This window comes from Urocitellus parryii, chromosome 3, assembly GCF_045843805.1.
Source record: "Urocitellus parryii isolate mUroPar1 chromosome 3, mUroPar1.hap1, whole genome shotgun sequence".
Lineage (NCBI taxonomy): Eukaryota > Metazoa > Chordata > Mammalia > Rodentia > Sciuridae > Urocitellus > Urocitellus parryii.
In genome coordinates, this window is record NC_135533.1 from 194,603,843 (window position 1) to 194,664,790 (window position 60,948).

General features: G+C 44.0%; 2 protein-coding genes across 3 annotated transcripts in view; both read left to right on the top strand.

Annotated features, from left to right (window-relative positions):
- Window positions 1-1,692, top strand: part of LOC113191776 (3-ketoacyl-CoA thiolase, peroxisomal-like) — a 9,867-nt gene extending 8,175 nt beyond the window's left edge. Inside the window, exons 3-7 of the mRNA XM_077795664.1 lie at window positions 1-81; window positions 595-785; window positions 971-1,141; window positions 1,409-1,467; window positions 1,576-1,692. Of these exons, the coding sequence (XP_077651790.1) occupies window positions 1-81; window positions 595-785; window positions 971-1,141; window positions 1,409-1,467; window positions 1,576-1,692 (619 nt within the window). The remainder of the gene's footprint in view (window positions 82-594; window positions 786-970; window positions 1,142-1,408; window positions 1,468-1,575) is intronic.
- Window positions 1,693-18,260: 16,568 nt separating this feature from the next.
- Xylb (xylulokinase) lies at window positions 18,261-57,357 on the top strand. 2 transcript variants are annotated; one of them, XM_026401611.2, is made up of 19 exons: window positions 18,261-18,375; window positions 19,584-19,666; window positions 21,382-21,451; window positions 23,396-23,476; window positions 25,955-26,041; window positions 26,626-26,754; window positions 27,778-27,843; window positions 29,903-29,975; window positions 31,223-31,341; window positions 34,365-34,446; window positions 35,824-35,864; window positions 36,451-36,566; window positions 37,334-37,449; window positions 38,142-38,215; window positions 40,449-40,545; window positions 48,781-48,839; window positions 50,711-50,798; window positions 53,941-54,026; window positions 55,805-57,357. In XM_026401611.2, the coding sequence occupies exons 1-19, from the start codon at window positions 18,319-18,321 to the stop codon at window positions 55,880-55,882; spliced, it is 1,602 nt and encodes a 533-aa protein (XP_026257396.1). In that variant the 5' UTR covers window positions 18,261-18,318; the 3' UTR covers window positions 55,883-57,357. The 2 variants fall into 2 exon arrangements, with proteins under 2 accessions (XP_026257396.1, XP_077651791.1); XM_077795665.1 differs by lacking the exon at window positions 55,805-57,357 and adding an exon at window positions 54,758-54,851.
- The last annotated feature ends 3,591 nt before the right edge of the window (window positions 57,358-60,948 follow it).

Consider the following 60,948-nt stretch of genomic DNA (forward strand, 5'->3'; position numbering starts at 1 on the left):
GATTACCTCAGAGAACGTGGTTAAGCGGTTTGGTGTTTCAAGGGAGAAGCAAGATACCTTTGTGCTGGCCTCATGGCAGAAGTGAGTGAGACCTTGAAAGAGCTAGAAGGTGAGACTGTGAGGCCAACCTGAGTGGTCTGAGGTCTGAGGTGGACTTGTCCCAAGGGTAAAGCTGTGTATCAGGGTTTTGCAAACCTCAAACCTCCCAGCTGGGGAACAGAAAGGGGGCAGTACCATTCTGAACTGGTGGCCCTTCACTGTCCCCTACTTGACTGTTGATGTTGAGTATCTGAGTGCTCTAAGAAACAAAAACTACCTGCAAGCTCCCTTCTCCCCATTGAGCTTGGAATTAACCATGATGTGGACACCTGGAGTTGATAGCAAAGGAGGCTCTGGATGACCCTAGGCGAGCCTCCCCCTCCCAAGAACAGGGTTTCCTCAGGACCTCCAGCTGAGCCCTCCAATGTCCTCCAGGACCAGACATGTCCCCGAATTTAGCAGGCTGAGGTTGCATGTCTGCCACAATGGGCCAGAGTGGGGACAGGAGGAAGGGCGCTCCAGGGGAGCCTGAGCCTGGCTGTCTGCTGTGGGCAGCGCAGCAAGAGTCCAGAGAAAAGGTTGTTTCCACGCTGAGATTGTGCCTGTGACCACCACCATCCACGATGACAAGGGCATCAAGAAGAGCATCACTGTGTCCCAGGTTGAGGGAATCTGCCCCAACACCACCATGGAGGGCCTGGCCAAACTGAAGCCTGCTTTCAAGGATTGCGGCTCCACCACGGCTTGTGAGCATGAGCCAGAGCAGGTCCGGGACCAGGACTGAAACACAGCTATCACCAGTGACTGCCACCGCCTGGCTCTTCTGCTCTGGGATCCAAGAGCCAACCGGGTCCTCGGCAGGAGCCCATGGGAGGGCAGGTTCTCCTCTGCTCTGCCCTGATGCTCCTCACCTCCAATACTTCCTCCCTAGCAAACACTAGCAGTGGGGCAGCTGCTGTTCTGCTGGCCTGGAGGTCCAAGGCAGAAGAGTTGGGCCTCCCCATCCTTGGGGTCCTGAGGTCCTGTGCAGTGGTTGGGGTCTCACCTGATGTCATGGGCATTGGACCTGCATATGCCATCCCTGCAGCCTTGGAGAAAGCAGGTCAGGTGGCTCCTTCAGACCTTAGACCTGGGTTCCCTCAAGCCCTGCTTGAGGTACTACGAATGGTCCTCAGGGTGCTGCAGAGTGAAGGTGGGGCTAGAACTCCATACCCAAGGTCTTCCTAACCCATAGCTGTGACCCATTCACTTCTGAAATAACAGACACACTAAGCAATTGTGGGCCTGTATATGGGTAGAGGTCTGGGAATACCCGGATGCCTCCCCACCCAGGGGTCTCTGTCAGCTCAGGTCTGAACCTCGCCTTCAGGGCTGACAGTAAATGACATGGACATCTTTGAGATCAATGAGGCCATTGTAAGCCAGGGAGTCTTAGATTCACCATAGACTGGGCCCTGGGCACCCAGTGGGAGCCAGTGGACAAGCCATGCAGGGGAGGGGGCCAGCGTGGCCAGGCACTGCTCTGGCTCCTTCCAGGCTGTCTACTGTGTGGAGAAGCTAGGAATCCCCCCTGAGAAGATGAACCCTCTGGGAGGAGCGGTGGCCCTGGGCCTCACTGGGGCACAACAGGTCATCTCATGCTCAACGAGCTGAAGCACTGTGGAAAGAGGTGAGGCTGCTCCCCATGGGGTGTTGTGGAGTGTCATGGGGAATGCTGAGCTGGGGCTTCAAAGGGTGGGGGTTTGGGAGTTCAACATGCACTTTGAACTGGGCATATAGGGACATGATCCCTGATGTCCCTGAAGGTCAGCCTCAAAAGGGCCTTTGGCTTACAGAGGGCATCTGCCACTGAGTGTGTGCCTAGATGGGCAGTCAAGAGACAGATTTCCCACAGATCTGGTCTTCTGGTTTTGTATCCTCTGTTCAGGATGGCCTTGGTCAGGGGATTTGTTTGTTGGGCCTCTGCCCAGAGTGCCTGTGCCCAGCCACAGTAGTTCCCTTTTCCAGGGCATATGGAGTGGTGTCCATGTGCGTTGGCACTGGGATGGGAGCTGCTGCTGTCTTTGAATACCCTGGTAACTGAGTCCCTGGCTCAAGGCACTACCCAGACGGCCCTGTTCTGGCAGCCAGAGAGTAACTCTTGGGAAGCGAATCCACGTGAGAAATTAGGCACTGGTGGTGGTGATGGGGACAAATCAAGGCACTTCAACTAAGTTGGAAACTGTGTACATGGATGACACACTACAGGAGTGAGTGGGGTATTGGGCCATACCACCAGGCCCCCTCTAGCTGGGCCAGACAAAGTCAGTGTGAGTCATCAGGCCACAAGGCCCCCATGTAAATCCTAGGGAAGTGTGGCCTCATGAATGAGGGTACAATGGACATAATCAACATGTGTTATCTCATCTTGGTGGCTGTGGATTTTTCCAAGGGTGGTTGTTTTCCTTGTTGGACTTCTGTGCGCTCCATCTGAGTAGTGAGTCTGAACTGCCATAGCCTCCACATCGGTGTGGCCTATCCTTTGTGTTAGCTCTGGGGACTTACAATGCAGGGCCTAATCCATGATTTCCCTGAGGGGGCTTCTTCATCCCAGGAGCTTCTTAGTATCCCCCAGTCCATGTCCTGACCAGCACACCTGCTCCTCAGCTTGTGCCATTTTGTTCACTCAGCTGGGACTGGGGTTGGGGGTGGGATGAACCTCAATGCTGGTGAGGTTCCAGGAAACTTTCATCGTAAGAACCTGGCCCTGGAGCCTTAGGGTGCAGAATCCCCCACCCAGCATAACTTCGACTACCAGGGTGGACTCAAACAGCTCATTGCTCCTGTGGGAGGGGTGAGGCTGAGGTTTTTAGAGCTCTGGGCAGGGGCCCCCAGCCCTGTGCCAGGGAGAGGGGAAGGAGCTGTGCCTAGGAGTGAAGAACACCTGCAAGGTGATGGATCTTGGAGTCACATTGGTAGGTCATGCCTCCAGAAACCCACTTGCTTGGGGAGACCCCAAAGGCCTCAGCCTTCTGGGTGGCACTCTGCCATCCTGCATCAATAGGAATGGAAGACACACGTGGGCTCAGGCAGCTTCATCTGTTATGCTGGTAGCCTTCCCTTGCTCCAGGTCAGCCCATCCTCTCAGGAGTCACCTTTGGTCTTACCAACACCACCAGGCAAGGCAACTGGGTGGCAGTAGCCCTAGTGTGCCAGCCTTCACAGATTGGGCACATGGTTTTAGAAGTTGATTTGATCTCAACTCCACAAGAAGCAGTGAGCAAGTTGGCCATCAGTATATACAGCCCAGTAGCTCCTCAGCTGCTGAGGTTCATCAGGTAGATTTCCCGGACTCTGCTGGCTCACAAAACAGGTTCTTATGTCCACCTCGCTGGTGAAGAGCTACAGCTTAGGCACAGCCACAGTGACGACGGGGCCACCACCTGGGGGACAAAGCCTTTGACTTGGCAGGAAATGGAGCACTGCTGGAGGCTCTGAGCTTGAGTCACTGGGACAGAGGGAACCTTGCACGGGCAGCAGCATAGCTAGTAGCAGAGGGTCCACATCATCATCAAAAGCCAGGGACAATTATAATTATGCTTGGGAAGAGGCCAGGATGGCACCATCTGCTCCCACTGCTGTCCCTTCCAACTTCACTGCCATAGAACTCTGTGCTCTTCTCTATGTTGGTAGGTCAGTCAGCCATAAGGTTTCCTTCTCCTCTCTTTTTCTCACCCCTCCTCCTTCCTAAAGTGCTAAAGAATCTTCTCAGGTTGTTAAAAGGAGATGATACTTTCACATTTGGAGCTGAGTTCTGCTTCCCTTCTTTGCTCCCTGTAGGCCCAGCAAAGTCTGGCACAGTCCCTGGCCCAGCTCAGTCTGCTGGGACCCAGACAAGTCCAGGCTGCCTGATGAACAGCCCCGCAGCGCCACCACGTGGACATCCATTCTACACATGCTGCCCCAACCCTTGTCTGTGCCCAGCAGGGACAGCCCTGCTTGCCCTCAGGAATCAAAGGCTAGAGGAGAGGGTCAATAAGCAAACCACCATTTGCTACCCAGAATGACCAGGGCTGGGTTCTGGCCACCTGTAAGGCTGAGAAAAGATTTTGACTTTATCCTGAGACCAGTGAGGGGCCTGTGATGGGTTTGAAGCAGGGGTGTGTCCAAGTCTTCTTTGCCTTCCATAAGGTCTGGCTGCTATTAGGAGGTGGGCAGAAGGAATATGAGTTGAGGAAATCAGTCAAGTGGCCAAGACCAAACAGACCTACAGGATGAGGCATGAGCTCCTGGCTCCCAAAGACAAGTCTATGGACCTAGCTCAGCAGATTTCCCCAAGGCACCTATTGCCAATATAGATTCCTAGACCACAGGGGTCAACAGCAAGTCAGTAAGACCCTTTATTAAGACCTTAGAGGGTTGGGGATATGGCTCAGTTGATAGAGTGCTTGCCTCACATGCACAAGGCCCTGGGTTCGATCCCTAGCACCATAAAAAATAAAAATAAAACCTTGGAAATATTTGATTGTATCTCCTAGGCGTTTTCAACTATACCAATACAATTTCACGTAAGCTGCTGCAATGTTTTATATCCATGTTATCCAATTCAGTGACCAATAGCTGCATGTGGCTATAAGGACTTTAAATGTGGACAATATGACAAAGAAATTGCATTTTAAAACTTATTTAAATTAAAGTGGCCAGGGCTGGGGATGTGGCTCAAGCAGTAGCGCGCTCACCTGACATGCGTACGGCCCGGGTTCGATCCTCAGCACCACATACAAAACAAAGATGTTGTGTCCGCTGAAAACTAAAAAATAAATATTAAAAAATTCTCTCTCTCTCTCTCTCTCTCTCTCTCTCTCTCTCTCTCTCTCTTTAAAAAAAATAAAAAAATAAAGTGGCCATTTGTTACTAGTGTGTATTGTCATGCTGAATGGAAACTCTGGAAGTAGGCCCCAGAAATCTGTATTTTAACAAGGTGATTCTGATAAATGGTCAAGGTTGAGAGTCACTAACTTATTTAGAGTTCAGTAACAAAAAGATAAATATAGCACCTTTATATATTTGGAAGTTTTAAAACTTTTCTAAACAATTCTAGGTTTAAGGGAAAAAAACCACTACAGAAATTATAAATGATAACAAAAATAAGATTGTGTATCAAAACCTGTGGATCGCAGTTAAAACAATAGTAAGAGGAAATAGAGTCTTTTTGCTTTTATTAATAAAGAAGAAGGGCCAAAAATTAATGAGGTAGGGATTTCAACTTAAGAAGTTATAGTAGAATAACTAAATATGCTCATCAAATACGTCAGGAGTGGAATAATGTAGATAAGAGCAGGGGTTTGGGGGTGCAGACTATGTGCTTGCCATGGTTCAATCCCCAGCACCGCCCCCCAACCCAAAGAGAGAGAGATTAGTGAAATAAAAAACAAAGAAAGAAAGGCCTAAAATTGGTTATTTGAAAAGATTAATTATATGGGCAAATACAAAAGCATCTGCCAATTCCAATTCTTTTTTGTTTATTTGTTTGTTTTATGAGATAGGGTCTCACTATGTTGCGCAGGCTGGTCTTAAACTCTTGGGATCAAGTGCCCCTTTCACATCAGTCCTCTTACTAGCTGGGACTATGTGTGTGTAACACTGCACCTAGCAATTTCAGTTCTTTTAAAGAAAAATAAGTGAAGGTACAAGAAAACAAGATTAGGAATGAAAAAGGGAAAGTGAGGCCAGGGGTTCAAACCCAGGGCCACTAGGCTACATTTCCAGCCCCCAAGTGTTTGTCCTTGTAAGAACTCTGGTCACTGGATTGGAGCCCAACCCTAATCCAGTCTGATCTCATCTATGAGGACTCCATTTCCAAATAAGATCACAGTCATAGTACCAGGAGTAAGAACTTGAACATATCTTTTTGGGGTACGTAATTCTATCCACTACATGGCAATAGTTCCTTTACTTTCACTCTTTAATGAAAATATTTGAGAATATACATTTACCTCTTAGTATGTTCTAAATGTTCTAATAGGATGTTTTCCTTTTCTTGCTTTTTGTATTAGGGATTGAACCCATGGGTAATCTACTACTGAGCTACATTCTCAGTCCTTTTGTTTCTTTTTTTTTTTTTTTTCAAGTATTTTTTTAATATCTTTTTTTTTTTTTTTAGAGAGAGAGAGGGAGAGAGAGGGAGAGAGAGAGAGAGTGAGAGAGAGAGAGAGAGAGAGAGAGAGAGAGAGAGAGAATATTTATTTTTTAGTTTTTGGTGAACACAACATCTTTGTTGGTATGTGGTGCTGAGGATCGAACCCGGGCTGCATGCATGCCAGGCGAGCGCACTACTGCTTGAGCCACATTCCCAGCCCCTTTTTAATACCTTTATTATTTTATTATTGGTATTTTTTGTGTGTGTGTGGAACCTGGCCCAGGTTAGAGCACTCTACCATGGAGACACAACCTCAGCTGCCCCCCTCTGCCCCCCCCCAACCTTTTTCATTTCTTCTTTTGAGACAAGGTCTTGCTAAATTGCCCAGGTAGGCCTTGACCTTGAGATCCTCCTGTCTCAGCCTCCTGAGTAGGTGGGATTGCAGATGAATCCTATGGTGTCCAGCCATGTTCCTGCTTTCTAAATAGCGTACTATATTTTTATTTCCTTTTGCAACCCACTGATTATTTAGGAGAATTATTTAAAAGTTCTAAGCAGTTCAACATCCCCTCAGTGATTATCTTCTTTTTCCTTATTTTTAGTCCAAAAGTTAAAAATTCAACAATTCAGAGTGAATTAAAATGCAAACATCCTCTAGACACTGGTTTCTAAATCTCACTCTAACAGATAATTGTTATCTTTTTGAACCTTTCCTTCCTGTATACAGAATTACTGACTTTCATTAGCTGCCTTAAGTGCTCAAAAGGGTGGAAGAGTTGATCCTAAGGAAAAAATGAAAACACAACATATTCACGATATTTAATTTTCATAAACCAAATTTGCCTCTAATGTGAGTACAGACACACAAACTGCAGGTATATTCACACTGGTAAAATAAGCACTTCTCTCTTCAGAGCTCTTTTAGAGTGTTTGCTTAAACTTCAAAGTCCACCCAACTTTCCTCCAGATATAAATGCAAAATCAGCTTTTTAAAGATCTTAACCTCAGCTGCATGAGTTACTTATTTAACAAGAGGTAGGCACACCCCCACCCTCAAACTTGAACAAACAAATCTGTGATGTTTGCCCTGCTGGGGGCTATAGTCCAAAATATTTATTTTCACTCATAACAGCTTCCCATTTATTTTAAAGATAATTTTACTGCCTTTAAGATAGAACAGACAGAAGAAACATTTAATTCCTAACATATCCCAGGATAAAGTCCTCTGTATATACATATGTTGTAAAATTGCAGATACATATAATAAATTAATGAGTCTGAATTATAAGTGATGTATCTATTTCTTTTCCTAATTTTTGCTTATTTTAATTCAGTAACTTTATCTTGGAAGTAGAATGGATAGGAATCAAAACTACTAATATACGCCCAACTTTTCACTTTAAGAACTACTTATTCATTAAAAAAATATGTAACTCTGGATGGTTTCAATATTTATGGATACTAACACAGATTTAGGGATGTGTAGGGTAAAAACATCAACTAGTCTGCTATTTTTCTATTAGCAGTAAAATTAATATTAAGGCATCTCAGGAGACTGAGACAGGAGGATTGTTTGACCTAGGAGTTTAAGGCCAGTCTGGGCAAGGTAGGAGAAACCTGGTTGAAAATAAATAAGTAAATAAATGATAAAACAATGCATCTTCGGGCTGGGGTTGTGGCTCAGTGGTAGAGTGCTTTGCCTAGCATGCATGAGGCACTGGGTTTGATCCCTGGCACCACATAAAAATAAAAATTAAAAAACAAATAAAATAAAGGTATTGTGTCAATTTATTACATATATGTGTATATATAAATATATATACAAGATTAGTAATTTAAAAGGGAAAGTGAGGCCAGGGGATCAAACCCAGGGAAAAATGAAAACTCAACATATTCACAACATTTAATTTTCATAAACCAAATTTTTCTCTAATGTGAGTACAAACACACAAACTGCAGGTATATTCACAATGGGAAAATAAGCACTTTTCTCTTCAGAGCTTTTTATTACATATATAAAATGCATCTTTATGAATAAAGCACACTTCCCTAAGAATTTTGCAAAGAAAACATTTTATGTAAAATCCATTGGATGTGACTGCAAAATCTTCAAAGAAAGAAGAATGTCCTAATATTTTCATTGGAGACCAGAGGACAAGAATTGGATTTATATTTATCTCTGCTTTCTTATTTTACAATGAGTTTTGTATTATATATACAACACAAAGCTTTTTCTGTCTCCAAAAAGCTTATATCTAGTGTGTAATCCAAGATGAATTAGTTCTCACTGATTTCTGTTCTGATGTAATTTATTCAGCTGAAAAACAATAGATTCAAAGAAAATGCAATGATTCAAAATCAAAGACTTTGCAAAGAGAAGAAAATTTAGGCTAATGTCTTTGTAGAATATGTAGCATCAAATCTTTGTGGCCTTAGGGTGGAGAAAGCACTTCATAAACAAGGCCGAATAACCTGGAAAACAGGGCAAAAAATGTATGGATTTTAATTGTATTCAAATTAAAGATTTCTAGTCAATAGAGGGAAAATGGACAAAGCTAACAGATAAATGGCAAATTGGGAGAAGAGATATGCAACATATAAAAGCTACAGGGAATTTACATCTTGAGATTTAAAAAACTTTTGAAAATCCACAAGGAAAAAAATACTCAATTTAAAATGTGGGCAAAGGACCAGGTGCAGTGGCACATGCCTATAATTCTAGCTGCTTGGGAGGCTGAGGCGGAGGGATGGCAAGTTCAAAGCCAGCCTTGCAACTTAGCAAGGCCCTAAGTATCTTAGCAAGGCCCTAAGCAACTTAGTGAGACCCTCCCTGTCTCAAAATTTAAAAATTTAAAAAGGGCTGGAGATTGTGGCTCAGTGTTTTAGTACTCCTGATTTCAATCCCTGGTACCAAAAAAGAAAAAAAAAAAAGTGTGGGCAAAGGACAGAAGCAGGGAATTCACTGAATGGGAAACCCCAAGTGGCTAAAATATGTGTGTGTGTGTATATATATATCCAAATGAATCAATAATGAGAGAACTATAAATTAAAACAATATTAAGAAATTGTTCCTCACTTATCATTCTGGAAATAGAAGGTTGAAAATACTAAATATTAAGTGTAGGATGTGGGCCTTGTACATTCCAGGTGGGAGTGTCTGCTGGCATGGCATAGCCAACCTCAAAAGGCAATCCAGAACCTCTTGGTTAAATCAGCTATGCAAACATTATATAAACCCTACTCTCATATGTAAAACCTGGACACATTCTTTCACCCAGGTCCATAGCCATGGAGGAGGACATTCCCTGCCGTGCTCTTTGCAGTGAACTAGAGTTCACCCATGCAGACTGGGCCTGGGCTATAAAATATGGGGTCAGCTTGCTATCAAATATGATCAACTAGATCAGGGGTTCCCACATGTTCTCCCTGCATGGCACCCTTAAAGTCTCAACAATTTTTTTAGGTGCTCCTTGGTCAAAAGAAGTAAGAGTTTTGGTTAATCTTGGTGTTCTCTTCTAAGTAATTAGGTCCAAAGAGCTTAATACATTTTTATGTCCCAATAACAATACTATAAAAAGGCCATTCCTTTGGAGTTGTCCTTTGCTTCCCCTCCCTAATACTTTTAGGTACCCTCCCATTTGTCCAGCATTCTAATTCTAGAGAGGCCCCCTAAATGGTTAAGATGTTAACTGCTAAATCTTTCTTTAAGTTTACAGAGCCCAGAACCTCTGGTGACTTTGGCAACACCTTGCCTTAGTCATTAATTTTGGTTGTTTTTTTATTTGTTTGTTTTTGTTTTGTTACCTGGGATTAAATTCAGGGGTCCTCTACCACTGAACTACATCCCCAGCCCTTTTTATTTTGAGACAATTGCATTTCTTTTGGAAGAAGTTTTCTCAGTCAGATAAGAGAATTTCAAAGAGTGAGAGAGAGAGAGTCATGTTTTCAGGGGGTGGGTAAGTAATTGCTGAAAATACAGCTTCACAAAGATGTACTATGAAAAGGAAGGTAGCACAGTCTAGTCTTAGAACTCAACCACATTTCAAGTTAATTGCTCACATGGTACCTGGCATGTTAAGTATTTTGGGGGCTCAAAAAAAATATCACCCAAAGTGTGGCATCTGGCATGCTGAGCTGAAGGAAGTCTTAGAATCCAGGTCTCTCTGACCTTCCCTTTTTTCTCCCTCAGATTCAGAGTGACTCTCTCTCTTTTTGAAGTTCCATTTTCTGACTGAGAAAACTTCTTCCAAAAGAAATGCAATTGTCTTAAACTTCCCTCCCTAGGAATTTCAAATTTTATTTTTAATTTCCTACATATCAAATAACTAGGAAAAATTAACCAGGAGTGAGTGGATTCTTCTCTTAGAAGCAGGTCTCGAAATTACCAGGGAGGTTTTATCTGCATAGTAAGTCACTCTTTACTCCAAATGAAGGTCCACTCCTCACTTAACTGTAACTTGTCACAACACCTCTGTTTCTGTCTCCCCTATTGATATGCAGCAGATAGACATAAGTGGCAAGGACAGAAAGTTAAGGGAACAATTATATAGACTGAACCTATGTTTGGGCTCTACACATTTTCTTTTTTTTTTTTCTTTTTATTTTATTTTTCTTTTTCTACACATTTTCTTTTAAGAAGCTATTTACTCAAGGCCATTCTGACTCTGGCTTAAGTCAATAGGATATATTATGTTCCTTAACAAACAACCTGTTATCCTCAGGGTTATTCTGAGGGCTGAGGAATGCATGTCCAAAAACTCTTCCACTGATAAAAAGAACACAAGTTACCCTGACCCTTGTTCAACAGGGATGAAAAGGGGACCTTTGTGACCTTTACACAAACCAATGATTCCAGGACTCAGGGAAACAGGATAATTAAAGGCAAAGCTCACTGACTGTAAAATCTGAAAACAAATTCCAATTAGGACTGGTCAGTGCAGGCCACGGTGACTGAGAATTGCTTTAGATCTTTAGCATGTCATTTTAATCTCATTGTAGCCAGGTGCAATGGTGCATGCCTATAATCCCAGAGACTTGGGAGGCTGAGGCAGAAGTTCCAGGCTAGCCTAAGTAATTTAGTAAGGCCCTAAGCAACTTAAGGAGACCCTGACTCAAAATAAAAAATTAAAGAGCTGGGGATGTGGCTCAGTGATAAAGTGCCCCTGGGTTCAAGCCCCAGTACCAAAATAAATAAAATAAAATAAATAAAAACAAAAATAAGAAGGTAAAACACCCCTAGGTTCAATCTCCAGTGTGTGTGTATGTGTGTGGGGGTGGGTTCTTAAACTATTGTGGGTCGATGTTCCTGTCCTTGCAAAATTCATTAAAGCCCTAATTCCCACTGTGATGGTTTTAGGAGGTGGGGCCTTTGGGAGATGAAGTGGAACCCCCATGAATGGAATTAGTGCCCTCTCAAGAGGAAGGCATATGAGAGTTTCCCCTTTCTGCACACACACAGGGAGGAAAGGCCATGTGAGCACACAGGGAGAAGATATCTGTCTACAAGCCAGGAAAAGAGCCCTCACCAAGAGCTGAATCTGCCAGCACTCTGGCCTTAGATTTTCCTGGCTTGAAAAATAATTGTGTGCTGTTTAGGCCATGAGCCTGTGGTATTTTGTTATAGCAGCACAAGCTGACTAAGACACTGAGTAAGGTCTGTGGGCTCTGCTGAGTCTGCTTTTACTGAGGTTTCGATGACCTCCCTCTTCATTGTTAAACACGAGGTACTAGTTTCTAGGTAGTATGAAACCTGTCAAAATCTTTACCTCCCAGGAAGTTCTTCTAGTGGCTTCTACCACATGCCTTTTAAGGTATCTTCCTGTGTTTTGGACTTATTCTTCCTGGGAGTCTCCATCTGTCCTACTCTGAGCCCTTTCTGACTTCTAACTTACGCCCATTGGGAGCTGGTAACTCCCAAATCATTGTTTTCAGCCCAGACCTCTTTTCTGAACTGTATCCAATGGACTGGCCTGCTCAACATCTCCTCTCAGATACACCACAGGCCCCAAGCCTACCATGTCCTGACTAAACACCATCTACCTTCCTTTCCCAGACCTTCTCCAGTGTCTCCTATTAAGAGAATGGAACCACTGTCCTGGTAGTGACCTGTGGTAGATTACATTTTTTCCTCAGCCTTCCTTGCATCCACACCCTTGGTATGGCCTTACCCCACCACTTGACTTACTTTGGCCAGCTCCATGGAGTTAGAAGTGCAGTATGCCAGTTCTAAGTCGAGCTTTCACAGGCCTGACATGGTTGCCCATGTCCTATGCTGCTCTCTTGCTCTCAGGAGACAAGCATGCCCAGGATACCTTGCAGGTTCTAGGAGGAGGATGATAGACACATGAAGCAGAATGACCCCTACTGAGCCTGCCTTGATGTGCTGACTGCTGACCTTCCTGACCTGCTGACAAATGAGTGAAAACAAAAGATAATTGTTTTAGTTAGGCATAGTGGAGCATGTCTAATATATATATATATATATATATATATATATATATATATATGCATATGTATGTGTATTTAAAAATATATAGTTATTGTTTTTGGCTACTGAGTTCAGGGATGTTTGTTATGTGTCAATAGTTAACCAAGTGTTCCAAGGTCTTAGGCTGCTTTTTCTAAAAAGCACTAATTTTTCACTTAGGTCTGCAGATGCCCAGTGGGTAACTAAAAACAGAATAAAACTTGACATCTCTGCCTTTTTTTTTTTTTTTGGTACTGGGGATTAAACCTAGGGGTGCTCAACCAGTAAGCCACATCTCTAGCCCTTTTGATTTTTTTAAAAAAATTTTAAATATTTATGTTTTAGTTTTTGGTGGACACAACATCTTTATTTTATTTTTATGTGGTGCCAAGGATCGAACCCAGCGCCCCGCACATGCCAGGCGAGCGCGTTACCACTTGAGCCACATCCCCAGCCTTGGTCAAACTGTGGTCTGGTTAATCATTCTCTCAGCTCCAATCGTACAGTCTTGTGGGTCTCATGGAAATTGCTGAAGCTTAGGGGTAAATATCCACTTGCTTCTACAAGATGTTTATCAGACTTGGATTGGAGGAATTCAGTTACCATGAGTGGTGACTGAATCCCCTTTTGATTTTTTTTTTTTTTTTTATTTTGAGACAGGATCTTGCTAAGTTGCTTAGGACCTTGTTAAATTGCTGAGGCTGGCTTTGAACTTGCAATCTTCCTGTCTCTGACCCCCAAGCCTCTGGGATAAAAGGTGTGCAATGAAGTGTCCAACTTCTGCCTTCATTTTGTATCTGACTCCTTTATTACCTTAAAGTTTTGAGTCAGATTCCTGCTTGTTTCTGCACACAGTCATGCTAATACAAAGCTTACCAGCCCTAAATCTACCTAACCTATCTTGTCCCCCTTCAAGAATGAGGACACCAAGATAGAGTAATGAAGGTATTCTTGAGATTTGCAGGGACATTCAACTGCCAGCTTTTTACAGCATCCATTCCAGATGCCCTGGAGCAGTACCGAGAAGCCTCCAGTCATCACTGGGTACTTTCTAGGAACAGTGAAGCCTTGTAGGCAGACCACTCCATGATGAAACGGACCCCCCACCTACACCCCCCCAGCAGAAGCAATCCACTCATGGTAACTGAATTCCTCCAATCCAAGTCTGATAAACATCCTGTAGAAGCAAGTGGAGATTTCCCCCTAGGCTTCAGCAATTTCCATGAGACCCACAAGACTGTGTGATTGGAGCTGAGAGAATGATTAACCAGACCACAGTTTGACCAAGACTGCTTAAATATGCATACCTCTCACCCACTTCTTCCCTCCGAAGATGGGAATGAGCCACTTGATCTCAATTGTCTTCCCAATATGGCCATATTGATTAAAGTTGCTTTCCTGCTTTTCACCATTACTTTTTCTGTTTGGTTTTGGAGTGGCCAGACCTGATTTGTTGGGACCCCCCAGAGTCAGGCCTCTGACCTAGTACTCTGGCAACACAATAGATTACCTAAACCAGAAACCTGGGCATTACCTTTGATCCCTCCCTTTCCTACTTCACAGAGTCCTCAGAGCTTCCTAAGTATCTTCCAAATCCATTTAATTCTCTCCATCCTCAGCACTTGTGTTCCAGTTGGCCTCCTGTGATTATGTTCTAAGGATTTCTTCTTCTTTCTTGTTGCCCCCATTCTGCACATAGCATCCTGAGCAAACTTCCTAATATGCACATCTGATCTAGGAATCCTATTATGTGCATCTACTTCACCCTTAGGTTGGAGTGTCAGGCAGTGACTAGATAAGAGAAGACACCTGCTGGGGAAGGTAGGCAACCCTGGTCACTTTGATACCGTAATGCCAGATTCGTGGGACTCCAATAGACCTCCAGGAGCCGAATCCGATGCAATCACACAAGAGTCTTTATTGCAAACTCGAGCCTGGACTCACAACTGTTTCTGACGCAGCAGTCCCAAGGAATGAGCCCCAGGCCTTTGTTCAGTGAGATTTTATAGGTTTTTGGGGATACTCTATGTGTCACTACATCACACAGCAAATCATTTCACACCTCAGAAAAGTCAAACAACAACTCTTAACATTCACTGGCAGGAAGAAGTTGGGTAGAGGAGATTGGTTAATACAAGAGGGGGATTCATTTTAACTGATTGGTTTAATCCGTGAGGGGGGTACATGCTAAACTACATGGTTTCCCAACATGTTATCAACCACCAAAAAATACTGGGGGGGTCATCTGACATCCCAGGTATTTTCCCTGTCTCATGCTGATTGGTGGTTACTAGAGGGTTGCTATGAGTCCTCACCTAGCCTAACTGAGTCAGGGACACCTGGTGCTGCAGATCTCTCCTGTTATTTGCAGACAAACAACTCAGCAAGGTAGGTATGTGCCTTGGAGTGCTCTGTGGGTTTTTCCAAGGACAAGGGTCACGCCCCCTTCCTTGGACAGGCTTTGCTCTGAAGTAGAGGCTGGTTTCTCAAAAATGGAGTCACATCAGTTTCTCAATACCACCCAATATCTACCTTGTCACTAATTTAGTGCAGGGGGTCTTAACAGGTCCTAGGTAGGGAGGTAGGTTCCGGCTCAGAGTATAAGCCAAGCTTAGGCTTATACTAAGAATGATAAGCAAAATACCAGCCTCAGGCTATGGGGATTCCAGCCAGAATGCTGAGGGTTTTCCAAACTTCTCACCTACTAGGTTGCCTTTTCATGGATCAACAGGGAGTACAACTTGAGAGGCACTGACAACTTGGAACAAAGATATCTGTCTTCCTTCCTTGATAAAGGATCAGATCAGCATTCTCCCTATTTTGGCAAACAAGCTCTATGACCTCATTTCCCCTAAGACTACAGTAAAAGGGCTGTTATCAAAAGAGGGGATGAGTCACCAGAAACGGATAGGTGCCACAGTCCATAGAGAAAGGCACCCCTGAACAAGACAAGGTCTTTCTGTGAGGCAGCTGGGGAAAGCCAGTAGCCTTGGCATTTCAGAAACATTCATAGATTGCTGAGTCTTCCCACAAGGCTGCCTAGTGAATGGCTGCAGCATAATTACTTATTTAGTTGTCAAACGTGGATTCTAGAGGCAGGTTTCACAGCTTCAGGCCCAGATCCGCCATTGATCTTGGGATCTGGGCCAAGTCAATAAACTTGTCTATGCTTCAGTTTCTCATTCTGTAAAATGAGGATCATAATTTATTTGGAGTTCACACTGAATATCTGTTGGTAGATACCAGAATAGCAATTATCTTGAGGGTTATTGATTGGGAAAGGTCATGAAGGAAACTTCTGGAATGCTGTACATTTTCTATGCCTTGATCTTGGTGCTGTTTATTTGGGTGTATACATACTTTATTTTTATCAATTGATTGATTGATTGCAGTGCTGTGGATCAAACCCAAGGATCTTGCACATAGGCAAGTGCTCTACCACAGAGCTATGTCCCCAGCCCTATTTTTAATTTAACTTTTTTTAAGACAGGTTCTCCCTTTGTTTTCCAGGTGGCCTTGAAATCCTGGACTCAGTGATCCTCCTGCTTCAACCTCCTGAGTTGTTGAGACTATAGGCATGTGCCACTGCATCTAGCTATAATAGATTTTTAAGAGTCAAGATTAGTGTACTTTATAACCTTTACTCTATTTTATTTATTTATTTATTTATTTATTTATTTTTTTAAAGAGAGAGTGAGAGAGGAGAGACAGAGAGAGAGAGAGAGAGAGAGAGAGAGAATTTTTAATATTTATTTATTTTTTTAGTTCTCGGGGGACACAACATCTTTGTTGGTATGTGGTGCTGAGGATCGAACCCGGGCCGCACGCATACCAGGCGAGCGCGCTACCGCTGAGCCACATCTCCAGCCCATCTATTTTATACTTTAATTAGAAAGTTTAAAAAATGGAGTTAATGCCATACTCTGCTGATGGTACTGCAAATTGGTGCAGCCAATATGGAAAGCAGTGTGGAGATTTCTTGGAAAATTGGGAATGGAACCACCACTTGACCCAGCTATCCCTCTCCTCGGTCTATACCCAAAGGCCTTAAAAACAGCATACTACAGGGACAAAGCCACATCATTATTTATAGCAGCACAATTCACAATAGCTAAATTGTGGAACCAACCTAGATACCCTTTAGTAGATGAATGGATAAAAAAAATGTGGCATATATATAATATGGAATATTACTCAGCAATAAAAGAGAATAAAATCATGGCATTTGCAGGTAAATAGATGGAGTTAGAGAATATAATGCTGAGTGAAGTTAGCCAATCCCAAAAAACCAAATGCTGAATTTTTTTTTAATATAAGGAGGCTGATTCATAGTGGGATAGGGAAAGACAACATGGGAGGAATAGATGAAATCTAGATAGGGCAGAGGGGTGGGAGAGAAACGGAGGCGGCATGGGGTTACTAATGATGGTGGGATGTGATGATCATTATTATCCAAAGTACAGGTATGAAGAGACGAATTGGTGTGAATAAACTTTGTATACAACTAGAGATATGAAAAATTGTGTTCTATATGTGTAGTAAGAATTGTAACGCATTCTGTTGTCATGTATAAATATAAAATAAATAAAATAAATTTAAATTTTTAAAAACTAAAAAAAAAATGGAGTTAATGCTATCTAACTCCTAGCATCACTGTGAGAATGAAATGTGCTTAGCAGGTCACATCATTGCTCCTGACCAGTATCCAGTATTTGGCTATTTTCATAGCAAGTGGTGACCACTGGAGGGCCTGTGCCCCCCAACAAGCAGAGAACATTTTGGAGGTCAGGTACTTTGGTACCTTCCTGTTCCTTCAAGGAGGAGGATTCCATTTGGGTGCTAAGCAGTTCAAATTCAGCCAGTAAGAGAGACAGCGAACAGACCATTGCTCTGGAGGCCTGGGAAAGGTTTCAGACAGGTGGGTGTTTTGGAGGGCTTCTAGAAAGAAGTTGGTCCTTGGAACAAGAAGGTACTTTAGCTCTCTGAAGGCAGTGGGTCTGATTTTGGTTCTTGTCTCTCTTCACCATGCCCTGCACACATTGGACCATCAATACCAGCTGGCAACAGGAATGAATGAGCCCCATCCGTGGTGGCATCATGAGCTCTGATTTTAAATAGAGAATGAGATGTGACACAATGGGGAAACACTCTGATGAGTTGAGTCTGGACAGAGCCTGTCAGGACACAGAGCTTCCAACTCCAGGACACTTTTCCTTGAGACCCCTGAGTCACCACCATAGTTGAACAGCTGCTCCAGTACCCAAGAGACAGCTCTGGAGGATTCTCAGAACCTGGGCCACCAGAAGGCCAGGCAGGGACAAATTAGGTTAAAGGTGAAACCACTGGGTCTGGAGTCCTCGGAGCAAGCGGGGCGCGTTAGGGCAGGCTGGTGTTGACAGCAGATGAGGATGGCATCCCAATGAATCTGGGAGGGAAGTGGGCTGCTCAGGTGGCCGGTCTATTGCACAGGTGCGAAGCCAGAGTCCCAGGCCGGACGCGGTCCCAGCTCTTGTCCCCCCGCAGGCGGCGCCAGAGCGCAAGCCCGCCAGAGCGCAAGCCCGGACTGTGACTCCGGTCCACAGTCCCGCCGGGCGGGGCGAGGGGCGGGCCCGGGGAGCCTGGGCGTTGGAGCGCGGTCACAGTCACGCCGCGGGACGGACTCACGGACGATCGCTCAGCCGCACCTTTCAGGGACATGGGGGAGCACGTCACTCGTAGCTGCTGCCTAGGCTGGGACTTCAGCACGCAGCAGGTACGGTCGCAGGACCCCACTGCCTGCGGGGCGGGGCCATCGCCTCCGCTACGCCGCGCGGGCTTGCTGGCACCGGGCCCTGGGATCCCTGGGCCGAGCAGCGCGTGCGCCGCACTTTGGAGCTTCCCGGGGCTCAAGCGCCCCTTCCTGGTGCGTGGTTGCGGGGCGATGCCCTGCCCGAGAGGTGCGCTCTAGACTCCAGCCTTTCCGGAAACGGCGGGCGCCCCCCGGCGGGACCCAACTGGCACGTAGCAGGGACGTGTCCAGAGAAGGGCGGTTCGCCTGCTGACCTGGGCACTGAGTAATAGGAACTCGAAGACATTCAAATCAGTGAGGCAGAGAAGCCAACAGACTGGTAGACGTGCGTGCTACGTGTATAATCAGTGACCTGAAATGGATCACCCTTCCAAACGCCTACCCCCATTCTTTTTTCTTTTTTGAAATGGGCACAATGTACAAATGGACTTTGCCCCTCCCTTTGGCCGCTCTTGGATGCACCAGTGTGCTTGGATCTGTGGACCCAGGACTACTGGCCAGAGGAGGTCTGTGCTGCTTTCAGGTCCTGCAGACAGGCGAGCAGAATTAAAATGTGCCATCAAACTGAGCATGGGATGCCCATGGGACTCCTCTTTATAAGTACTGGGGGATAAATACAGTCAAACCCCCCCCCCCCCCCCCCGTCTTTAGATGGGCCAAGGGAGCAGGCCTCAGATAGCTCTAAGGGGAATGTCCTGTGGGACTCCAGTTGCCTTGCTAGGCTTCAGTTTCCCCATCTGTCCAGGAAAGGAACTAAATTCCCGAGCTTGGAAATATGCTTCATCGGGACATTAAATGTGTCTTGATCATGATCATGGTTGTTGAGACTTGCCCATGGGCCTTGCCTGGTATCTCAGACCTCTGCAGACATGAGTGACACCTGCCCCTTTGCCTCCATTCCTTGCCAGGCACTGGAACCAGCTCATCTGTACTGGTTACCTTTAGAGGGTCTTGGCTTTTGGCTGTTTGGGGAGCCACGATTCAGGTTCTTCATTTTATTAAATCTTTGGATATGTCCCCAGATGAAGCCTTTGTTGCCATGGCTACCATGATATACCCTAGCCTCCCAGGGGGTGTTTAGGCTGAACCTTGCCTAGTGATGTTAGTAACTCCTGGGCCAGTATAGAAGCTGAGGAAAATTCTATGCAATTTTTTTTTAAAATGTCTTCCAGGTGAAAGTTGTTGCTATTGATGCAGAGCTGAATGTCTTTTATGAGGACAGTGTGCATTTTGACAGAGACCTTCCAGAATTTGGGTATGTACCTGTGTGTGTGTGTGTGTGTGTGTGTGTGTGTGTGTGTGTGTGTTGGGGGCCGGTGGCTTTGGGTTTCTTCCAAAATTTACATTCATGAACTACAGTGTTATGGTTTTATAAAATTTTAGGAACGGTGATCTTGACAGATCTCTGAGTTTTTTTTTTTTTTTTCTCTATACCTGGAATACTTTCTTCTCCATTTCTTCCCAATGCTATTCATCCATTTGCTCATTCATTCCTACAAGTCTTAAGTGTCATTTGAAATCTGCTTTGTAACAGACACTGTGCTGGTTGTATCAGTCCATTTTCTGTTGCTGATGACATAATGCCACAGACTGAGTAAGTTATAAAGAAAAAAAAAGTTTATTTTGGCTTATGGTTCTGGCAGAAATCTAAGGGCCACATCTGGTGACATCCTTCTTGTTTTCAGAGTCCTGAGGTGGCACAGAATATCATGTAAGAGATAAAAAGTATGCCTGTGTATTTGTGTCTGAACTTTCTCCCTCTCTCTCTCTCTTTTTTTTTTCCTTTTGGTGCTGAGGATCAAATTTAGGATCTTGTACATGCTAAGTACTTGAGGGAGTTACTTCCTCAGCTGTTGACACTGTCCCTGTTCTCAGCCTAAGCTTCTAGAGGCCTTGCACACTTCTGCTTTTATTCCCAGCTAGCAGCAGAGCCCTCTAGCTACTGTTAGCTGACCACAGATGCACCAGTGAGTCCAGCTGAGCCCAGCCCAATGTCTGACCAACAGAATTGTAAGCTAAGTGAGCTTAGTGCTTTCAAGCCACTACATCCCTCTCTCCCTTTTTTGGCATCAAACTTGTAGTCCTCCTGTCTCCAGAAGACAGAGCTTGGATTATAGGCATGCATTACCACACCTGGCCTTGTGTGAATAGTTCTGTGGACTCATACTTTCCTTTCTCTTAGCTATTAGGGATAGAATGGTTAGACCACGAGATATCTAATAGATGGTGTGGATTATGAACCTATTTTAAAATATTAATTTATAGTTGTAAGTGTTGGATTTTATTAAACCAGCTCTTTGAAGAAAGGTCCTTTAGGGGTGAGATAAGGATGAAGATGAGGAGAAGGTTCCAGGAAACTTCCAGGGCTTCCAGTTCAAGGAATCCCTGGTAAGGGAGCACAGTGGCACTCACCTGTAATCCCAGCTATTTGGGAGGCTGAGACAGGAGGATCCAAAGTTCAAGGATAGCCTTAGCAGTTTAGCAAGACCTTGTCTCAAAAAATAAAAAAGGACTAGAGATGTAGCATAGCAGTAGAGCATCCTCAGGTTCAAACCCCAGTACTGTGCGTACACACACATACCTACCCCTCCACCACTCCAGGGCTGCTGTGATAGGTGAGAACTTCCTGCAGATATAGCATCTCTGTATAACAGCTGTCCCTGACTTCTCCAAACTCATGGGGTTTCAGAGGGCTTTTAGTTCATCCCCACATTCTCCCAGTTCCTTTCTGGCCTCTGCACCATGCCTTCCCTGGTCAGACCCTCATGCCTAGAAGATCCTTTCTGAGAATTGCCACCTCTGGGCCACCTTGGGTGATTCCATGCCTTCTCTCTCCATCTTTCCCTCTCAGAGTTCCACTTAAAGCTGGGATGGGGGTTGTTCATCAGCCAGTTTCTAGCATCTGCCACCCTTCACTTCGGTCAGTCTGCCCTGAGGCTCCCCCAACATTCTCTCCTGTTCTCCCTGCAGGACTCAGGGTGGTGTTCATGTGCACAAGGACAGACTGACAGTCACCTCTCCAGTCCTGATGTGGATCCAGGTAAGCACAGGCATCCTTTCCTTCTGTCCCTAGCCTGTCTCACTGACAGTCTTAGTGATTTACTAGGAAGCCCCAAGGTGGAAGCTCATGAGAGCATCTATTGAGACCAGGTCCTCATGGTTTAAGGGAGTCTGTTTGGTTCCTAGGGCAGGTTCAGCCTTAGCCTTTGTGAGAGGACTCACAAAGGACTTCCAGGTACCAGAGTCACACAGCTGCCAAGTTCTGCTAGCACCATGTTTATTTGTTTGTTTTTGGTTTTGCTACTGGTGATGGAACCCAGGGCCTCATTCATGCTAGACAGGCACTCTATCCTGAGTTAAACCCACAGACTTTTTTCAAAATTTAATTTGAGACAGGGTCTCATTATTCCCAAGCCAGCCTCGAACTTGTGATTTTTCTTGCTTCAGCCTTCTGAGAAGCTGGAATAATAGGCTTGGGCCACCACTCTGAGCTCACCAGTGCCATCTTTAAAATACCACAGAGAAAGCCTTCCAAGATACTTGGAAGTATCAGTCAGGTGCTGTGGTCTGTCTTCTACCTTGAATTCCAAACAGCCCTTGGAATGTTATGCTTTTCTCCCTGGACCCTTCAGCTTCAGGGTGTGGGCATTCACATTGGTGACTTAGAGCCTGACCAATCATGCTCAAATCAGCCTGCCTGCTTAGGACTAACAAGAAAGGAAGATGCCTGTGGCTGGATCTAGTGACCCATGGGGCTCCAGGACCAGGGTTGTAGACAGCACAGATAGACATGATAGGGCTTGGACTGCCTCACGTCCCATGGGAGACCAGAGTCTCTGAAACTAGAGGCCAAACAGGCAGCATTTGGTGTATCTGCCAAAAGCTTTTTGAGTCCTCCGATACTTGTTAACCAATTCCTGTATTAAATTCTTCCTGATAAAAGTAACTAGTATAAGTTCTTTTTTTATCCATCTGACCATGACTCATATACTGGAGGATTGGGTAAAGTATAGATTTTAACCTGATAGATTAGCTGGAATGTATTTCAGAGAGCTGAGCCAGACCAAGTTGGGGGTTCAGGGAGTTAGAGGCAAGCTTTTTTGTTAAGAGGTCGCACAAATGACATTAACAGCATCTGATATACAAAGGCTTTCTTTGGGGAGGCAAGCACAGGAGAAAGGATCCAGGCTTCGATGGGGGGGCAGGGTGATTTCTGGAACTGTTCCTAATTTGTTAGACCCTGCCTAAGGTTTGACAAGCAGGGAGGCAGCTGGCAGCATAGTCAGGGCTGGAGGGAGCCCTCCCAGCATGATGCAGGGACAGCAGGATCAAGCAAAATCTGGAGTGATTTCTCTGTCCTTAGGGAAGACACAGGCTGAGGTGAATCTGTACTTCCTACCGTGAAATCTCAAGGGTAGTGTCATGGTCTATTGGTCGCACCATTCACCCCACCCATTTTCTTGCTGGAAAGATAATTTCAACCAGATACTGGAGGGTGGAATGGGGACTTGTGACAAATGGCCACCATCTTTACCCACATCCTCAACTTTGGGCTCCTGGACACAAGGAGTCTGGGCCTGGAGCCCTCCTTTGATGGAGGAGCTCTCCCCCTGCTTTGCTCTTCATTTCTCTGTTAAGTCAGATCATTAATATGGTGTGTTGAAAAGAAACCTAAATTTAGGCTGATTTGTTTTTGCTTCTCCTGAGTGCTTGGAAGTCACAAATTGAAGAACAAACTTTAAAGGTTTGTGGTTTGTGTTTCCATTTATTTCAAACATTTTTAGCATAGTTGACCTTTTTATTTGATTGATGCCTACTTGTATAATTAACGTATTCTGGTGCTTACAGATCCTGTCTTTAGGACCTTCTTCCTCTGCCCAGAGCCCTTGCTGTAATGGCAAGCACTGCATTTCCATTTTGAGGCTGTGGCTTACCGGATTCAGTAGTTCAGTGTAGTCACGGTGGATTCTGTTCTTCTTCTCAGGCTCTGGACATCATCTTGGAGAAGATGAAGGCTTCGGGTTTTGACTTCTCTCAAGTCCTCGCCTTGTCTGGGGCAGGCCAGGTTTGTGTGCAGTAGCCATGTCGGTCCTCTGAGGGTGGCTGTTGGAGACAATGGCCTGGGTGAGAAGGTGATGGCTCCTTTTGGGACATACATTTTGTTGTTAGTGAAAGTGCCTCCAGCTATTTTACCTTAGAGACTGTATGGACTTACTTTATCAAACAAGGATCTGGGACAGTTTTTATGATGAAGCAGCATGTAAAATAGAACAATTTGGTGAGCGAACCAAATAGAGGTCCTCTAAAGAGGATGGAACATTCAACATGAATTTATTATGACTATTTGGGGGCACTGAAATTGCTTTTCTGTTTCCTGGAAGTAAAAGCCAGATAAGAAACGATACTAATGATGGCAGTAATTTTAGTAGTAGGAGTCATAGTCATAATAATATCAAAGAATGCTGACTGAACCTTTAGTATGGCCAGAGACTGCACTGAGGAGTTCATTCCATTATCTTAGACCCTGTAGCAATTCTACGAGGGTACTGGTTATGTTGATCAGCGTAAGAGCTCTGGGCATGCCCAACTTTGTCGTTTACAAGCTGTGACCTGGGGAATGTCACAGGCCTTCTAAGTGCCTCCAGATTCTCATCTGTCATAGAGTTATGTGAACATTATTTTATAGAGAATACTAGGACATAATAAACCTTATTTAATGTTATCTATGGTTTTTATTATTATTGACATTTACCTAAGGACATTGAAGCACACAGAAATGATGTCACCTGCCCAAGCTCATGTAGCTGCTAGAAAGGGAAGTCAGTACCACCTCCAGTCTCATCCTCTAGTCCCTGGGCTGTGCTGGAGTCCCTTCACTTCTCACTGGGTCACTAGGATTTTACCTTCTCACTAGATGGACTTCTAAAGAGGCCTTTTGCTCCACCCCTGACCTAATAGGAATTTATTGTTCTTATTCTCATTAAACTAAAAGGATTGCTCGGTAATCCATTTCCTCTCACCTGAACCACAGGCCTGGATACCTGTTGCCTTCCTAGACATCTGTTTTAGTCAACTTTTTTATCAGTGTGATTAAAAGACTTGATAAGAACAACATAGAGAAGGGAAAGTTTATTTGGGGCTCACGGTTCCAGGGGTCTCAGTCCCCTAGCTCTGGGCCCAAGGTGATGCAGAATATCATGGCGGAAGAGCATGGCAGAAAAATGCAGTTCAGGACATGGCAGGCAGGAAGAAGGGAGCTCTGCCCTCCAGGGACAAAATATAAACCCTCAGTGACCTGCCTCCTCCAGCCACAGCCTGCCTACCTATAGTTACTGCCCAGTTAACCCCTATCTGTGGATTAAGTCACGGATTAGGTCCCACTGCTCATAATCATTGCACCTCTGGAAATTCTTGCATTGTCTCTAAACCATAATGTCTCCAGTCCCCATGACTAGGTACCCTACAAGTGCCTCAAATAGAATGTCCTAGACTGAGTACTCTGTCTTCACCCCATACTTCCTTCTCTTCAGATTCCCTTTCTCAGGGACTCCTCATTGTCCTCTTGTACTCCTTGTCCAGGAGTACAAGCCATGTGTCATCCTTACTACTCCATCTTCCCACTCCACATCCAAGTTGTAAGAAACTCTTGAATCTACCATGTCTCTGCCAGCACCGTCTCTGTTGTCCCAGGCCAGGTATCCGTTACTTCCCTCTAGGCCTCTGCTGTAGCTTCTCTGCCTCCCTCCTACTTTTCCCTGACTCCCATGAGCCCTTTTATACGCTCAGCCCTGGCCACATCACTCCCCTCTAGACCCATGGCTCCTACCACCTTCAAGATGATCCCAATCTCCTGAGCCTGGTTTTCAAGATCCTTGGTGCTCAGGCCGCCTCCTCTCCCTCCATCACATTGCCTAGCTCCTGCTCTAGCAAAAGGCTCATTGCTTAGAATACCACCCTTCACCAGACCTGCCAGGCTGTCTCTCACCTGTGGATGCTTTCTCTGTGGAGCACCCATATACCTAACTCTGTCCTAACACTCAGCACCCACTTGACTTATCAATACTCCAACCTGGTTAGGTTCTGTATGTTCTCACAGCCCTGTTGCTGCAACTCTACAGGGTTTTGTGATTATAGATTTGTATCTTTTCCCCTGACTTAACTCCAATATCCTGAAAAATACAGTCAATAATCTCCTTTTCATCTGTCCTGTGTCTGGTGTGATCTAGGGTCTCAATTGATTGAATGAGTAGGACGAGTGAATTTTAGGTAATGTTGCAATCAGTATATTTAAATACAGTTTTACAACAGGCACCAAGATACAGAAGAGTAATTCTTTCTTGGAACTTTCCTATAAGTTTTGGTGTGACGGGGCAGAGTTCTTTCCCATTTTATTGAAATGAAAACCAAATCTCATAAAGGTGATGAGCTCTTTAACTAGGATTTTGCAGAGACAGGTGTGTGGTCTGGGTCTTTCTGTGTCTCCAGGAGGCTGTGATACCAGTGTGTGGTCACATGAGCATGTGCTTGGGTTTCCTTTCAACAGCAACATGGAAGCATATACTGGAAGACCGGGGCCAGCTTGGCACTGACGGCACTGTCACCAGACCTCCCATTGCACCAGCAGCTGAAGGTAACTGTGACCATGTCTGTGAGTCTGAGAAACTTCAACAGAGAGGGCAGAAGGGCCCCAACTCCTGTGGGCCTGGAAGTCTGGGGCTTTATGCATTGTTGAGAGTATAAGGAGTTGGCTTCAGCAGTAGTTCTGTGGGTGGTCTGTCCTGCCTCCCCAGGTGGAGTTTCCCCACTGTCTGGGCAGGGGGTCAGGTGCTAATGACCTGCATCACATAAGTCCCTTCCTCCCAAAATGACTTTGGGCCATCCTCTGCATGCCTCTCGAGAATCTCCCCTTGGTGCATGCTGTGAAGTCAGGGGCTCTGCCTTCCCCCTTTCTCCTGAGTTCCAGAAGTCCCTGAAAAACCTGCACCTGACTAGAGCTGCAGCTCTTTTCTGGTAGTCTCTAGTGTTGTCTGCTGTGCTCAGGTGCCCTCCTTGGAAGAGCCTTTGCCTTTAGGCCTTCAGGGAGAGACCCCCCTGGGCCAGGCCAAAGGGTTGCCATTGATGGGTCTCCCAAGGGCACATCCTGGGAAGAAGTGCTATACCTGCTCTTTGAGTCTACCGTGGAGCTCAAGTCTGCACCTTTGTGGTTCCTTCCAGACTTGCTTCTCCATCAGCGACTGCCCAGTGTGGATGGACTCCAGCACCACAGCCCAGTGCCGCCAGCTGGAGGCCGCTGTGGGTGGGGCCCAGTCTCTCAGCTGCCTCACAGGGTCCCGCGCCTATGAGGTGGGCAGCACCCACAATGGGTTGGGGAATAGGGCAGATCTTTTCTCTAAAAATGGGTGTCTAGGAGGGTGGAGTGGGCACCCAGTCTCTGTGGGAGTCATGTGAAGTGTTGCTGGTGCTACCCAAGGGAGCCAGAATGGGACATGGTGTCCCGGCCTCCTGATCCAGGTTGTCCTGCTTCCCTGGGCACATACCAGGCCAGGGCAGCCTCTTCCCATGAGTTCCCAGGTCAGGCTGGGATGTGAACCGAGCTAAGCTACTCACATCAAGCTACTACTGTACATGGGTATGATCATGGCAACCTCAGTCTCATTCTCTGAAACTTGGACACAATAGCACTTCCATCGTTGGTATTGTTTATTTTTATGGGTTTTTTTGGTGGTAGATGGACCCAATATCTTTATTTTGTTTATTTATTTTTATGTGGTGCTGGGGATTAAACCCAGTGCCTCACACACGCTAGGCAAATGCTCTATCACTGAACTGCAACCCGAGTGCACCACTGTAGGTATTTTTGTAGCTGAAAGGAGTCAGAGAATATAAGACCATGCAGTGCCTGGCTGACTTCAGCCCCAGCCCCAGGGATTATGTGATTGGCCACCATAGATCATGTGACCTCACTGGAATCGAGGTTTAGGGGATCAACCCCACTTAAGCCACCTGAAACAAGAGGAAGTTGGATGGAGAGAATATTTGCATAAAAGTGCCTCAGTTCATGAGGCTTGTCCAGTCCTGACAAGTGAGAGGCCCTTCCAGAAGGCCCAGAAGTTACTTCTGTGTCCTTGGGTACAGGGGGATTGTTTATTGCCAGAGTATTTGATTACCTAGAACATTTTAAGGATCCAAGGGCTAAAATACACAGTGTGATTATACAGCAGAAACTAAGCATTTCCAGATTAGGGGCCTTTTAAAAGTTTTTATTTTACCACCAAATATTCAGTGCATGCTATGTTAAACTCTCTTTATGGAGTTATTTATTCTGTGTAGGATTTTGATTTCTAAGAATTTGCACTCTTTTTTCAGCGTTTTACAGGAAACCAGATTGCAAAGATATACCAGCAGAATCCTGAGGCCTACTCACGCACAGAGGTTGGTTCAATGTTCATGTTTGATTGAAAGTCACAGATACTCAGAAGGCTGAGGCAGGAGGGTGGCAAACTTGAGGCCAGCCTAGGCAACTTAACAAGACTCTGTCTCAAAGTAAAAAATAAATAGGGCTGGGGATGTAGTTCAGTGGTGGAATGCTTGCATAGCATGTACAAGGCCCTGGGTTCATTCCCTAGTACTGTGGGGAAAAAAAAAAAAAAGATTACAGTGAGCTGAACACCTCCTATTGTCTAGTGACATTAGAGCTGTCTTAACTTTGCAGAGCATTCTCATGTGTTTGTGACAATGATGCTGTAAATAAAACTGCTATGCTTCTAGTCTCTTAAAAGTATTTTTATTTGTTTATTTTTATTTTTTGAGTTTCTGGTATTGGTTATTCTGAAGATACCAAAACTATGCTTATATAAGAACATAAAGGCAAAAAAAATATATTTGTACCTTTTCTATGTTAAGATATGTTTAGAAGTCAGATGTGGTAGCGTATACCCATAGTCCCAACAACTAAAGGAGGCTGAGGCAGGAAGATCTCAACTTAGGAGGATTGCCAGCCTCAACAACTTAGTGAGGCCCTGAGCAACTTAATAAGACCCTGTCAAAAGGGCTGGGATATGGCTCAGTGATAAAGTGCCTCTAGGTCCAATCCCCAGTACCCAAAAAAGAAGATACATTTAGATACACAAATATTTACCATTGTGTTACTATTGCCTACAGTATTCAGTATGGTGACATGCTGTATAGATTTGTAGCCTAGAAGCAAGCAGTAGGCTCCACCATCTATCCTGGGTATGTAGTATGCTTGGTTTGTGTAAATATCCTGCATGGTGTTCGCACAATGATAAAATTGCCTAATGACGTATTTCTTAAACCATATCCCTGTTATTAAGCAGTGCATGACTGTATTCAACTTGCTTTTTTTCCCCTCATTGTCAGGCTGTTGCCAAAAAAATAGCCTTGTGAGAAAGAGAAGTCAGGGGCTTTCATGACCAGCAGGAGTCCGGGGCAGGGGCAGGGAAGAAGTGGTGGGAATTTGGGTCTTTCTGAGACCACCTGAGAGGGAGATCTGGGTGCCTTGGGGCTCTCTGTCCATTCACTTTCCTGTATGGTTGATGCAGGATGGCATGGCTGCTGGGCACTTGATTGGCATGGGTCAGGGTCTTCTCTGTAGACAGGTGGGACTGGAGCTTTGTGTCTCCAGCTGTGGTCCTTCAACTTGGATCACAGGAACCCAGATTCTTCCTGGCAGCCCAGTTGCCAAAAGCCAGCACTGAATGCTACCCAAGAAGCAGCTCCACACCCTGGCTGTTGATTTTTTCCTTGTAATAAGAAGATGACCATCTCACAATAAACTCAAAAGTACCCTTTTAATCTTGGAAATTCACATGAAGTTTATTATTTAATGATTTGAAGGTCCAGATTACTCTGTTGCATTAGCCATGGGGGATTGCCTCTCCAAGCTCTGTGTGTGGAATAAAGGTGGCCTGATGGGGGGCAGGAGGTGGCAGCACTAGTCCTGGAGCCCATGATGCTCATGTGGATTCTCAGCCCCTCAGGCTGATATTTTAAGTTCTGTCTGTGGTTCCATCTGTCACATGATTTTAAGGTCTGGGTTCTTAGGGACCCAGCTTTTATTTAAATATATCCCAAACCCCCAGGAGTGTCTTGGTTCATTCTGAGTCCTGTGGTTGCATCCTGTTTCCTGTGGAGGAGGAAGTCAGGGCACATGTTTCCCAGCCACGGATTCTATATGGAAAATCAGCTTCTCTAGGCCCAGATTTTTCACGGGCTTTTGGTTTGTGTTTTCATTGATCTGGACAGTTCCATGGCCTGTCAGAAATTGCAGACAGTGAGTGCTCTCCCCACGAGTCAGTTCTTGGAATTCCAGCTGCTCTTATCTGGGATACTCAGTCTCCACTGTTTGCGTGGATTTTGCTCAAAGTTTCCACTTCCCTCCCCAATTTAAAACTCTCTTCCTGTTGTGTCAGAAGTATTCAGTAACTTAAGGTATGTGGAAGCGAGTAACCTTTGACCATTTCTTTTTCAGAGAATTTCTTTGGTCAGTAGCTTTGCTGCTTCCCTATTCCTTGGTTCTTACTCCCCCATTGACTACAGTGATGGTAAGCCTCTGGAGTGCTGACTGGGTGCTTGTTTCGAATGCATGTGGGCACATGGGTATGCAGGCAGTAAGAGCCCCATCCACCCTGGGTGGATGCTAATCTTGCAGTTCTCATCATTGGGCAAGAAGGGAGTGTATTAGTTTTCTTTGCTGTGTAACAAAGGACCCTGACACTTAGTAGCTGAAGACCCTAAGTGTTTATTTTTTCACATGGTACCTGAGGGTCAGGAATGTGGGAGTGGCTTAGCTGGATGGTTCTGGCTCAGGATCTCTCTCAAGGTGTCAGGCAAACTGGCAGCCAGGGAGGTAGTCATTTGAAAGCTTAACTACAGGATTGAGCCTTCCAGGATCCTGCACAGGACTGTTGACAGGGGGCCATAGTTCCTCACAATGTGTCTCCTCTGTAGGACTATTAGTGACATTAGAGAGGAAGAGAAAGAAAAAAAGCAAGAGAGGAGGTCAAGCAGAAGCTGCATAGTCTTTTACTTGGAAATTTTGGAAGCAACAAGCCATTGCTTTTGCCTCATTCTGCTGTTCACACTGACCTATCCCAGTAGAATGAGGTGCCCCCTCAAAGCCAGCAAAAAGCAAGGTACCGAGCAACTCCGTGAGACCCTGTCTCTAAATCAAATACAAAATAGGGCTGGGGATGTGGATCAGTGGTTGAGTGCCCCTGAGTTCAATCCCCAGTACCAAAAAAAAAAAAAAAAAAAAAATAGTCCATGAACTTGGGAAATCCATGTGGGCAGATCCATGTCAGCTCTGAGGCTGCCTTTGAGGGGGCAACTTGAAACCCAAGAAATAGGGCTGAGGTTGTGGCTCAGTGGTAGAGTACTCGCCTAGCATGTTCGAGGCCCTGGGTTCAATCCTCAGCACCACATAAAATCAATCAATCAACAAAATATAGATGATATTGTGTCCAACGAAAAAAATAAATATTAAAAAAAAAAGAAACCCAAGTAATATGTGGAGCAACAGATTTGCAGGCTGCCTGTGGTGTTTGATCTGTGAGGACATTTGGAGAAAGGGATGCTCCATGTGCTCCAGGGATCCTGCTGTCCTCTGGTTCTCTGGTTCAAGAACAGTGTGGTATGTTGCAGACGTTCTATGAATTAAGAGGCCCAGGCACCAGTTGGCTGTAAGATAATTATCTCCTTTTTGCCAATTTTCACCAAAGGTTCTTTTCTCACAGGTTTCTATTTTGTTGTTGTTGTTGTTGTTGGTGTGTCTGTTTCCTTCCTTTTTCAGGTTCTGGAATGAATTTGTTACAGATCCAAGACAAAGTCTGGTCCCAGGCTTGCCTTGGTGCCTGTGCCCCTCATTTAGAGGAGAAGCTCGGCGTACCAGTACCATCATGCTCAGTTGTGGTAGGTGCCCCCTTTCTAACCTTCAGTTAAACTGGATTTTCTGCCATTATGATTCCCGTGTGTGTTCTTTTTCTTTAGCTCTACAGTGTTATCCTTCATAGCAGACCAACAGCGACTCCTTCTCAGGTTCTTTTCTCACAAACTTGCAAGAATGAAATTCAGGACAAAGGAGAGACCAAGGGGACAGCTCTCGCTGAGTGAGAGAGATCCTAATAGAGGATTGCCACCAAAGGGTACCAGTCTAGGGTTTATATAACTGCTGGGTAGGGATGTTGCTCAGATGTTTATGCTAATCAGGTACCAAAAGAATGCCAAACCTATTGGTCCTTTTATGATAATTAGGTATCTGGAAGGTGACTTCATGGGTCAGACCTGTGACATTCTGACGATTTGTTCCCTCTTAACCCTTGAGTTTGAAATTATCTACAGTTTCCAGAGCTGTCCCACCTTCCCTTTTCCTACTTCTCTTGAGTCAAAGGATTTGGGGTGATTATAAGGCTTGGAATGTTTTGACAGAGCCATCTATTTATATGCAGTAGTGCACACTTTGCATTTACTTAGAGAAATCTTTTTGGGGCCTGTTGCTATAACTGTCTGCTTGTAGCTTACTATCTGACTAACCTACCTATTCATCGGGGCTCCTGAAAGAGCTGGCAGCTACAGGGAAGCACTGACACCTGTGCAGGCACACTCATTCATCATTTTACTCACAGGCGTGGACACATGGGGCTTTCAGTTTAGTCTAAGACAAGAATTTGATGTACTTCAAAGTAAAGTATCTGGATCAGCACCTTGCACATAGCAGGACTCAGGGGCATGTATAGATTGCTGGCTCATAGCAGGGGTGAGTTTCTGGGTGATTGCATACCTGAGGAAAAAATGCAGACTGCTGGAATTCTAGGACTAGGGACTACTACTGAGGCTTGAAGCAGGCAGGCTTGGGGGAAATAGAAATGCCAGGGAACCCGGATGTGCATAGACTGCTTGGACTGAGTTCTAGATCTACCATGAACTGCTTCTGTTTAATCTGTGCCTTAGTTCGATCATCTGGAACAATGGGAAGAATACTGTTTTTCTTGTGGAGCTACTGTGAAAATCAAATGAATTATGATATATTTAAAGTGCTCAAGATGGCGCTTAGTAACATGGATAAAAAAAGACTTGATCATCAGTGTGGTACCCAGTTGAACAGTTGAACATCCTGGTGGGCCCTGGTTGGCTGGCCCTGTTCTTGGCTGTCCTGAGGGGATAATGGAGTAGAAAAAGTCCTGGGTGGTGCCCTCGGGGTCCTGTGATGGGGCGCACATGCCACATGGCCAGAATAAGCAGGAAGAACTCCATGTGAGAGTGTTGGATGTGAAGTGGCCCTGAAGCCTGCAGAAAATCATGGAGCTTCGAGGGACAGGCCACCAGGAAGATGGAGTTTGGGGAAGTATTCTCCACTGGGACTTTCAACCACAGAAGCACTTTTTTTTTGGAGGATTCTCACTGACATGATGAAAATCACCTTGACCATTTTGGGGCAGAATGTCACAGCCAAACCCCTATCACACAAAGTGTGCCATGGAGGCCAGTGCACAGGACTGAAGGAAGAACCAGCTCGCCCCAGAGGAGCCAATGGCGCGAGACCCAGCTAGATAGGTCATGCACGTCAGAAGGACAAAGCAGCCTCCTCCCCGGGGTTGGCATCCATCCCATGCATGGCTTTTAGTTTAAGGTGAAATGGAGAGCAACGTTTTGTCCAGGGAAACAGACTTTGTTTGCTCTGTACCAGGAATGAGTGACCCCCAAGAAGGAGCCTGTAGAGAGATAAGCAGTGAGAACTGATTCTGAAAAGATGCATTTTCATTTGTCACATATCACACAATGGGGGAAGCCATTGTGGCTTCATACAGGTGTCCCCTGCTGCCCCCTGCCTGATCTGTATCTCCTTGCTTTCCATTCTGGGGCTTCTCTGATTGTTTTTGTGTTCTGGGAACTTGGAGGTGCAAGATGTTAACACCCCACAGGACCCCTGTCATCGTTGAGGTGAGGGAGCCTGTGGATGGGTAATTGCTCCTCCCTCTCTGTCCCCAGGAGGCCATTTCCTCTGTCCATTTCCAGCTCTCAGAGGTTCCTCTGTGGCCTGAGCCTCAGTTGCCCACAGTGATGATCCTTGGGCCAACTTGTCCTCCTTCCCTGTTTGTCTTTCCTACTCCCTGCCTCCTGAGATCACATCCCCAAACAAACCACCTGCATGCAACCCTGTCTCAGGCTCTGGTTTTGGAGGCAGTCTAAGTAGAGATGTCAGATTTCCCAGGTTGTTCTGATGGGCATCTAAATTTTTCCTAGCTGGAGCAAAATTTTCTTCCCAGACACCAGGAAATCTTCATTTATTTTAAACTTTTGAAACTACAATATAGTCAAAGATTGGAGAACATGTGCTATATTTTATAACTGCTTTCTCAAGCATATACATCTGTTGGGGGTTATCCTATGCTCTTGTCCCACAGTGTCTTGTGGTTCCTGGATGGGTCCCCTCCCCTACCACTGCCATTTTTTTGGTTTATTTTCTTTAGAACATTGTTCTCTGCCCTAGCATATCTGATTATTGTTAATCCAGTGGCTGGGATCATAAGTAAGTGTGTAAGGTAGTATCAACTTCCATGAGTTTTTTTTTTTCTTTTAAACTGGTGCTGCGTTGCTTTTTTTGTATGCTGTATCCAAACTTTGGAGCTTACAAAGCAGGTACAAGTTGGGGATTGTTTTGTTCTAACTGCCCTGAGTCTCAAAATCCAATAAATGTTCTTCTGCGGGTCCTGATGCTTGTGATTTCAAACCTGCATTGGGCTTCTCCAGCAATTTGTGAATAGGAAGGACATGCCTGGTTTGTGACAGGGAGTGATACACCCCCAGGCTTTGCAGAAGATTCCTTCAGCTCCAGCGACCCAGAGCCCGGAACATTCTCATGGCCTGAGGTGTGGACAGCTGTGCTGAGTAGGCGGGATTTATCTCAACAGAGCATACATGCTTTTTCTTCTCAGGGAGCCATTTCTTCCTACTATGTCCAGCGCTATGGATTTCCTCCAGGATGCAAAGTAGTGGCCTTCACTGGTGACAATCCAGGTGAGTGCTTTGGAGGATTTCCCTCTCCAACTGGACCTATAGGGTCGGTGCTAGACTTCTGGGAATTCCAGTTCAGTCTCTTGGTAAAAGCCCTTCTGCGCTGTCCCCTTTTGATTTTCAAAATCTGCCTCCTAGTCCCTGCCCCAGCTGGGTCCTGACTACCCTCAAGAACTGCTTTGCCAGTCCGTCTACTCCCTCCAGGTGAGGGGTGATGAAAGAAGGTCATTGTGCGCACCTCACCCCCTGCCTCTTTTCATTCCAAGCTAATGCCTCAGCTCCCCCTTCCCCTCCTGTAGGACCAGGTTTTGAGTCTCTGCCGGGTCATTTGATCTCTAAATGACTCATTTCTCACTTGGATACTTTGTCTTCTTCCATGGTCTCTCTGCTTTTCCTCAAAGGGGCTTCTGAGGTTCCTGGATAAAGACCAGGTGAGCCACACTGAGTAGCACCCTGACCACTGGCCCTCAGCCCCACCCTAGGTAAAGCAGCCCCTTCCTGAAGTACTACCAAATACCAAATTAGGGTTAAGATTGTGATGCCTCCCCTTCCAGTTTCTTCCTATGCTCATAAATAAGCAGCAGTGATTGATTGATTGATTTTTCTCATCAACCTGGGCAACCTTATTTTCCTGGTGGTCCAAGGTTCAGCTGTCCCAGAATTTATTTCATTGATCCCTTGTGGATGGAGGTTGGTGTTCTTCCAGTGCTTAGACAGTGCAGACAGCCTGAGATGCACGATCTGCCCTGTCCCTTTGTCACTACAGGGTCAGTTCTCAGAGGTGGTATTCCTGGGTCCAAGGCTTCTGGCAGCCACTGCCGACTGCATCTCGCTGGCAGAGCTTGAGTGTGCCTGTTCTTCCCCCCACTTCTTGTTCAGTTGTTTGTCCCTTCACTGAGCATTTAGTGAGCACCTGCTTATAGACCAGGTCTTCTTTTAGTACTGGGGTACACCAGCAAACATGCAGATAAGGATTGCTATTGTGGTCCTCCCATCTAAGGTGGGGACAATCTGCACAACCTCGGTCCCTTCCTGCCCACACTCTGCCTTGCTTTCATCTTTCTCTGCCATGTGTATTCTTGGTGTCTCGTCCTGGCCCCTTTGGTTCTCAGCACTCCTTAGAGTGCCTGGCAGTGGTGTGGAGTTTGAACCCCTTTAGGGAAGAGACTTCCTAGCCCAGATCAGAGTTCATGACCACAGAGACTCTACCCTTTGACCCCTGCAACCTTCTCTTGGGCCTCTGAGCCATCAGCTTGCCCTGCTCCTGTGTCAGAGTGGGAGATAGATAGGGGTCTGTGCTGTTGTTTGGGGGGCACTGTGGTTTGCTTCGTGGTTCCTGTGTGGCCTCCAGCTAACCAGAGGCTCCCCTCCCCTTCTCAGCGTCACTGGCAGGCATGAGGCTGGAGGAAGGTGACATTGCGGTAAGGTGACTTCTCATTCCCACAGGCTCTTTCTGCCCTGGGGACCAGGGTGCTGGGTCTTAGCATCTTTACTATCTATTAGAGGGTCTTCTGTTCCTTAAAGGGTATGGGGGGACCTACATCTCCTTCCTTAGAAGGTCATCACTCTTTACTGAGTAGACAAAACCCTGCCTGCTCAGTGGTGACCAGTCTGGTGGGCAAAGTGGCCAAGGGTCAGACATGAGGGCTGGGAGCTCCCCAGGTGAAGAGGAGGATGTAACTCATGCCTTCCTGCATCTAGCAGAGAAGTCATTTGGGAAAAGTCACCACCTACACCATTATTTTGATGCAGTTATGGTAAGTTCTAGAAAGTTAGTAAGGGAGGTCCACAAGAGCCTGGATCTGGGGAGCTGACTTTTGACTCGTCTGGTGTGAGAAGGTCAGACGAGGTGTCTGAGGAAGGAGCATTTCATCTCAATTGAGGCCTGCAATACGAGGAGTGAAGCGATGCAGTCAAGATGGGAGAAGTGCAAAGTACATCTCTAGCAGAAAAGAAGCATTTGCAAGCAAAGCCCCAAGCCCCTCACCTCTGCCCTTCTTGCCCCAGGTCAGTCTGGGCACCAGCGACACCCTGTTTCTCTGGCTCCAGGAGCCCACACCTGCCCTAGAAGGCCACATCTTCTGCAATCCAGTTGACCCTCAGCACTACATGGCACTCTTGTGGTAAGCCTGGGTGTGGGTGGTGACCATTCCCTGGGGTGGGGCCAAGGAGGGATGGGCAGATCTGGCACATCTTGGGCACCTCAAGTCATTCCACTAAGCAGGCTCAGATGGGCAACTGAGACCCCCGGGACCTATCTGCTCTTGCCAACATCTGAGTTGGGTGGGGAAGAACCTAAGACCTGGGGTCCTCCAAACCTAAGTTCAAATTCTGACCCTACCACTTATATATCCTGTGTGGTGCTGGGCAAACCCCATGGCACATCTCAGCCATACCTTCTTCATAAAATGGGGAGAATAAGATTGTTGACTTGATAGAGTTGTGGTGTACCTAGCTCATGGTAGAACTTCATCAAATAGTGAGAGGGACATACTGCATCCTGACTATTCTCACAGAAGGCCTGGGCTCTGTGCTCTGACCATAAGCCTTTTGGAAACCTTAGGAAGCTAAGCCCCAAGATCTATGGAGGATTTGTAGGTTAGTCAGCCTATCAGCCCCACCCTGTTGTATAGATTCCCCAGCTCCCTGACTCTGCCTGGGCTCCTTTGTGGCAGCCTCCTGTGTAAACAGCCTGAGATAAGTGATTCCAGCTCCTCTTAGGGATGTGCCCGGGTCCTGGAACTTGGATCAGAGCCTCAGACATTGGAGGTTCTGGTTCCCTGCTGTGCACTGCTTGTAGGCTGTGGTCCAGCCTCACCTGCAGGCTCTCTGCCTGAGACTTTTCCAAAACCCATGGGTCCAGTGCTCAGAGTTGTGTACACTTCTGCAGCTTTAAAAATGGCTCCCTCATGAGAGAGAAGATCCGCAATGAATGTGCTTCCTGTTCCTGGAGTGAGTTCTCTAAGGCACTGCAGTCCACAGAGATGGGGAACGGCGGAAACCTGGGTAGGCCGTTTAGTGATGCCTGGGCCTACGAACGGGCCGTAGCTGTTTGCTGGAGGGGCAGGGTCTGGAGCCCCAGGAGTTGGGGGAGAGGAGGCCCATGGAGAAGCCCAGGGGAGTCCTGTTTGTCTGTATTTCTACTCCATAGACCTCACAAGCTGATGTGTTATCCCATGTTCTAGTGAGAGTCCTGAGACAGCTGTTGGCCACTGCCCAGTGTATTGGGTAGAGGTCAGGCCATAGCTGCCTCTTCTGACCTCCTTGAAGCCCCTGGTGACAGCATCAGAATTGGCATCCATAATATCTCCCCTACCCTGGTGCTTCCCCATACACAGCTTTCTGCGTGGACACAAGGTTCTGTTAGGAAAGGTGCCCAGCTCCTGGGCAGGCCTCTGAGCAGGGAGAGGATGTGCCTCCCTTGGTGAAACCTGTGTTGGCATTTCAGGAGGGTTGGTTAAGCCATTTCTTTAAATGGGCTGCCAGGAGGGAGTAGGAAGTCACTTCTAGGAAAACCTATCTTGGGCCTTTCTGGGTCTCCTTTTGTTCTCATGGAAAGAAGGAACTGAAAATATTCCCAAGGCTCATCTGTGGACATGGATATGGGTCATTTCACCTTGCCCTTCTCTAAGACTGTTGAGAAGCTAATCTTTGTTTTTGATGCCTGATCAGCTGATCTCTTCCGGGTTTTGTTTCAGGTTTTTATTTTGATGTAATGGAGATCACCCCTGAAATTATTGGGCGTCATAGATTTAATGCAGAAAACCATGAGGTAGGTATGTTATTAGCTGCATTGATTCCAGTTCTGAGAGTTAAATTTAACAGTTGCCTGTCAACTTGTGCTACTTTTAGGGACTTCTTTTCCCCCCCATCCACTGGTGAAACAGACATTTTGCATGTGCAGCCTGCCTTCTAGAGGCCGGGGAGGTAGCAGGGTCTAAGACAGACACCACCCTTTCCCCCAAGGAGGAGCGTGGGAAACCTGAGCGCTCTCTGAGCTAACACTCGCTCCCTTGCTTCCACTGAGTGTCACGGAGCTTGTTTCTTTGTTGAGCCTTACCCTACACCTACCAATGGCTCATAGATTTTAAGGTCAAAAATTGCTTCCTTGTAGAAAAAAGCCTATGGGATGGGAGATACTACCATTTATTGAGCACTATTTGGTTCCAGGCACTGTGTTTGTGGTTTTCTGCATCTTTCATTTACTTCTTAAAGCAATCCCAGGAGGTAGGCATGATTATTCCTCTTTACAGATGGAGAAATTGAGGCTTAGGCTTAACCTGCCCAAAGTCACAAAGTGACAGTGAATGCAAGAGGGACAGACCCAGTTCTCTCTGCCTCAGAAGCCACTGTTCTCTTTCTCCTTCACCACATGGCCTCTCCCAGGAGGGATTTAGTCGGTGGGTTTGGATTGACTTTTCTGATAGTTACCCAATAGTCATCATCCCATTTTGGGGTTGGACCTGAGAGTTGCTGTCATCCCGTTGAATGTGGATGAACCTCTTTAAGACACTATTTAATCATTGTAACAGGTTGGTGTTGGAATAGATGGCTGACAAAGGCATAATATATTTGGTTTAAATGGAAAGCTTTCGAACTAATGAACTCTCTACCACTGTAACAAAATACATGAGAAAAACAATTTAAAGAAGGAAAAATGTATTATGGCTCACTGTTTCAGAGGTTTTGGCCCATGGTTACTTGGCTTGGTTGACTGTGGGCCTGTGGTGAGGCAGAACATTCTGGCAGGGAAGGCATGATATAGTAAAGCTGCTTATCTACCCAGAAGCAGGGTGTGGGGTGAGGACAAAATAAAACCTTCAAAGGCATTTCTCCACCACCACCTACTTCCACTAACTAGGCCTCATTTCCTAAAGTTTCTACCACCTTCCAACAGTGCCATCAGCTGGGGACCAAGCTGTTAGCACATGACCTTTGGAGGACATTTATGATCCAAACCATAGAGACTTTATAGGAAGTGAAAGGAGTTCCTCTTGATCCTCTGATGGGATCAGTTTGGTTTCTGTTCAGAGAGAGAAAAGATATATCTGCTCTCTTAGACACGTCAGTCCCAGCTTTGGCAAGGAGAAGGTAGCAGACATGTCTGATTGGTGTCAGGCACTAGGGACACAAAGGAGAGCAAGACACAGGTGGTCCTGGCTCTGTGGAGTCCACAGTCTAGAAAGGAGATGGACAGTAAGCAGGTAAAGGAAAACGAGTGGCCGTCTCTGAAAAAGGGCCCTTAGGCTAAGACCTGAAGGATGGGGAGGCTCTCACTGTGGGCTGGAGTAAGCTTCCAGGGAGGGAAGGCTAGAGCATAGTAGTTGGTGAGGGAGGGAGCGGCAGGTTCTATTCTTGGTCTCAGGTCCTAGAAAGACAGGGTGGAGCTTGGGGGTGACACCCGTCAGTGTTAGCTTGACCAATGCCCCTCAGCTCCACAGCCCTGGGCTTTCAGCATAAGCTCATGGCTCTCACCTATCAAGTATTAACTCCATCTATCAGGCTGTGATTTGATACGATCATTATAACAAGCCTAAGAAACAGGTGCCACTCTTACCTCAGTCTTGTTAAGAAAGAGAATGACGCTCAGCAAGATGGAAACAAATCAGGATCACAGCACTGACTGGTGGAGTCAGACTTTAACCCTTGGCTGCCTGACACTGAGCTCTGTGAGGCCTCTGACTCCCTAAAGTGTTACACACGTGAGATGCGAGTCTCTCTCTCTCTCTCTCTCTCTCTCTCTCTCTCTCTCTATCTCTCTATCTCTATCTCTGTGTTTCTTTTTGTTTGTGCATGTGACAGGTGAAGTTAGTGGTTGAAGAGACCAGCTACTCTAAGTCTGGTGTGTTGTTGAAAAAGTTATCTCTCTCTCTCTCTCTCTCTCTCTCTCTCTCTCTCTCACACACACACACACACACACACACACACACACACACACAGGCACACCTGCACACCAGTGGGCGTTGGGAGTGCCTCACTGTGTGCCTACCTTCTCCTGGAATCAGGTCCCAGCATTCCCCAGAGATGTGGAGATTCGAGCACTGATCGAAGGACAATTCATGGCCAAGAGGATTCATGCAGAAGGCCTGGGCTACCGAGTCAGTAAGTGAACTGCTGGCAGGGTAGGTGCTGGAGTAGGGGCCCAGGGCCCAGTCACACCTTTGGCCACAGCAGGCAGGACAGTGTCTAAGTCTGTTGCAGGGGCCTCCCACAGGAGGGTGGTGGAGCCTGACCCTGGGGGGGGGGTGATAAAGTGAGTCTGCCTGCCTCTGTGGGCAGGTGTGGAAGAGGAGGCGGTTAGCCTGCTTCTCAGCTGCTTCCCCAGGAGCCTGCTTTCTTAGCCAGGAACCACAGGACTCAAAAAGGATCCCGAGTGCCTAGCCACAGACCAGACATCCTGAGCTCTGGATCCCAGGGACATGGGCAGTGCGAGTGGCAGGCTCTACACTGGGCCATGACTGAGACTTTCCGCTTGGGCCAGGACAAGTGGGGTTTCAGTACCACCATCAAAACTCAGAGGACCGGTGTGAAGAGGGCAGACCCAGGGCTCAGAGGGAGGCCACCAGGAAGAGAAAGGGATTCATGAGAATTTGAACTGTGGGGTAGGTGATTCCAGAAGATCAGTGGGTTCCCGTTACTGAGGGTATTGAAATGGTCTGAGGTTCTGGGAGGAAACGAGACTGGATGACCATAGAATTCAGGTTTCCGAGATATATTTGTCCCTCTGAGAAACAACTGTTGTCACTGGACAAGGTCAAAAACCTCTGAAGCCACTTTGCTCGAGGGCTCCCTTAGGATCCTTTTATGGGCAGTTCATGTTCTGTGTAGGATATGCTTTATAATGTCTTTGAACCAACCCTGTAAAAGGATGCTATAAAAATAAGCACTGGATAAACCTCTTGGAAAACCTGTTAGACAGCAATCTTCTAAAGCTGGATATCCACTTTCCCAGCAATCTTACTTCTATGTAAATGCACAATAGAAATGTATACATATGTTCTTCAGAGGTTCATGAGAACCTTTATCAGGGTGTGCTTAATAGCCCCATGGTGGAAGCAGTCCAATGCCCATCCACAGTAGACAGGATGAATGCATTGTGGCCTACTCATGCACCAGGATGCTAAGCAGAAATGTAAATGAACCAGCTTCAGCTACCTGCAACTAAATGGGTAAATCTCATGGAAGTAGCACTGAGTAGAAGACGCCAAACACTGGAGTATAAATGGCAGCGTTCTGTGTACATCAGACTCAAGACAGACAAAACTATTTGCTGTTGTTGGAAGTCAGGGTAATTAGTAGTTATCTTTCAGAAAAGAGAATGAAGCCAGGCTTGGTGGTACCTCCCTGTGATCCCAGCACCTGGGGAGGCTGAGGCAGGAGGATCACAAGTGCAAGGCCAGCCTCAGCAACTTAGCAAGACCCTGTCTCAAAATAAAATATAAAGGGCTGGGGATGTAGTTCAGTGGTAGAGCACTCCTGAGTTCAAACCCCAGTAACACACACACACATACACACAGGACATTTCTTGTACAAAGCAGCATAGAGATATTTATCCCCTTAGCAAACTTAAAATCAGAATCAAACCTCTTTCCAGCTCAGCTTATTCTCAAATAAGACCTCTCTCTCTGTCACTCTTATTTTTTTGATCAAGCCCAGGACCTTGCACATGCTAGGCAAGCACTCTACCACAGAGCTACACTCAGCCCTACTCTTTTTTATTAGAGCATATTAAATATATAGAATAATAGGTTTCATTGTGGCATATTCATACACGTGTATGACATTTTGATTATTTCCACTCCCTATCACCAAACGCTTCTCATCTCCTCTATCCTTTTCCTTCTTTTAATAGTCTTTCTTCTAATTTTATATCATCTTTTCCCCCCCTAGATTCCACATATGAGAGAAAACACGAAATACTTGTCTAAGTCTGACTTCTTTCATTTAACATATTCCGTAGCTCCATTTACTTTCCTGAAAATGACAGGATTTTGTTCTTTGTAGGTTAATAATACTCTATTATGTACATATACCACATTTTTAAAATCCATTCATCTGTTGACGGACACCTAGGCTGATTCCATAACTTGCCTATGGTGAATTATAATAAACATGGGTATGTGGGTATCTTTATAGCATACTGACTTTTTTTTTTTTTTTTTTTTGTATATGTGTGGTACTGGAGATTGAACCAGGGGCATTCTACTACTAAGCTACATTTTTCTTTAAAGATTTCTTTTTTAGTTGTAGATGGACACAATATCTTTATTTTGTTTTTTTATTTTTTATGTGATGCTAAGGTTCAAACCCAGGGCCTCACACAGGCTAGGCAAGTGCTCTACCACTGAGCCACAACCCCAGCCCCCACAGCTGTTTTTTAAATTTAATTAAAAAAAAAATTTGACACAGGGTCTCACTAAGTTGCCAAGGCTGGCCTCAAACTTGCGATCCTCTTGCCTCACTCTCCTAAGTAGATTACAAGTGTGTGCTACTGTGCCCAGCTAGTATATTGACTTTAATTCCTTAAGCTATATACCCAGGAATGGTAAAGCTGAATATGTGGTAGTTCTGTTTTTTAAGGAACCAATTCCCATGATGGCTATGCTAATTTATGTTCCCACCAACAATGTTTAAAAGGTGCTTGCAGCATTTATTGTTACTTGTATTCTTTTTTTTTTTTCCTCCAGTATTGGAGATTGAACCCAGGGTGCTTTACTGCTGACGTACCTCTCCAGCCCTTTTTATTTTCTATTTTGACACAGGGTCTTGAGCTGTTTTGACCTTGCCTTCTTCCTGCTCAGCCTCCTGAGTACCTTGAATTACAGGGGTGCACCACCTCAACATGTTATTTGTATTCTCGATGATAGGCATTCTGACTGGGGAGACCCAGCCCAACTTTTATCTTTTTTTTTTTCAACTTTTATCTTTTTGTATTCCTTCCTTCTATGTCATTTGAGTCCTTTTCCTTTTCTATATTTTACTATATTTATTCCTATTTTGTATTGTCTTTTGATTAATGCATTTCAAAAGGCTAGATGTTAACTGGGCCTAGTGGCGGCATGCCTGTAATCCCAGCAGCTTAGGAGGCTGCGGCAGGAGGATTTTCAGGTCAAAGCCAGCCTCAGCAACTTAGTGAGGCCCTAAGCAACTTAGCAAGACCCTGTCTCTAAATAAAATATTTTTTTAAAGGACTAAGGTTGTGGCTCACTGGTTAAATGCCCCTAGGTTCACTTCCTGGTACAAAAAAAAAAAAAAAAAAAATTCCGTAATATGTTGTGTGTTCAGTTTTGCATTTTTTTCTTTTTTTTTCCATTTCTAGAAAGAGTAATTTTCATCTTTTTCTGTTCTAATGAATGTTCTTTAAAACTAGCCCTTTGCTCTCTTGATATATTCTCCATTTCTTTAGTTTGTAGGGGCAGGATGAGAGAGAAAGTATGTCTGCACCCTATATTTCTTAGCTCAGCTCACTGAAAGAGGCTGGGAGCAACATAATCCCAGTAGCAAAGAACATCCAGAGAACGAATTTAAACACCTTTCTCCACCCAAGGAGCCAGGGATCCTTGGATTAATGGAGGTTATAGGGGCTGATATAAGGATAAAACAAGTTGAACCTGCCACATTTTCTGTGCTATGTCTTGTCTAATTTTTTTCTGTCTCTGTTTACCACTCTAGTTTTAAGAAATTCCCTGATTTGTATCCTTCAGGTTATTAAATTTGACTTTGCCATGTTTACTATTTAGCCTTTCCATTTTGTTTTTTATTTTTGTAACCATGCATTATTTTTTAATTTCTCGGACTCTTTCTTGTCTCCTGGTTCTTTCTTATAGTGTTATATCCTTGTTTTTGGAACGTTATATTCCTTCAAATATTTCTGAAGATTCATATTAGGATTTATTTCAAATTGGCTTTTTTAGTTCCTTCAGTTATCGCCTTATTTCTAGGGTACTCTATTTGTTCACATCGATCCTTCTCTTTCTTGCTACTGTTGTGGTTGTTTTTTCTTTTTCAAGAACAGAGTGACTGGGGGTTCTTGGCACTAAATGAATCACATCTCTTAGTGGAAACAGCAAGCTTAGGTTTCCTTTTCAGGAGCAAGGTCTCTTCTCCTAGTGGACCTTCCTCCCTGCCCAAATACAAGAGATGCCTAGACAGGCTTCCTATTTGGGTGAATGTGTTAACTTTCTGTCACTGTGGCAAAATACCTGACAGAAACAATTTGAAAGGAAGAAAGGTTTGTACTGGCTCACAGTCTCAGAGATTTCATTCAGTTCACGTTCACTTGGCTCTGTTGTTTCTGGGCCTGTAATAAAGCAGAACGTCATAGCAAGGAGTACGTGTGGAGCAAAGCTATTCACCTCCTGGTGGCTGAGATCATAAAGAAAGGGGCTGGGAACAAAATCTACTCTTGAAGGGGATACCCCAGTGACCTACTTCCTCCAACTAGGCCCTACCTCCTAAGGTTCCCACCACCTCCCAGTAGCCCACTAAGCTATGAATCTGTCAGTAGATTAGTTCATTGATGAGGTTAGAATGATCCCATCACCCCACTAGAGGCCCCACTTCTGAACACTCCTGCATGGGGAACTGAGCCTTCAACACCAGAGCTTGGGGGACGTTTCATTTCCACACAATAGTGAAAAGATAGATTTAACTTGATGCCTTTGAGCCCTGTAAATGCTGTCAAGAGGGAGTCTTCCCTACAATGTCTTCAAATGCCAAAATGAGCAGGATGTTATTCTGGTTAAAAGATGAGCCCAGCTTCTTTTTCTAGTAAATAAGTGCAGCCACCGTCTATCTGTCCACGTCTATCTGTCCGTCTGCCATGGGAGTTTGGTGTTACTTCAGGTTCTACTTCTCTGTCCACTGCACCCCAAAGACTTCCCTTTTCACTTGAGGTCAGACCAGGGACAGGGAATGGAGAGAAGGGGTTTCATCACCACCAACACTTAGCATTAACCACCTTTAAATTTGCTGCCCATCTGATGGGTGGGTCTAAACAGAGATCTCAGTTTTAGTATAATCAGTGTTTCTTTCATTAATGAGTTTGAACAGCTTTGGGTAACTTTAGTTTCTTCCTCTGTGAACTGATTTATTTATATCCTTTCCCATTTTTTCTGTTGAATTGCCTTTTTAAAAATTGATCTGCAGAAATTCTTGGTATATGTTGAAGAGTAGGTCCTTGTCATTTTTCTGTGTTGCAAACCTCTGTTAATCTTACAGTGTTGGCACTGGAAAAGAATTTTCACCAAACTAAAGCCATCACATTTTCATCTTATATTTTATGAGTTTGCAATGTTAAGAGGGTTCCCCCATGCTAGTGTCCCAGAAATACTGTTTTGCATTCAATGAATGTTATAATTTTACCTTCCCTATTTTTGACTTTTATCCATCAGGAATCTGTGTATGGTATAAATTGGAATCTGATTTAATTTTTTTCTACATGTTGATCTAATTTTCTCTGTTTTTCCCCATTACTTATGGTGCCTCTTTATCATTTATTAAATTCCTACATATACATGGACCTCCCTCAGTCTTTCCTTTTCTACTCCATTGGTTTGTTTGACTGTTCTTGGGACAAACTGTATTATTGTGACTTTGTAGCATGTCTGCATTAGTCCTCTAGGGCTTCTATAACAAAGTACATCAGACTGGGTGGCTCAAACCACAGAAATTTATTTTCTTACAATTCTGGAGGCTGAAAATCTGAGATCAAGTTATTGAAGCCTCTCTCCTTGGCTTGTAGATGACCATCTTCTCTCTTTGTCTCCTTCTGTGTGCCTCTACATTTTAACTTCCTCTTCTTAAATGACATCAGTCATATTGGATTAGGGTCCACCGTAACGACTTCTTTTAACTGAATTACCTTCTTTTTTTTCCTATGGCAGGTATAGGGGATTGAACTCAGGGGCAGTTTGCCACTGAGCTATATCCCCAGACCTTTTTATTTTGTGTTTTATTTATTTATTTATTTATTTATTTTCTAGGGATTGAACCCAGGGGGCTCTTAACCACTGAGCCACATCCCTAACCCTTTTCATATTCTGGGTCTTGATAAGTTGCTGAGTCTAGCTTTGAACTTGTGATCTTCCTGCCTCAGTCTCCCTCTACACTGGGATTACAGGTGTGGTCACCGCAACCAGCTTTATTTTATATTTTGAGGCAAGGATATTGAGGTTGGCCTCAAGCTTATAATCCTTCTGTTTTGCCTTCCTGAGTCTCTGGGATTATAGGCGTGTACCACTGTGCCAGGTCTAAATTACTTTTTTTTTTATATTTATTTTTTAGTTGGACACAATATCTTTATTTATTTTTATGTGGTGCTGAGGATCGAACCCAGGGCCTCTCATGTGCTAGGCGAGTGCTGTACCACTGAGCCACAACCCCAGCCCTCTAAATTACTTTTTAAAAGAGATATTTATCTTGCTTTTTGTCTCCAAATACAATTATATTCTGAGATACTGGCTGGCTAGGACTTTACCATATGAATTTGGGAGGGAGATGCAATTTAGCCCATAATAATGTCTTGTGTTTATTTTTTATTTGTTCTGATTAGTTATACATGAAGGTAGAATGCATTTTGACACATTGTACACAAATGGAGCATAACTTCTCATTCCTCATGTCTTAATATCTAATGTATCAATTCTCCTCCTGGTTTTTCTTCTTGTTTATAGGACTTTATTTTTCTATTAATATCTTATAACAATTTGGCTCAGTTCCTAAAACAAAAATCCAATTGGAATTTTTATTTAGATTACACTGAATTTATACTTTCATTTGAAAAAATAGCATGTTCATAATATTAATCAAGCCCAACCAAGATTGTGGAATATCTTTTACTTTATCTAGATATTATTTTTTGTCCTTTAATAACATTTCATTTTTTCTTCATAGAAACCTTTGAATTCTTTGCAAAGGAACTAACTGGCTACATTACATTACTAGTTGCCTTTGTGAATGGTAATTTATTTTCTACTGCATTTGCTATCTATTGTTATTAAAAATGCCACTGATTATTATGTTACATGCAAGTATCTACTAACCTTATTAATATTAGTTCACTTTTTTGTTTTATTTTTCTAAGTAGATGACCTATAGATGACTATTTGTCTGCAAATAGTAAGTTTTCTTTGATCCTTTTACCTTTTTTGTTTATCTTATGGCATTGATGACTATGCCACTTACTATGTTAAGTACTACATACTATGGATCTTTGCTTTTTTCTGAATTCTATTATTTATCTATTGCTGTTTAACAAATTAACTCAAAATTTAGCCCCTTAAAACAATAATCAGCCTTTATTATCTTACACAATTCCCTTGGTTCAAGAATTTGAGTCAGCATAACCAAGTGGTTCTTTTTGTGCATTTTTTGTAAAGGTGTCTTCTTATGTTGCTCAGGATAACCTCTAAATCCTGGGCTCAAGGGATCCTCCTGTTTCAGCATCCCAAGTAGCTGGGACTCTAGGCACACAACAGAGTATCCCAGGTAGCTGGGACTACAGGTGCACACCACTGAGCCAGGCTCTGCCTAGTGGTTCTTACTGAGAGTCTGTCTTGAGTTTGCAGTTGAGCCATCTTCCAGGGCTCGAGTCTTCTGAGGACTCCATGAAGGCTAGAGGATCTGCTTCTAAGATGGTATATTCACATGGCTGTTGGCAGAAGACCTTGGTTCCTTACCATGGAGACTTCTCCATAGGGCTGCTTGAGTATCTTCATGACATGGCAGTTAGCTTCTCTTGAATTGAGTAATCCAAGAGAGAATGATCTACATCAGAGCAAGATGGAAGCTGCAGTATCTTTTATGACCTAGTCTTGGAGTTCATACCTACCCTGTCACGCACACAAGTCCTGTTGGTTACATGAGTTAGCCCTGTTGAACGTGTGAGGAGGTTACATGAGAACATGGATATTGGGAGGCATGGGTCATTTGGAGGTCATTTTGGAGTCTGGCTGGCATATCAGTCTTAAAGATAATACTTCTTAACCTTTATATTAAGAATGGTGTTCGTTGTAAATTTTGGTGAATTCTTCTGTCTTGTACAGTCCTTTAATCATCTAAGGAAATTTCTTTCTATTCTTGGTTTTTTGAGAGATTTAAAAAAAAATAATGAAAATGTAAGACAATAAAGGTGGATGGACAGCAGTCTCCCTAACAAATTACATGTGACAGGCCTACGTGGACAGAGTCAGCTTTGGTTCTCTTCCTGGTCATGGATATTACAAGAGGCATTGCTCCCTCACAATCACTCAGTGACTGAAGAACTCTGGAAAACAGCCCTCTCTGCCGTGGGGGAATTGTCACAGCCATTACACTTTTTTTTTTTTTTCCTTGCAGTGCCCAAGACAAAGATTCTGGCCACAGGAGGGGCATCTCACAATAGAGACATCTTACAGGTAGGTGCTGGTAGTGGACCGCATGCCATGGCCCCTTCCATGTCTGTCATGTCTAAGAGCCAACAGGAAGGGCTGCCTCTGTTTCCACACCTGCAGGAATGGGGAGCCCATACTCAACACTCTCAGAAGCTAGCTCTTTGGCCTTATAGCTCCCACTGTGAGCGGGTTCCATCTTACATCCAGGTGAATTCTTTGGTCTTTTATAGTCCACTCTCTGATAGCAGCAGTGACCTCTGGAAGCCCATGGGAAGTGCCTGTCCTTCCCCTGTTTGAGCTTTCTGACATCTAAGACAGTGTTCTTATTCCTTAATGCTTCTCCCTTCCAATTTAATTCTCTGACTCTCCAACCATTCCTATTGTAACTCAGTTTCCAGGCTTTGTCTCTATCCCTCTGGTCCTCCATTATGCTAGAAATATATGACCCAAAGTAGAATCAATCTACACATGTCTGACACTCAGGCTATCACATTGTACAGCCATTAGCTCCTCTTAAGGGGACACTGTACATTTTAGGGTTTAGCCTGTGGTTGCCTTAGCTATTTGAGTAATGACCTCAACTGCTGTGCTCTGGCATACCTATCTTAGGTAAGATTATCTAGGAGCAGAGCCTGAAGTGAGGATTCTTCTATAAGTTGTTTGTTGACAGTACTCCCAACAGGAAGGGAGAACGGAACTCAGGACAGGGTTGGGGAAAAAGAATAAGCAAGGATATGACCTGGAGTCTGCTTTAGCTTTGTCCTCTGAGGTGCTCTGGAGCATGAATTAACTACTGAGCTAGTTCTGCCTTGGGCAGTGGGGCCAACTAATTGTCTTGGAGAGGGCTGAGTTGAGAGGTAGCCTCTGTAATTTGTTCTCATGAGGAGGAAATACTGTGAGCCATTAGCTTCCAATACTCAGCATCTGGGTGGGGGATACACATGGTCCAGTGACGAGAATCCTGATGGGGTGCCAGTGGCGTCTACTACAATACCTCTGGGCAATGATAAGACCTTCCTCCAGTCTTTTCCATGTGAAATCGTCTTAATACAGTTCCTCCATTCTAAATTTATGCAATTTAATTTTTGTACCTAAATGAAGAGGTTCATCATGATCCCTATAAAATGTGACCTTGGCTGCATGCCTATAATCCCAGTATAATCCTTGGCCTACCGAGGTAGGAAGATCACAAGTTTGAGGCCAGCCTTGGCAACTTAGACCCTCAGAAACTTAGTGACCCTCAGAAACTGTCTCAAAATGAAAAATAAAAAGGACTGAATATATAGCTCAGTGGTTAAAGTATTCCTGGGCCCGATCCCCTGGACCAAAAATAAATAAATAAATAAAGTTCCCTTGATAGTTTGTGTTTGTTAACATTAGTCTGTGTCCCAGCTGACAGTGGTATTTAGTAATCATGCCTCCTAAATCTCCTGCCTTGTCTTGTTAAAATGGTTTAAAAGTACAGGGATAGCCTGGAGAGCTGTTGCCCTCCACTAGGGACTTCCCCCAGGTCACCCTTCCTCTGTTATCCCTGGGGCAGTGTGGCTATGTGTATTTCTTCTTGGGGTTGAACCCAGGGGTGCTTAGCTACTGAGTCATATCCCCAGCCCTTTTTATATTTTTGTTTTGAGATAGGGTCTTGCTAAGTTGCTTAGGGTCTCACTAAGTTTCTGAAGTTGGCTTGAACTTGTAATCCTCCTGCCCCAGCCTCGGGAGCTGGGATCACAGGCATGCACCACCACACTTGGCCCAAGTGTACTACTTTGAAGGGCAGCAGAGGTGGAGTGGAAGGGATCAGAAGACATGAGTAAGGAGAGTCTGGAAATTTATCCCAAAATGTCCTTGTGTCCTCTGAGGAATGACTCACCACCATAAAAACTCTGTGTCCTTCCCAGGTGCTTGCAGATGTATTTGGTGCCCCGGTGTATGTCACAGACACTGCCAACTCAGCCTGTGTGGGCTCTGCATACCGAGCTTTTCATGGTAGGTTGATGAATGAGGGATAGGTGTCTCTGGAAGCATTCTGGCACTGTCTGGGCTGAGGAGGGTGGGAAGGGAAAGTAAGATGTTCCCATTTTGGGGAACTTGGGGACTTTAGCTTCATCTTTATCTCTCCCAGCAAACAAGGACCATCCTGTACCCTTCATTCCTTTATTCTCTACTTAAAATCGAGACAGGGATGTAGAATCCAAACTGAATGAGTCCTGGTAATAGTCTGGCTCTGCAGAGGGACACTGGAATAGGGCACAGGACATGCTTGAGTGGACATGGGCCTGGGTCTGGACAGATGGTGGGCAGGAGAGGTGAATAAAGCCGAGCCCTGTGTTCAGCAAGAGCAGGAAGTTGAGACAATAATGGAGGCTTCAGAACCAAGCATTCCAGCACCCTGGACAGCTCCGTGTATGCTCTGATTGAGGCCTCGCAAAAACTCCAGATAGCATCCTCATCCAGGCCAGTTCTGGAGGGAGCAGCTCTTGCCCACAAGGGCGATCTCCCTCAATTTGGACCAGTTTTCCCTGTTTCCTGCCTGCTGAGGGAGCTTCTGGCTGCCGTGTACCTCCAGGGCTTTGTCCCTTCCCTCTCTAGTGCTTCCAGTCTTTGCATGCTTGCTCTCAACTCTTCAACATACTTATTCAAACTTATACTTTTCTTTTAATGTTGAGAATAAATCACAGATATTTCCTCAACAATTAACCTTCTTTATTCCTCTCCCTTTTGCCTCATCTTCCTCATCCCACCTCTTACATCAAGATCACTGGGGGTTTTATTTCCAGATTTTTATTTCCAAAATACAACTATTTTTAATTACATTTTACATCATATTAGCTCTTATTTGCACTTAACTATGAGTCTTTCTTCCTTTCTTTCAACTCTCTGCATTTTCTTTTCTTTTTTTCTTTATTAATTTTGTTTGTTTGCTTTATTTTTAAATTTATTTTATTTATTTATTTTTATTTTATTTTATTATTATTATTTTGTGTGTGTGTGTGTGTGTGTGTGTGTGTGTGTGTGTTTTGGCACTGCGGATCAAACGCAGGGATTTGCACATGCTAGGAAAATGTTCAAAGTGACCATAGGTGGTATAACTGTTGCCCTACTGAAGTGTTTTTATAGGTATTCTATATATAGTATGATAGGATGTAATAGGTTAAAATCATGCTTAGAGCTGTGTGTAGCCACTGGTAGAGGCACTTGCCTAGAATGTGTGAGGACATAGGTTCAATATCCATCTCTATTTCTATGCTAGTTTTATTGACAAATGAAACCAAAATTGATTGATTGATTGATTGATTGTGGTTCTGGGGATCAAACCCAAGTCCTCATGCATGCCAGACAAGTCCTCTGCTACTGAACTACCTACCCAATCCTCTAAATGAATATTTTAAGATAGAATCCAGCCATTGATGATTTTGAGGCCTGACATGTCCAGCAAAGTTTTGGTTTCATTGTCCCAAAGAATGCTGGGTAAAAGAATCTGAGTTCAGAATACTTTTCCCAAGAACCTTGATAATGCTGTTGCCTAATCTGGCCTTCAGCATTGCCAGGGAGAAGTCTAGAGTCCATATGATACTCCTCCTACTGCAGAAATGGGAAGGAGTTACCCTTTAGTGACTTCACTGCTGTGTTATCCTATGTTTTGATTTTCTTTTCCCTTTCTATGCTTCTTTAGTTGCTGAAGGGTATTGGGTCTGTTTACCTGCTCTGCCCTCCAAAACCAAAGCCTGATCTGAATCCTAGCTCAACCTCAAGGCCTGTTAGCTGCTTTATTTGGAGCTTTCTCCTCCCTGGCTGGTCTGGGAATGAACCTCTCCTGCAGCAGGGTTGTGAATGTGAGTGGAACCAGGAACAGAGTCTTTGATTTGTTTCTCAGCTGGCCACCCACCACCCATCCCACTCCCTCATCCATACCCCTCTGGCATGAGATTTTCTAGCACCTAGTTGGGAAAACTGGTTCTTACATCTTCAGGGGACCCTCCTTCACTCAGGGTGCTGATGGATTACTCTGGCCATCTGACACCCCTGCTTAAAATGCCTAGGATTTCCATACTGCTTCTTGCCCACCCATAGCAGCCTTCCCTCCTTTCCAGCTCTGCTATGAATTTGCTTGATGAGCAATGATTGAGTGCCTCCTATGTGCCAGACCATGTGCTGGGCTCCTTGGGTACCGTGGTGACTCAGAGAGATGCAGTCTCTGGCTTCTTGGAATTTGTAGCTTGGCAAAGGAGGAACTTTAAACAAAGGATCACCCAGGGCAATGTGGCTTATTGTTAGTGTGCCTTACTGACAAGTGCAAGGCCCTGGGTTCAATTCCCATACAAAACAAAGAATCACCTAACAAATTACAAAAAGTGCTCTGGGGAAAAGTAGATGGTGCTCAGGGCTGGAGGCTGGGGGAGGCTTCCTAGGAGCTTCCTAGGAGCAAATTATCTAAGAAGGAAATGGGTACATGTAGAGGGAAAGAACATTCTAAGGAAAAACATGTGGAAAGAAGACCAGGGTGGTCAGAACATGGTGAGCAATGGGAGAGTGAAGCAGTACACGGGAAGACAAGCAGGTTGTCTGCTTCTGTCATATCTGAGGGTTGGCTTGGCCACGCCATGAAAAGCCACTCTACAGCAAGCAAGACAGACTAGGCCCCTGCTGAAAAGCAGTCTGACTTGAATTTTTTTTTTTTTTAAAACAAAGTTATTGAGGGGCTGGGGTTGTAGTTCAGAGGTAGAGTGCCCGTCTAGCCTATGTGAGGCACTGGGTTTAATCCTCAGCACCACATAAAAAAAATCAAATAAAGATATTGTGTCTACCTATAACTAAAAAATAAATATTAAAAAAAAACAAATTTATTGAGGTACAGTATGTGACACAAAAGTCACCTATTTTAAGTGTACAACTCAGTGATATTTTTAGTAAATTTGCTGATTTTTGCAACCATCACCATAATCCATAATCCAGTTTTGGAATGTTTTGATTTTGTCTTGTTGCTGGGGATCAAACCCAGGACCTTGAACATGCTAAGCATGAGCTTGGCTTAGAACCAAACCCCTAGTTTTAGGACATTTTGTCACCCAAATATGATCCTTTGCAACATGCACAGATAGGAAATGGTCCTTCCCTTCTTGAACTACAGGTGGAAAAGACGTGTCCTTTGCAGAGGTTGTGAAGTTAGCCCCAAATCCAAGACTAGCTGCTACTCCAAGCCCAGGAGCTTCTCAGGTGAGACACCATCATTTTTTGTCATGCATTTGCATTGTGAAAGCAGACCAGGGTATTTTTTTCCCAAAAAGGTTAGTTTTTTTTTATCATATACATTAAATTTGATGTGTTCAACTGAAGAGGAAATCCTATTTTGAAATTATCAAGAAAATGAGGCAAAAGAAGCGAGATTGTCAGCTGGAATGCACAAATATTGCTGACACTGATGGGAATTCTGAAGATAGTGTTGGTTTGGTGGTTCAGCATCAGAGGTCTGAGTAATGTTCCTTGCAGTTCCCCAGATCAGCAATGGACAAAGGGAACCTAATGTGAGCCACCTGTGTTATTTAAAACTTCCCAATAGTCTCATTTTTCAAAAGTAAAAATAAATAAGATTAATTTCAATAATATATTTTATTTAATCCAACATATCAAAAATATTGTCATGACAACATGTAACCAGTTAGAGCCAACTTGTGCACACAAATTGCTCTAATCCCAGCTCTTCGGGAAGCTGAAGCAGGAGGACCATAAATTCAAGACTAGCCTGGACAACTTAGTGAGACCCAGTCTCAAAATAAAACAATAAAAAGGACAGGGAATGTAGCTCAATGATAGAGCACCTTGTTGCTCAATCCTCAGTTCCATATCAAAAAAAAAAAAAAAGGAAAAAAATTTACTAATATGATATTTTATTCTTTTTTGTATGTGTACGAAGCTTTTGAAATTTGGTGTGTATTTTGATCTTACAGTTCCAGGCAGGCTTCACGTGCAAAGGCACACGTGGTTTGTGGCTGCTGTCTTGGATAGTGCAGCTCTAGATGTGCCCCATGTGGTCTCAGGATGTCAGAGCTGCTTCAGACATCATGCTCTCATGTAGCTGTGTTCAGAGGCAGGTATTGGAAGGTACCTGAACTGTCATGTGGAAGGCAAGAGGGAGAGAGATGAGCAGGTAAAAAGACCCTCTCCTGGACCACTGTGGGAAATGCTGGATGGACCACCCTGTGGTCCCCATTGAAGAGGAATGCTGGCCAAGGTATCTCCAGTCTATACCCTTCTGAGGACCAAGGTGTGGCCCATGGCAATCATATGAGTCTGAATGTTTAGTGGTATCTAAGAGGACTCCTACTGGGCTGAAGACCCTACATGTAGAATTATTTCCTTATTAGAGTTTCACAGAAGTATAACAACCAGGTCACAGACAATGGATCCCTTAATACAGATATAAAGTCAAGTGGATTTCCATAAGGGTTGTACCATCAATTTTCACTAGATATACAGTGAGACAATCATTCCCAACTACCCTCACCAGAATTTTTTTTAACTTTTGTAGATTTGATAACAAAAATTGGTTTCTTATCATAATGTAAAGTTTTTTTTAAAAAGTCTTAAAATACAAGTTTGAGAACTAATAGCAGTTCTTTTTATTTTCTTCAGTATTGGGGATTGAACCCAGGGCTTTGCACATGATAGACAAGTGCTCTACCCCTGAACCATATCCTCATCCCTTTTTGTAAATTTTTTTTTTTTTGAGACAGGGTCTCCCTAGGTTGCCTTAGGCTGGCCTTAAACTTGTGGTCTTCCTAACTCTGGGTCCCAAGACACTGTGATTACAGGCATACTACCATGCTCCTACTGACTAGCATTTCCTCTTTTATGAATTGATGCTTCCTTTCCTTTGTGTAGGAAAAAAGCTAAATTGCAAGCTAATAGGATTTAAAATTTTTAAATTCCTAGTTGCAACCAGATGTTAGAGCACCCTCCCCTCCTGTCCTAAATTGCTCTTTCTGCCCTTGTAGGTCTACGAGGCCCTTCTCCCCCGGTATGCTAAACTTGAACAGAGAGTCTTGTTCCGGACCCAAAGGCCTCTGGAATGAATCTGCAGGCCCAGGCACCCCTGCCCACCCCTGCCTGCCCAGATTCACTGATCCCACTTGGAGACACAGCCCTGAACAATAGGGACTGTCTTCCCTGTACTGAGCTGCTCTTCCTGCTCATGTTGACTCCTCAGAGTGCTCCTGCCCATCCAGGATCATCCTGAAGCTGACTTCAGCACATCTTCCTGAAGATATTTGGGCTGCCTGTGCCCTACGCCCTAGGTCGGGAGAGCATCTCTCCTTTCCTGTCTTTCAAGGATGCAGGATAACACCAACTCTGGAATATATCCACTAAAAATTGTGACCTTTCTATTTTCAAAGGCAGAATGAAAGCTGATCTTGGGACCTTAATCAGCAGAATGGGAGAAACAATGCCTTCTCCCACCGCCTACCCTGGCCCTGACTACGCTCACCAAGCACAGATGCCCCACACTATACCTTGACCCTGCTGTTCAGCATCTTCCATCACCCAGAGCCCACAGACACTTCTCTCCTATACCCTGGCCCTCCCAGCTGTTTCTGCCCTGTTCATTTCACCTTCCCAGGTGCCCTCCCAGGACTTCTCCTGTCCCATACCCTCCTTCCTTCATGTGCTCACCCTTCTCTGCATACATCACTTGTCCCTCCCTTATGGGTCACCCAGTTCCTCCCCACACCCACCTGGTGTAATTCACCATTTCCTACCCGAAAAGAACTAATAGTCCTGGTGGACACACTTCCCATGCCTTCCCTCAGTTCTGCCCAGAGTCTACTAGACTCTGGGTCTGGTTGGGCCATCTCCCAGGTGGTGGATTTTAGGGCTCTCTTCTCTTTCTCATTGCAGTTCAGTTTTTGAAGACATTATATCATGTTTCTGGGAGCATTTTGCAAATTCTTGATTTCTTTTTTATTTGGAGTATTTTCATCAGGTAAAGAACTGATCTCACTTTCAGTTATCTTCCTATATTTTTATGGATGTTGGGTTCCTTCTTCCTTCTTCTCCACTGCTCCTGTTTTACTTTATATCTCTCTATTTCTGGATCAGTTATTTGCAAAAGCTTCCATAGAAAGTCCTTTGTGATCTTACTCCTGTTAAAATCCTCCAGATTTTTCTTCTGTCACAGGCCTTTGCTGATTCCAGTTAAACCAAAATACTTGTGGGCTCATCCAGAGTGGCAAGATGCTGCAGGCAGGTCTGAGACCTGGTGAATGAATAGTGACTGGTGGAAACTCAAAAGGGAGGTGCTTAGACTGGGACTAGGACCAGAGCGTCACTTCTGTTAAGAATTGAAGCCATCCTGAAAGGGAGTGGTGTCCCTGGGGGGTTGGTGGGTGAAAAGGGAAAAAGGAAGCAAAAATCAAAAGATAACAGCCCATCTGATACAACAGCAACTCCAGGATACAGAAGAAAACACAACTCCCTCATCACCATCTGGACATTGCATGTTAAAGAAATTTTATATCGATCAATAGAAAAGGGCTCTCTTGGACGAGTGAACTGTAACACAGCTCTCCAACAGAAAATTTTAAATCAATTAAAAATTCGTGGATGTGAAAGAAAACCACAGATCACAAATTCAAAAACAAAATGAAAAAGCTTTTCGAATGTGGAAAAGAATTTTAACAAAAAGATAAAGTCATGACAATATGGAGACTAAATTCCAACACATCCAAATGTGTTGATAACAGGAAGTAGATAACAGCTGTAATACAGTAAGGCTCAAAGAAGGCAGGAAGGAGAAGAAGATAGACAAAGAAGAGACAGCATGGGTAAATCGGAGCTCCTGAAGGAAAAAAGAAAAGAAAAAGAAATTGAAATGGTATTAATATTTAGAACTCCCCAAAAGAAACTTCTGAACACTCTGAGCAAATGCTCCATGACTGAGCTACATCCCCCACCCCTGAAACTAGATCTTGAAAAGATTACTCTTGTCACTTGTGGAAATTGGCCCCAGATGATCAACTCTGAGACCTACTGCAGCAAACTATTACATGATGAAGCTGAAAGAAAAATTCTCCAGGCCAAAGATCTAGTCCCTTACAGAGGAAGATCAGATTGGTGTCAGACTTCTGAAAAAAGCAAAATAGCAATGGAGCGACAATTTCAAAAAGCTTTTTTTTAAGTATGAACTATGGATTTTTATATCCAGTTAAGCTGTTCTTTAAAATCCAAAGATACAGAAGGAAGTTTTAATTATGCAAGAGCTCAGGGAATATTATAACTTCTACGGAAAGAGAAGCTTCATCCAACTAGGAGCAAAAGTACATCTTTAGTTGTAGATCTGACATCCAAATGCAAGTGGGGGTAAGGGTGGATGAATAATTTCAAATGGTACATGCTTTGTGTAGAGGTAGACAACTAGAAAAGTGGAAGAGAAGGGAGAGGGAAAAGGGAAAGTATAAGAGTTCTTCATGGCATAAGCAATATGTAGGAGTCATATTTTTAAAATTGACAAACCAAAGGTTTGAGGCTTAAGTAAGGAAAAAGGGGAATTAAGAGCATTAAAGTATACTATACTATTGCCTTCAATAGTATAATATAAACAATATCATCACTAGAATAAAAGTGCAAATCTCCCTCAATATCCAAAGAGACAATAACTAAGTGGAAAATGTAGTGAATGTAGCATCATTCACATAGTAAATAATAAATCCAAGCATGTGAATCCCATCAGTAAATGTATGTGGACTTCATCCACCTATTGAAAAGAATTTCAGATTGACTTAAAAACCAGCATGTCTGTTCTTTACAAAAGGCACACCTAAAATAAGTGATTCAGAAAGTCTTAAAAGTAAAGGAATAGGCAATAGCATACCAGACAAACAGAAACCACAGAAGGCAAGGTTTACAATTCATTTCTTTTTTTAAAATTGTTTTAATTAGTTACACATGACAGTAGTATAATGATCTTGACATATCGTACATTTGAATCAGATGGGATATAATTTCTCATATAATTCATTTCTAACAGGGTAAAATTCAGGAAAAGAAGAGCATTAAGATACTCAATGCGAAATAAAGATACACTAATTATGAATGTTATAGTCTGAACTGCTCGGTTTGTGAACTTTGAATGATATTCTTCAACTCCCACCCTATTTCCTGTGTAACAAAGAGTTCTTTGTACTTTTCTTTCCCTTTCATTTTTCATTATTTTAGTTGTGTTGCTTCTGGCTTGTCAAAGCATATGACATTTGTACAACAAACTGCAAAGAAAAATAGCTAGAAGTAATAGAGAAATTTAACATAGCACTCTTATTCAAGACTGAAGTTGAGGCAACGAGAACTACATAAAGATATTAGAGACCTAAATAACAGTTTCTATAAAGTAGATCATCTGAATATATATATTGAGTTTCACACCTTGGTAATATTATCTATTCTCACAAAATTGATAATTTATTATATTATAAAGAAAATCCTAGTAGCTTGCACAAAATAGTAATAGAACTTTTAACTACAATGCAATGAAATGAGAAATTAATAGAACACTTTTTTTTAAAAAAGTCTTACCTGGAGAAGAGCTTCCTGTTAAACTGCTCTTGGGGGGAAAAGAAGAAGCTAAATCAAAATTTCAGAACTTCTCAGAAAAATGATTAATAATGAAATTGATGTTATGTAATTAAAGCAGCAAATGAAATATAGCTTATAATATTGGAACACTGATAAAAATGAAAAGTGAAATGAATTGATGTCCAACTCAAAAGGGAAAAGAAGAATAACCAAATGAAAAAGGAAAAATAAGGATGAGAACACACAGGTTAGGAAAATGAACAAAAAATAGGATAAATGAATAGAAATTAGATAATAAACATGGACAAACCATTATGTAATGTAAGGGGAGAATGCAGAAATACATGGAAAAAAAATAGTGAAAAAAAATTTAATCTTAAAGATTATTTTTCACAATTGGATGGAATTAAATATGACAACCTAAATTAAATGGATAATGATCTAGGAAAATACAATATACTAAAGTGATTCCAATAGATAAAAGTTTAAATGGACTAATTTTCTTAAAGGAAATAGAAACAATTATCAAAAAACTACCCTGTAAAAAAGAGGTTAAATGGGGAATTCTGCCAAATCTTCACTGACCAAAACACTAGAAAAGAAAAAAAAAATACCTCCTGATTATTTTAGGAAGCAAACATAGCTTGATCCCTTATGGTAGGTTGCAGAAAACAGCCCAAATCTTTAGATGTCCCTGTAACCTCATAACCTGCCATGGAATTCTGTTGTGCCATCCCTGTGTGATTCTGGGCTGTGCATGTGACTTGCTTTAGCAATGGGATTGTCATAAATGTGATGCAAAATGGGATTACTCCCACTTGTGCTCTCTGCCTTTGTCATGAAAATTCTGTAGCTAAATGGACCTGACCAAAGCCATTCAGTTTCAACCTTAGGGTTGTTGACTATCTCAGACATATGAGGGAGCCCAGAGGAGACCAGGACTACCCAGCCAAATAATTATTTTTTTAAGGCATTGAGATTAAATTGATTTATTACACGGCGATAACTGATGAAAATTAGTGCCAAAACAAAAACCTAAAATATTTAACATTGGAACTAGGCTGCAGAAGGAAGCTGGAAAAATGGTGAGAAAACCATTATAGGAAGCTAAAAACAAAATACAAGGAGAGTAGAAAAAATGGTGACCCGTGTTACCACCTGAAGGTGACTTGGAAGCCAGCAAATGTACCCACAGAACATTTAGCCTTGGAATAGAGATGTCTAGGTGAAATGTTGGAAATGTCCACTTGCTGTTACTCCAAAGAATCAGTCAGATGTTAAGTAGAAAGAATTTAGAGGGACTACAAAGTACTACATTGGAATAATAACTTTCTCATCTCCATCCCTTAAAGCCAGAATAAGATTATGAAATGAAAACTTGGCTTTAAGTAAAAAAAACGAAACTAAGGGCTTTGAGATACTTTTCCATGACTTTTTGGTTTTTGCTTGGTGTTGGTTTTAGTGCTGGGAATTGAACCCAGATTCTCATGCATGCTAAACACACCCCTCCTTACATACACCCCTCTGAAGGAATCAAGGCACTATCTAATAGATTCTTCCACCTGCTTTTAGG

Excerpts from the sequence above, each read along its gene's own strand:
- Xylb (XM_026401611.2), top strand. The coding sequence starts at position 18,319 with ATGGGGGAGCACGTCACTCGTAGCTGCTGCCTAGGCTGGGACTTCAGC. Across the intron at positions 23,477-25,954 it reads CCTTGTCTGGGGCAGGCCAG|CAACATGGAAGCATATACTG; the intron begins GTTTGTGTGCAG and ends TCCTTTCAACAG. Across the intron at positions 35,865-36,450 it reads TGGAGGAAGGTGACATTGCG|GTCAGTCTGGGCACCAGCGA; the intron begins GTAAGGTGACTT and ends TTCTTGCCCCAG.